Source organism: Xenopus laevis, chromosome 8S (assembly GCF_017654675.1).
Source record: "Xenopus laevis strain J_2021 chromosome 8S, Xenopus_laevis_v10.1, whole genome shotgun sequence".
In the NCBI taxonomy this organism is placed as follows: domain Eukaryota; kingdom Metazoa; phylum Chordata; class Amphibia; order Anura; family Pipidae; genus Xenopus; species Xenopus laevis.
This window is the reverse complement of record NC_054386.1, coordinates 102,893,588-102,947,062: the sequence shown is the minus strand read 5'-3', so window position 1 is coordinate 102,947,062 and position 53,475 is coordinate 102,893,588. Positions and strand designations below refer to the sequence as shown.

Genomic DNA, 53,475 nt, shown 5'->3' with positions numbered 1-53,475 from the left:
GAGACAGTGATACCACTTTATAGATCCCTGGTAAGGTCTCACCTAGAGCTCTGGGTTTCAGTTCTACAGACCCGATCCCCAGGGGACAGAGACAGTGATATCACTTTATAGATCCCTGGTAAGGTCTCACCTAGAGCTCTGGGTTCAGTTCTACAGACCCGATCCCCAGGGGACAGAGACAGTGATACCACTTTATAGATCCCTGGTAAGGTCTCACCTAGAGCTCTGGGTTCAGTTCTACAGACCCGATCCCCAGGGGACAGAGACAGTGATACCACTTTATAGATCCCTGGTAAGGTCTCACCTAGAGCTCTGGGTTCAGTTCTACAGACCCGATCCCCAGGGGACAGAGAGACAGTGATACCACTTTATAGATCCCTTGGTAAGGTCTCACCTAGAGCTCTGGGTTCAGTTCTACAGACCCGATCCCAGGGGACAGAGACAGTGATACCACTTTATAGATCCCTGGTAAGGTCTCACCTAGAGCTCTGGGTTCAGTTCTACAGACCCGATCCCCAGGGGACAGAGACAGTGATACCACTTTATAGATCCCTGGTAAGGTCTCACCTAGAGCTCTGGGTTCAGTTCTACAGACCCGATCCCCAGGGGACAGAGACAGTGATACCACTTTATAGATCCCTGGTAAGGTCTCACCTAGAGCTCTGGGTTCAGTTCTACAGACCCGATCCCCAGGGGACAGAGACAGTGATACCACTTTATAGATCCCTGGTAAGGTCTCACCTAGAGCTCTGGGTTCAGTTCTACAGACCCGATCCCCAGGGGACAGAGACAGTGATCCCACTTTATAGATCCCCAGGGGACAGAGACAGTGATCCCACTTTATAGATCCCCAGGGGACAGGTGCCACATGAGAGACAGACTGGAGCAGAAGGTGAGGAGGGAGAGTAAGGAGTGAACTATTCAGCTCTCTGAGACATCAGTGTGGCCTGACCATGGCATTATTGAGAGGCCTCTCACAGGGGCAAACCCAACACAAGTGCATGATGGGAGCTGTCAGTAGTGGGGTGTAAGTGGGGTATCTGGGTCACAGAACACACACAGATGCAGCACTAGCAGGAGACATGAGCAATAAGGAGCAGACTGGGTCCAAACCCCAGAGGGGTGAGTATCATATGAGTAGACAAGGGGTAGGAGTAGGGTTACATGGAAAGCCCGGGCTCTGGTTACAGACCAGTCACACACACTCCGGATCTGGATGGAAGTTTCCAGGACAAAGAGATAAGCTGCTGCCAATGGAGCATTGAAACAACACTGACACCCCCCACACCAAACATGTTACCTGCCCGCAAGTCCTGCTGCAATGCCCACCCCTGCTGCATTTCTGCTTTTTTTTTTTTTGCTGCTGCATTTCTGCTCCCCCCTCACTCCTGCTGCATTTCTGCTTCCCCCTCACCCCTGCTGCATTTCTGCTTTTTTTTTTTGCTGCTGCATTTCTGCTTCCCCCTCACTCCTGCTGCATTTCTGCTTCCCCCTCACTCCTGCTGCATTTCTGCTCCCCCACCCCTGCTGCATTTCTGCTCCTCTCACTCCTGCTGAATTTCTGCTCACCCCCTCCACCCCTGTTGCATTTCTGCTCCCCTCACTCCTGCTGCATTTCTGCTCACCCCCTCCACCCCTGCTGTATTTCTGCTCCCCTCACTCCTGTTGCATTTCTGCTCCACCACCCGCTGCATTTCTGCTCCTCTCACTCCTGCTGAATTTCTGCTCACCCCCTCCACCCCTGTTGCATTTCTGCTCCCCTCACTCCTGCTGCATTTCTGCTCACCCCCTCCACCCCTGCTGTATTTCTGCTCCCCTCACTCCTGTTGCATTTCTGCTCCACCACCCGCTGCATTTCTGCTCCCCCACCCCTGCTGCATTTCTGCTCCCCCCCACACACACACCATGCTGCATTTCTGCTCCCTCACCCCTGCTGAATTACACAGTCCTCATCCCCTCAACTAATACCACCCTCCATACCCTAAAAACTCATAGGATACTCACTGTCCTCACTATACCCCAGTACTAAAACTCATAGGATACTCACTGTCCTCACTATACCCCCAGTACTAAACTCATAGGATACTCACTGTACTCAACTATACCCCCACCCGTACTAAACTCATAGGATACTCCTGTCCTCACTATACCCCCCAGTACAAACTCATAGGATATCCTGTCCTCACTATACCCCAAGTACTAAATCAAAGGATACTCACTGTCCTCACTATACCCCTAGTACTAAATCATAGATGCTCACTGTCCTCACTATACCCCCAGTACTAAACTCATAGGTACTCACTGTCCTCACTATACCCCCAGTACTAAACTCATAGGATACTCACTGTCCTCACTATACCCCCTAGTACTAAACTCATAGGATCTCACTGTCCTCACTATACCCCCAGTACTAAACTCATAGGATACTCACTGTCCTCACTATACCCCCAGTACTAAACTCATAGGATACTCACTGTCCTCCACATATACACCCCCAGTACTAAACTCATAGGATACTCACTGTCCTCACTATACACCACCCAGTACTAAACTCATAGGATACTCACTGTCCTCACTATACCCCCTAGTACTAAACTCATAGGATACTCACTGTCCTCACAATACCCCCCCCCGACTAACTAGTTACTGCCATAAATACTAAACATAGGATACTCACTGTCCTCACTATACACCCCAGTACTAAACTCATAGGATCCACTGTCCACTATACCCCCAGTACTAAACTCATGGATACTCACTGTCCTCACAATACCCCCCCAGTACTAAACTCATAGGATACTCACTGTCTCACTATACACCCCAGTACTAACTCATAGGATACTCACTGTCCTCACTATACCCCCAGTACTAAACTCATAGGATACTCACTGTCCTCACTATACCCCCAGTACTAAACTCATAGGATACTCACTGTCCTCACTATACACCCCCAGTACTAACTCATAGGATACTCACTGTCCTCACTATACACCCCCAGTACTAAACTCATAGGATACTCACTGTCCTCACATACCCCCTAGTACTAAACTCATAGGATACTCACTGTCCTCACTATTCACCCCAGTACTAAACTCATAGGATACTCACTGTCCTCACTATACACCCAGTACTAAACTCATAGGATACTCACTGTCCTCACTAATACCCCCCAGTACTAAACTCATAGGATACTCACTGTCCTCACTATCCCCATACTAAATCAAAACCCTCCCAAACCCAGTACTAAACTCATAGGATACTCACTGTCCTCACTATACCCCCATACTAACTCAAGGATACTCACTGCCTCACAATACCCCCCAGTACTAAACTCTAGGATACTCACTGTCCTCACTATACCCCCAGTACTAAACTCATAGGATACTCACTGTCCTCACTATACACCCCAGTACTAAACTCATAGGATACTCACTGTCCTCACTATACCCCCAGTACTAAACTCATAGGATACTCACTGTCCTCACTAACCCCCCAGTACTAAACTCATAGGATACTCACTGTCCTCACTATACCCCCAGTACTAAACTCATAGGATACTCACTGTCCTCACTATACACCCCAAGTACTAAACTCATAGGATACTCACTGTCCTCACTATACCCCCCAGTACTAAACTCATAGGATACTCACTGTCCTCACTATACCAACCCAAGTACTAAACTCATAGGATACTCACTGTCCTCACTATACACCCCCAGTACTAAACTCATAGGATACTCACTGTCCTCACTATACCCCCCAGTACTAAACTCATAGGATACTCACTGTCCTCACTATACACCCCAGTACTAAACTCATAGGATACTCACTGTCCTCACTATACCCCCAGTACTAAACTCATAGGATACTCACTGTCCTCACAATACCCCCCCCAGTACTAAACTCTTAGGATACTCACTGTCCTCACTATACACCCCCAGTACTAAACTCATAGGATACTCACTGTCCTCACTATACACCCCAGTACTAAACTCATAGGATACTCACTATCCTCACTATACACCCCCTAGTACTAAACTCATAGGATACTCACTGTCCTCACTATACACCCCAAGTACTAAACTGATAGGATGCTCACTGTCCTCACTATACCCCCCAGTACTAAACTCATAGGATACTCACTGTCCTCACTATACACCCCCAGTACTAAACTCATAGGATACTCACTGGCCTCACTATACCCCCCTGTACTAAACTCATAGGATACTCACTGTCCTCACAATACCCCCCCCAGTACTAAACTCATAGGATACTCACTGTCCTCACAATACCCCCCCAGTACTAAACTCATAGGAATACTCACTGTCCTCACTATACACCCCAGTACTAAACTCATAGGATACTCACTGTCCTCACAATACCCCCCCAGTACTTAAACTCATAGGATACTCACTGTCCTCACTATACACCCCCAGTACTAAACTCATAGGATACTCACTGTCCTCACTATACACCCAAGTACTAAACTCATAGGATACTCACTGTCCTCACTATACACCCCAGTACTAAACTCATAGGATACTCACTGTCCTCACTATACCCCCAGTACTAAACTCATAGGATACTCACTGTCCTCACTATACACCCCCAGTACTAAACTCATAGGATACTCACTGTCCTCACTATACCCCCAGTACTAAACTCATAGGATATCACTGTCCTCACAATACCCCCCCAGTACTAAACTCTTAGGATACTCACTGTCCTCACTATACACCCCCAGTACTAAACTCATAGGATACTCACTGTCCTCACTATACACCCCCAGTACTAAACTCATAGGATACTCACTATCCTCACTATACACCCCCTAGTACTAAACTCATAGGATACTCACTGTCCTCACTATACCCCCCTAGTACTAAACTCATAGGATACTCACTGTCCTCACTATACACCCCCAGTACTAAACTCATAGGATACTCACTGTCCTCACTAATACACCCCCAGTACTAAACTCATAGGATACTCACTGTCCTCACTATACACCCCAGTACTAAACTCATAGGATACTCACTATCCTCACTATACACCCCAGTACTAAACTCATAGGATACTCACTGTCCTCACTATACACCCCCAGTACTAAACTCATAGGATACTCACTATCCTCACTATACACCCCCCTAGTACTAAACTCATAGGATACTCACTGTCCTCACTATACCCCCCAGTACTAAACTCATAGGATACTCACTGTCCTCACTATACACCCCAGTACTAAACTCATAGGATACTCACTGTCCTCACTATACCCCCCAGTACTAAACTCATAGGATACTCACTGTCCTCACTATACACCCCCAGTACTAAACTCATAGGATACTCACTATCCTCACTATACACCCCCCTATACTAAACTCATAGGATACTCACTGTCCTCACTATACCCCCCTAGTACTAAACTCATAGGATACTCACTGTCCTCACTATACACCCCAAGTACTAAACTCATAGGATACTCACTGTCCTCACTATACCCCCCAGTACTAAACTCATAGGATACTCACTGTCCTCACTATACACCCCCAGTACTAAACTCATAGGATACTCACTGTCCTCACTATACAACCCCCCTAGTACTAAACTCATAGGATACTCACTGTCCTCACTATACACCCCCTAGTACTAAACTCATAGGATACTCACTGTCCTCACTATACACCCCCCAGTACTAAACTCATAGGATACTCACTGTCCTCACCCCAGTACTAACTAGGACCACTGCCCCTACCCAGTACTAAACTCATAGGATACTCACTGTCCTCACTATACACCCCAGTACTAAACTCATAGGATACTCACTATCCTCACTATACACCCCCCTAGTACAAACTCATAGGATACTCACTTCCTCACTATACCCCCCTAGTACTAAACTCATAGGATACTCACTGTCCTCACTATACACCCCAAGTACTAAACTCATAGGATACTCACTGTCCTCACTATACCCCCCCAGTACTAAACTCATAGGATACTCCACTGTCCTCACTATACACCCCCAGTACTAAACTCATAGGATACTCACTGTCCTCACTATACACCCCCTAGTACTAAACTCATAGGATACTCACTGTCCTCACTATACACCCCAAGTACTAAACTCATAGGATACTCACTGTCCTCACTATACACCCCCAGTACTAAACTCATAGGATACTCACTGTCCTCACTATACACCCCCAGTACTAAAACTCATAGGATACTCACTGTCCTCACTATACACCCCAAGAACTAAACTCATAGGATGCTCACTGTCCTCACTATACCCCCCAGTTACTAACTCATAGGATACTCACTGTCCTCACTATACACCCCCAGTACTAAACTCATAGGATACTCACTGTCCTCACTATACCCCCCAGTACTAACTCAAGGATACTCCACTGTCCTCACAATACCCCCCCCCAGTACTAAACTCTTAGGATACTCACTGTCCTCACTATACACCCCAAGTACTAAACTCATAGGATACTCACTGTCCTCACTATACACCCCAAGTACTAAACTCATAGGATACTCACTGCCCTCACTATACCCCCCAGTACTAAACTCATAGGATACTCACTGTCCTCACAATACCCCCCAGTACTAAACTCTTAGGATACTCACTGTCCTCACAATACCCCCCCAGTACTAAACTCATAGGATACTCACTGTCCTCACTATACACCCCAAGTACTAAACTCATAGGATACTCACTGTCCTCACTATACACCCCCCTAGTACTAAACTCATAGGATACTCACTGTCCTCACTATACACCCCAAGTACTAAACTCATAGGATACTCACTGTCCTCACTATACACCCCAAGTACTAAACTCATAGGATGCTCACTGTCCTCACTATACCCCCCAGTACTAAACTCATAGGATACTCACTGTCCTCACTATACACCCCAAGTACTAAACTCATAGGATGCTCACTGTCCTCACTATACCCCCCAGTACTAAACTCATAGGATACTCACTGTCCTCACTATACCCCCCAGTACTAAACTCATAGGATACTCACTGTCCTCACTATACACCCCCAGTACTAAACTCATAGGATACTCACTGTCCTCACTATACACCCCCTAGTACTAAACTCATAGGATACTCACTGTCCTCACTATACACCCCAAGTACTAAACTCATAGGATACTCACTGTCCTCACTATACACCCCCAGTACTAAACTCATAGGATACTCACTGTCCTCACTATACACCCCCAGTACTAAACTCATAGGATACTCACTGTCCTCACTATACACCCCAAGTACTAAACTCATAGGATGCTCACTGTCCTCACTATACCCCCCAGTACTAAACTCATAGGATACTCACTGTCCTCACTATACACCCCCAGTACTAAACTCATAGGATACTCACTGTCCTCACTATACCCCCCAGTACTAAACTCATAGGATACTCACTGTCCTCACAATACCCCCCCCCCAGTACTAAACTCTTAGGATACTCACTGTCCTCACTATACACCCCAAGTACTAAACTCATAGGATACTCACTGTCCTCACTATACACCCCAAGTACTAAACTCATAGGATACTCACTGCCCTCACTATACCCCCCAGTACTAAACTCATAGGATACTCACTGTCCTCACAATACCCCCCCAGTACTAAACTCTTAGGATACTCACTGTCCTCACAATACCCCCCCAGTACTAAACTCATAGGATACTCACTGTCCTCACTATACACCCCAAGTACTAAACTCATAGGATACTCACTGTCCTCACTATACACCCCCCTAGTACTAAACTCATAGGATACTCACTGTCCTCACTATACACCCCAAGTACTAAACTCATAGGATACTCACTGTCCTCACTATACACCCCAAGTACTAAACTCATAGGATGCTCACTGTCCTCACTATACCCCCCAGTACTAAACTCATAGGATACTCACTGTCCTCACAATACCCCCCCAGTACTAAACTCATAGGATACTCACTGTCCTCACTATACACCCCCAGTACTAAACTCATAGGATACTCACTGTCCTCACAATACCCCCCCCCAGTACTAAACTCATAGGATACTCACTGTCCTCACTATACACCCCCAGTACTAAACTCATAGGATACTCACTGTCCTCACTATACACCCCAAGTACTAAACTCATAGGGATACTCACTGTCCTCACTATACACCCCAAGTACTAAACTCATAGGATGCTCACTGTCCTCACTATACCCCCCAGTACTAAACTCATAGGATACTCACTGTCCTCACTATACACCCCCAGTACTAAACTCATAGGATACTCACTGTCCTCACTATACCCCCCTGTACTAAACTCATAGGATACTCACTGTCCTCACAATACCCCCCCCAGTACTAAACTCATAGGATACTCACTGTCCTCACAATACCCCCCCAGTACTAAACTCATAGGATACTCACTGTCCTCACTATACACCCCCAGTACTAAACTCATAGGATACTCACTGTCCTCACAATACCCCCCCAGTACTAAACTCATAGGATACTCACTGTCCTCACTATACACCCCCAGTACTAAACTCATAGGATACTCACTGTCCTCACTATACACCCAAGTACTAAACTCATAGGATACTCACTGTCCTCACTATACACCCCCAGTACTAAACTCATAGGATACTCACTGTCCTCACTATACCCCCCAGTAATAAACTCATAGGATACTCACTGTCCTCACTATACACCCCCAGTACTAAACTCATAGGATACTCACTGTCCTCACTATACCCCCCAGTACTAAACTCATAGGATACTCACTGTCCTCACAATACCCCCCCCCAGTACTAAACTCTTAGGATACTCACTGTCCTCACTATACACCCCCAGTACTAAACTCATAGGATACTCACTGTCCTCACTATACACCCCCAGTACTAAACTCATAGGATACTCACTATCCTCACTATACACCCCCTAGTACTAAACTCATAGGATACTCACTGTCCTCACTATACACCCCCAGTACTAAACTCATAGGATACTCACTGTCCTCACAATACCCCCCCCAGTACTAAACTCTTAGGATACTCACTGTCCTCACTATACACCCCCTAGTACTAAACTCATAGGATACTCACTGTCCTCACTATACCCCCTAGTACTAAACTCATAGGATGCTCACTGTCCTCACAATACCCCCCCAGTACTAAACTCTTAGGATACTCACTGTCCTCACAATACCCCCCCAGTACTAAACTCATAGGATACTCACTGTCCTCACTATACACCCCCAGTACTAAACTCATAGGATACTCACTGTCCTCACTATACACCCCAAGTACTAAACTCATAGGATGCTCACTGTCCTCACTATACCCCCCAGTACTAAACTCATAGGATACTCACTGTCCTCACTATACACCCCCAGTACTAAACTCATAGGATACTCACTGTCCTCACTATACCCCCCCAGTACTAAACTCATAGGATACTCACTGTCCTCACAATACCCCCCCCAGTACTAAACTCTTAGGATACTCACTGTCCTCACTATACACCCCAAGTACTAAACTCATAGGATACTCACTGTCCTCACTATACACCCCAAGTACTAAACTCATAGGATACTCACTGCCCTCACTATACCCCCCAGTACTAAACTCATAGGATACTCACTGTCCTCACAATACCCCCCCAGTACTAAACTCTTAGGATACTCACTGTCCTCACAATACCCCCCCAGTACTAAACTCATAGGATACTCACTGTCCTCACTATACACCCCAAGTACTAAACTCATAGGATACTCACTGTCCTCACTATACACCCCCCTAGTACTAAACTCATAGGATACTCACTGTCCTCACTATACACCCCAAGTACTAAACTCATAGGATACTCACTGTCCTCACTATACACCCCAAGTACTAAACTCATAGGATGCTCACTGTCCTCACTATACCCCCCAGTACTAAACTCATAGGATACTCACTGTCCTCACTATACACCCCCAGTACTAAACTCATAGGATACTCACTGTCCTCACAATACCCCCCCAGTACTAAACTCATAGGATACTCACTGTCCTCACTATACACCCCCAGTACTAAACTCATAGGATACTCACTGTCCTCACTATACACCCCAAGTACTAAACTCATAGGATACTCACTGTCCTCACTATACACCCCAAGTACTAAACTCATAGGATGCTCACTGTCCTCACTATACCCCCCAGTACTAAACTCATAGGATACTCACTGTCCTCACTATACACCCCCAGTACTAAACTCATAGGATACTCACTGTCCTCACTATACACCCCCAGTACTAAACTCATAGGATACTCACTGTCCTCACAATACCCCCCCAGTACTAAACTCATAGGATACTCACTGTCCTCACTATACACCCCCAGTACTAAACTCATAGGATACTCACTGTCCTCACAATACCCCCCCCAGTACTAAACTCATAGGATACTCACTGTCCTCACTATACACCCCCAGTACTAAACTCATAGGATACTCACTGTCCTCACTATACACCCCCAGTACTAAACTCATAGGATACTCACTATCCTCACTATACACCCCCTAGTACTAAACTCATAGGATACTCACTGTCCTCACTATACACCCCCAGTACTAAACTCATAGGATACTCACTATCCTCACTATACACCCCCTAGTACTAAACTCATAGGATACTCACTGTCCTCACTATACACCCCCAGTACTAAACTCATAGGATACTCACTATCCTCACTATACACCCCCAGTACTAAACTCATAGGATACTCACTGTCCTCACTATACACCCCCAGTACTAAATTCATAGGATACTCACCGCTATAAAAGACACACAGAAGACGCAGCTCGGTACCTCCATTCTGATTCGAGGATCAGCGCTCACAGAGTCGAATCCCAGCGCCATCCCTCGCTCCTCTCACTGGGACCATAGAGACGCGCAGCGCTGGGCGGACTGGACACCATAGAGACGCGGCGGCTCCCGTGACAGCGCTAGAACCATAGATAGTTGAACGGGCTAGAGCGCCCTGGAAACTTACCATAGAGAGAAGTTCCTGGTACGAAGGTTCGGCTTGGAGGACTTCAGGGTGCGTCTGTGTAAAGTCTGTGCTTTGCGCCTCCTACTGTCTGTTCCACTTCTGGTACATTTGTACTGAGAGGAAAACACTCACATAGTCCTTGGCCTATACAAGTTTATATAGTTGTCATTACTTTGTCTGTAACGTCTCACTCGACTCCTCCTCCTGCTGCACCGACCGGGGATTTCTCTCATAATGTCACTAATGTTTCCTCTTTTATAGACTCACAGACATTAGCGCTCCCTCCAACGCCCTCCAGTCTCCTCCATCATCTGTTCCCTCCCTCAGTCTCCTCTGTTTGTACAGCTTCCCAACCCTCACAGGTCTCTCCTTCATGGGCACAGAGCTCCTCAGTCCTCACAGGTCTCTCCTTCATGGACACAGAGCTTCTCAACCCTCACAGGTCTCTCCTTCATGGGCGCAGAGCTCCCCAACCCTCACAGGTCTCTCCTTCATGGGCACAGAGCTCCCCCAACCCTCACAGGTCTCTCCTTCATGGGCACAGAGCTCCTCAGTCCTCACAGGTCTCTCCTTCATGGGCACAGAGCTCCCCAACCCTCACAGGTCTCTCCTTCATGGGCGCAGAGCTCCCCGACCCTCACAGGTCTCTCATTCATGGGCACAGAGCTTCCCAACCCTCACAGGTCTCTCCTTCATGGGCACAGAGCTCCTCAGTCCTCACAGGTCTCTCCTTCATGGGCGCAGAGCTCCCCCAACCCTCACAGGTCTCTCCTTCATGGGCACAGAGCTCCCCAACCCTCACAGGTCTCTCCTTCATGGGCGCAGAGCTCCCCGACCCTCACAGGTCTCTCCTTCATGGGCGCAGAGCTCCCCGACCCTCACAGGTCTCTCATTCATGGGCACAGAGCTCCCCAACCCTCACAGGTCTCTCCTTCATGGGCACAGAGCTCCCCAACCCTCACAGGTCTCTCATTCATGGGCACAGAGCTCCCCAACCCTCACAGGTCCCTCCTTCATGGGCACAGAGCTCCCCAACCCTCACAGGTCTCTCCTTCATGGGCACAGAGCTCCCCAACCCTCACAGGTCTCTCCTTCATGGGCACAGACCTCCCCAACCCTCACAGGTCTCTCCTTCATGGGCACAGAGCTCCCCAACCCTCACAGGTCTCTCCTTCATGGGCACAAACCTCACAGGTCTCTCCTTCATGGGCACAGAGCTCCCCAACCCTCACAGGTCTCTCCTTCATGGGCACAGAACTACCCAATCCTCACAGGTCTCTCCTTCATGGGCACAGAGCTCTCCAACCCTCACAGGTCTCTCCTTCATGGACACAGAGCTCCCCAACCCTCACAGGTCTCTCTTTCATGGGCACAGAACTCCCCAACCCTCACAGGTCTCTCCTTCATGGGCACAGAGTTCCCCAACCCTCACAGGTCTCTCCTTCATGGGCACAGAACTCCCCAATCCTCACAGGTCTCTCCTTCATGGGCACAGAGCTCCTCAACCCTCCCAGGTCTCTCCTTCATGGACACAGAGTTCCCCAACCCTCACAGGTCTCTCCTTCATGGGCACAGACCTCCCCAAACCTCACAGGTCTCTCCTTCATGGGCACAGACCTCCCCAACCCTCACAGGTAAGTGTGGCACCTTTACTGATTTGAAATGTTTGTGTTGGGACAGTCTTCTTAACTTGGCTTGGCCACCAAAGCAGTCTAAATTGGGAAGATTCAATCTGTTTGCCCAAGGCTAATAACTGCTTTCTAATTGGGGCCTACGGAGACCAGTCAGGAGAGGACCAAACTGTTGAGTGCGGTAGGAAAGTCTGCAGCTTTTAGACCTCCACCAAAATGAAGATTATCCAATCATTTGGACCGGAGGCCAACAAGTGCTTCATAAGTGGGGCCTGCAGTGACCAGTCTGGAGACAGCCTTCAGCCTCTGGTTCGGCCACCAGCTCAGTGGTGCAACTGGGATGATGCGCTCATTTGGATCCAAGGCCAACTGCTTTATAACTCGGGCTTATACCAGTTGGGAGTAGACCACAATCTGTTGACTGTGTTGGTGCAGTCTGCAGCTTTTTTACCTAGTTTAGCTACCAATGTAATAGGCCAATTAGGATGATCTCTGATGGGTAAGGCCCAAGGCCAACCTCTGCTTTGTAACTGAGGCCTACAGAGACCAGTTGGAAGAGGACCAGAAACTGTTAAGTGCGTTAGGGCAGTCTGCAGCCTCTTTACATGGTTTGGCTTCCAACACAGTGGTCCAATTAGGATCATCCAATCATTTGGACTCGTGCTTTATAACTGGGGCTTATGGAGACCACATTTTAGAGGACCAAAAACAGTGTTGGCTCAGCCTGCAGATTCCTTCCCTGGCCTGGTCTCCAGTGCAATAGCCCAAACCAGGTTGATCCAGTCTTATGGACCCAAATACCAAAACTGGGGCTTACAGAGACCAGTCTCGGACACAAGCTGATCAGGCGGCACCTCCTGGGGGGCTTGTTTATGGTCAGTCTGAGGGTTGTCTCATCCACTGTATATCCGTAGGATTTCAATTAATGACAGAAAAAACAAACGGCAGTTGGAGTAAAATGATTTTTTTTTTTACCCAGTTTAAACATTAACATGACAACGAACAACAAACACAGTGTTTACACTAAGTGCTATATTAACCCACGCATAACGTTCACTCTATTAGAAGAACTTGGCAAAGCAACTCTGCAGCTGGTCTTTTTTTTTTTCTTTTACATGTATAAAGATAAAGCTGGGTTCATTTACATTAACTGCAGTAGAGAATTCTCTGTCATTCCTGCAGCTGGGCTGCTCTCTTTCCCATGGTCACGCAGGCCCTTTCCCCTGAGTAAGTGAATCCAGTCAGCTCTTGTATTTTCCCAGGTACAGGGGCTGTGATACTCTGGGCTGCTTTCTTCCCCATGGTCAGGCAGGGAGGCGGGGGCTTATACCCAAAATCCTGACCCTTGTGCCTGATTAGAGGAAAGAGAACAGGCCAGAAATCAGAAAAAGGGACAATGAGCAGATTGTAAGTAATCATGGGGGGCGTTTTTCTGTCCAAAGTGTACTGTCCCTTAATTTAGGCGTTTCCAATCCTCCCAGTCCCCCATATGACTCTCCCAGGTAGAGTTCTAATCTGTCTATTTCTGGCTGGTTTTCCCTATAGTTAGGCACAGGGGTGGAGAATTTGGGTATAAGCCCCTCCTCCCGGCCTGACCATGGGGAAGAGAGCACTCCATGAAACTACAGAGAATAAGAGCATCATTCAAAGGTGAAGGGGTGGTTCACCTTTAAGTTAACGTTTAGTATATTATAGAATGGCCAATTCTAAGCATCTTTTTAATTGGTCTTCATTATTTTTTTTTTATATAGTTTTTAAATGATTTGCCTTTTTCTTCGGACTCTATCTAAAAACAAATGCTCTGTAAGGCTATACATTTATTTTTATTGCCACTTTTTTATTTCTCATCTTTCTATTTAGGCCTATTCATATTCCAGTCTCTTATTCAAATCAATGCATGGTTGCTAGGATAATTTGGACCCCAGCAACAAGATGGCTGAAACTGCAAACCGGAGAGCTGCTGAATAAAAAGCTAAATAAGTCAAAAACCACAAATAATAAAAAATGAAAACCAATTGCAAATTGTCTCAGAATATCCCTCTCTACATCATACTAACAGTTAACTTAAAGGTGAACAACCCCTTTAAAAAACGCATTGTAAAAAGTAATAGATTTCAGGTAAAATGTCCCCTTTAAAAACAGGAAGCCCCTGGCAACTTGCAGCAAGGGAAACAGAGGAGAACTGCTCTTTCTACTCCTGACTTGCCGTGTCCTGTACTGCCGGCTCAGCTGACATCTGATTGCCCAGCGTGAGAGTCACAAGAGGAAGTGAAACGCGTTGTTCCAAGAACTGTCTCTTCTCCCAGGAAGTCAGTAGCAGCGCTGTAGTGCAAGTGTGCCCGCTCTCATGCCCAGGACACGTTGGGTTCTTTCGGTTACTGCAAGTGAGACATTTGGGGTATCATTTCCATTTGACAATCCCATGAAATGTACAAGTATTTACATAATTATCTAAGCCCTAGTTTTCGTTTAGACTAATTAGACTAATTAAAACATGGCAATGCTCTCGCCCTGTGCCAGTGCCTGTCTTGCCCTCCACCCCCCTCGCTGGCAGGGATAACGGGGATGGAGGGTTTGTATTAAATATTTAAAGAGGACACTTTACAAGGAAAACAACTCGGATGATGGCTTATGGCTGTTTCCAGCCAGAGCTGATTGGGGCAGACATCTGGTCACTGGGGTGTCTCTAGAGTGTGAGCTCACTGTTCAGGCAGGGGCTGAACCTTCTCTGGTGGCCACCCTCTATTATGTTCTTCTTTGGGGGGGATAAGCCTCTTGTTGGCATCTTCTTCCATCACAGTCCAGAAGGCCACACTGTGCCTGGCATCTGTAATGACACTCACCTGAATGGGGGCACTCCCTGCCAGGCTCATTGCGGGGTCCTGCAGTTCTGCTGATGGCGGCGGAGCTGAAGAGTTTATGGTCTCTCCCCTTACACTCCCCTCTGTGTTGGAAAGTGTTGCTGTGGGCAGAGCTCCCCCAGTGTCGAGTTCTGGGACTGCACATTGCAGAGTGTCCTGGCCAGGGGCTTCATTTGGAATTGAGCTGGACCCTCTTTCAGCAGCTTTCTCTGTGCTGAACCCGCTCGGGGCCCCTGTCTGAGCCGAGTCGTTATTGGTAGATGCAACTTTTCTTGGTCGACCGCGCTTCCGTTTGACGGTGGCACCTGCTGCAGGCTCCGCCTCTCCCCGCCGCTTAGGCGCCTTCGTTTCCCCTCCTCCGGCTGCTCTTTCTCTGGTGCGGTTATGAGGGGCTTTAGGGGTGGGCGGAGTCTCCAACCTGACCAGATCTGGTTGGAACATGATAAGTGGAGACATTAGACCGGTCCCGTTTATTCCTGTGGTCACGGGGACAGCTGCACAGGGCAAGGAGCCGGGAATTAGATTTGATGCCAACACTGAAGGGGCCACTGATATTGGAATCGTCTCAGATGTCGGTCGTGGCCGGACAGGCCGGTTTTTAGCCATCAAAGCATCAACTTGGGGGCTATTGACTGGCTTCTGGGGTTCAGGGGGACGTTTCTTCACAGACTGTTGGGCACTGCCCACATTAGGACTCTTGCTCTGTGGAATGAGACAGATATAAATGAATATACCCAATATCAGCACTGACTCAGTTGGGGGTGCAGGAATTGAACAAGAACAAGGAAAGTTAAAGTAAAGAAGTAGGTAGAAATGTTGTACATGATGTTTTGTGCTTGTGTACCAGCCCAAGGCAACCACAGCCCTTTAGCAGTAAAGATCTGTGTCTCCAAAGATGCCCCAGTAGCTCCCCATATTCTTTTCTGCTGATTCACTGATTCACATGCTCTGTGCTGCTGTCACTTACTGAGCTTAGGGAGCCACTCACAATATACAGTACACATAGAATAGAAATGTCACAATATAAGGCTGATTAGTAATTAATACACATAATTACTACATGGCAGCACAGAAACCAGTGCAATTAGCATCAGAATTGAATAATCAGCAAACCTGTAGCATCAGCTTATATTACAGCCAGGGAAGCTCATTTTCTGCTGCTGGATAATTAGTGACGAGCCCTAAGCTTAGCTTCTCAACAGCCAATCAGAGCCCACTGAGCATGTGAGTGTCACAGACACTTTCCAAGATGGTGACCCCCTGTGACAAGTTTGAAGTCCTGGATCATTGCTGCTATTGACAAGCTCAAACTTTAGCCTCGTGCAATAGGTTCACTATATGAAATATGGTTATTTAGCCCTATTCATTGTTGGGGGTTTAGTTCTCCTTTAAATGTGACCAGAGGATCGGCTCACCTTGGTGCCGGCATCAGTGCCCCCGTCAGGAGAGTCGGCCCCCTTCTCCCCGTCCGCAGGCTTCTGGGTTTTCTGTACACTGCCCGGGGCGTTCTCTATTCGACAGACAGCAACAAATTATGAGTGGTCTCTGATTCACATAGTGATCTCTATCCCTGCACCGCCGTGTCACTGACCTGAAAGCACCACGGACAGGACCAGTTCTGCATTGGCGCTGCGGGGGTTAAAGTGGTGGTTCTTGATGAGGAACTGAGACAATTCCACGATGTTGTTGAAGGAGCGATGGAGGGTCTTCTCAGCCCAGCTGCAGATGAGAGTGCTGGAGGCGTTGATCACGTCGTTGTTGTACGACTGCACAAAGTCGGTGAGCTCAGACTGAACCGGGAGAAACAGCACAGAAAGGGTTAAAGGATCAGAGGGCCGAGACTGGGACACAGCATTAGAGGCAGCGGAGGAAGAGAGGTGCAAATAAAGATGGAGGAAGGGAAACAAGATAAAAAGGACAAGAGGAATAGTTAGAAGAAGAAATGTAAGAATTTGGGACAGTTGGGCACAAATGAGAATTTGGAGATCAGTGGGGAGAGGCGAAGCAAAGGGAAGAGCAGGGAATCATGGGAAGAAGTAGTAGGTGGCACTTACACTCTCTGTCACTTTCAGGTCCAGGCTGGGTAAGGGTTGTAAGCTCACCAGACTTTTCCTGCGCAGCCCACTGTAACAATATGTGTCTCGCTGTTAAGGTTTCTATTGGCTCCAATCCTGCCTGACCTCACTAACCCCAATAAACACATGGTGGCGCTGTTCTACTGTTATCTATGGGGAAATGCCTTGACCCAAACATGAGACCTACAAATGTCTGTCTATATCAACCTATCCCTCCATCTGCAAGTGTGTGTCCAGACAGCCCACCCTCACCCCAGAAATGCCAGAGCCCCCCTTAGTCTGTACTGCCTATTGGTCCTGCTGCTGGCTCCACCCCCGGGCTTCTTACACGTTGCTAATAAATTTATATATGTGACCCCCAGTAAAGGATATTTAGACTGGCCTCTTCCTCCCAGTCGCCGGGCCTTGATATTAGGGAATATCTCCCGGATTATCTTGCCGAAGTTGGCCACGCTCAGCGGGCGTCCATGAAGGTTGTCACAATACCTCCTGCGGGCACAAAGGATCTGTCAGTCACTTGCCCACACTAAGGCTCAAATGGGAGGGGCTCCAGAACATCCAACCCCCGACTGAGGGTCGAGAATGGCCGAGGGGTATGAGGGCACAGTGTAGACGTAATGCCACCCCATTATCCCATGCAGAGTGCTAGCTCTGTTGCACACACTCACTCGTAGGCATCATAGACGTCCTGCTTGGGGAGACAGGTGTCCGTGTGCTCCTCCAGGTGATTTCGGATCCAGGTGCAGGCGTGCATGTGTTCTGCCGTGTTCACACTTCCAATGTCCAGACTGTTGTGTAGAGAAATGTCACAATCACTCACTGTACTCACTGCATAGAGAATAATGGGAGGAGCCAAGAGTGCCACAGCTACCCCCCCCATAGATCCCCATTATAACCCCTATTTTATTAATGTCCCCAGGGAGCACCTTGTACCAATACTGCACAATATAGAAATATATATATTTACTGGATATATAAAGTGACCCAAGGGCAGGCTGCTCCCTCTTACTGACCATCATTTATTACTGGCTGGTACCTTTTCTCTGGGGCGCTGGGTCCTGCAGGGAGTTGCAGATACAGGTACAGTTTGTCATAATCTGTCAGTTTCTGTACATCCTGCTGCAGAGAGAAGAGGTTCAGGTTAAAGGGCAAGTACAAAGCTATTTGTGCAATACAGGGGAAAGTACAGGGAAGCAGGAGGGGAATATACACAGTACGGCCTGTATGGGACTCTGCACACACTGTATGGGAGAGGATACAGCTGTCTGACTATAGCAACTCTATGGGATCACATATACAGACTATACAAGGTGCAGGGAGTGTATTGGAGTGAAATATAAACAAACTATAGAAGGTGCTGGGAGTGTTTGGGATGAGAACAGAAATACACAGACTATAGAAGGTGCATTGGGGATGAGCGGAGATTTATAGACTATAGAAGGTGCAGGGAGTGTTTGGGGTGAGAACAAAATACACAGACTATAGAAGGTGCAGGGAGTGTTTGGGATGAGATATACACAGAGAATAGAAGGTGCAGGGAGTTTGAGTACATACCAGAATGTTATCCACTTTGGTCTGCACTGACTTTCTGTAGGATCACAAAGAGAGGAGGTCAGGGTCAAATACTGGGGGTCCCTTACTATCACTGTTCATATCATTTTACCAAAACCAATTCCCCACCCCCACTATTTCACTCCCATTAACCACATAGGAAACCCCTTATCCCTCGGGCAGAGTGGAACCTTTCTGGGGCCCCAGGGTCCCTGCGTCGCTCACACTGACTGGCCAGTAATTAGTGAGAGTGTTAGTGAGAGTGTGAGTGAGAGTGTGAGTGAGAGTGTGAGTGAGAGTGTGAGTGAGAGTGTGAGTGAGAGTGTTAGTGAGAGTGTTAGTGAGAGTGTGAGTGTTAGTGAGAGTGTTAGTGAGAGTGTTAGTGAGAGTGTGAGTGAGAGTGTGAGTGTGAGTGAGAGTGTGAGTGTTAGGGAGAGTGTTAGTGGGAGTATTAGTGAGAGTATTAGTGTCAGAGCCAAGGTAGCACAGCACCTCAGTAGCCCATGCTAATCCATAAGGCACAATTAGGGATGGGTTGTGGTCACGTGACACTGTGGGTTGTGACTCCAGAGAGGAGCAGTGAGTGGAGCTACTGAACTTACGTGATCTTGTTGCGCAGTTTCTGCAGGAGGCTGTTGGGTTCTGTGTCCCCCTGAGAATCTTCATTGATCTTGTCATAAAGTGGGACCTCGGCCATTCCCTCCTGCAAACGAGACCTGTCAGACAGAAGCGGCCCATGCCCTGTTACATACACAGCCATAGCCACTCATTTCTATTCTACTGCTCTGACTTCCAACTGGCGCCTGGTTGCTATGGGGACAGAGCCCTGGAAACCTGTTTGAACTCCAAGTGTTTAAAGCCGAAGAACACAATGTAAAACATAACTATTATCCTTTGGAACTTTCCTACAAATAACTGACCCCGCCCCCAGCACCTTCACATGCAAAGTACTGTCCCTGACTCCTCCCCTCTGGGCGTGTCCTTACCCTAAACACCCTCCCTACTCCCCCCTAACTCTTTCATTACAGACACTGGGTGATTTTGCTTTTAGTGTCAGTTCAAAGCTATAGGCTCAGACAGAGCAGGCCACACCCCCTCATTATAATTATTAAAGGGCTTGTTCCCCTTTAAATTAACTGTTAGTTTGTTATACAGAGGGATATTCTGAGACAATTTGCAATTGGTTTTCATTCTTTATTATTTGTCGCTTTTTATTCAGCAACTCTCCAGTTTGTAATGTCATTCATCTGGTTGTTATTGAGATGGGGTCAGTGACCCCTATTTGAAAGCTGGAAAGAGTCAGAAGAAGAAGGCAAATAAATGAAAGACGCCCCATGACGTCACTGTGACACGGTTATTACTAGGGAAGAGAGAGAGAAGATTATGAGCAGCAGCTGAATGAACTGGAGCCACTAGTCCTCATGTCTCAGCTGGGAGACCTTGTATCTGGCTCCTCCCCTGGGGGCGGGACACGCACAGAGAGGGCGGGGCAAGTGTGACAGATACAAACAGAGGGGGCGGGGCAGCTGGGGGTTCAGTAATATTCTAGCAGCAGGTTCCAGTGTAACGTACAGAGGAGTCTGGCGCGGGTGCGTTACTAGGAGAGCAGCACATAGCAACCCGTCCGGCTCCTATCCAGCCGCATTGCCGCCATGTCTCCCACCCTACTGGCCCTCATGTGCCCAACAATAGCGCCTGCTACCCACACGTCTCGCCCTCACAGCCACCTCCACACGGCACCTTATTGCTCCCGCTTTCCTCGGTACCGTCACGATTTCCTGAACGCAGCCCCGACCGCTTCTCGCTCCTTCCGGACCGCGAACCCACACGTCACAAGCCTCATCTCGCGAGACCGTGACGTCACGCCACACGCATAGAAGCGCGCGCCGACGCTCAACGTACTCATTTGTGAGGGAAAAGATTGTGAGAAAGTGAACGTTTCCCAGTGTTCTCCTGTGACTCCCTTAGACTGAGACAGTGTGTGCGCGCGCAACATTTAACTACTTTTTATTCCTCACCTTTCTATTCAGGCCTCTCCTATTCATATTCCAGTCTCTTATTTTTTTTTATTAACAATTTTTGCAGTTTACAATTATTAAAGGGGGGAGGAAGAAGAAGAAAAGAGAGATAGAGGGGGGGAAGGTACTGGAGACTGCACAGACATGTCACAACTACTAAGCAATGAGAGTTATTATTCCCTTAAGTAGGTTCAGGAGAAAAAAGTCCGTTCGTACAGATCCTCTCTGTTGAGTTCAGCTTGGATGTGTGCACGCTGCGGGAGACTAGATTGTTTCCAATGTCTTGCCAATAAACTTCTGCTGACTAGAAGAAGCCTTGTGATATCCTTCTGTGTCGTTGCGGCTCTTACCACTGTATCATAGCCTAGTAAGGCCAGTGCCGGGCTGAGGATAGTTAGGTCACCGGTAATGTCCTTTAGAAGACCATGAACTCTCTGCCAGTATTCCAAAGCTATGGGGCAGGCCCACCAAATATGAAAGAAAGTCCCTGCTTCTCGTCGGCACCTCCAACAAGTGTTGGGAGAGTTGGGGAATGCTTTGTGTATTTTGTCAGGGGTTAAGTACCACTTATACATCAATTTAACAGTGAGTTCATGGTGGTTAAGCGCCCTTCAGTGTTTGATCGTACACCGGAAAAGCCCACGCCAGACCTCCGTAGACAGTGGTATCTGCAGCTCAGTCTGCCAGCGTTCTATTGCTAGAGGTGCGGTGTCAGATTCTTTTTGTTGTAACACTTGATATAGTCTCTGTGTTCCTTTCCGTTTCCCCGATAGAGACCAACATCTAGTTTCAAATAAAGTAGGTTGGTGCAGTCCATTCCACTTGTGCGCATGGAGGTAGTGCCGCACTCTCAGATAAGTGTAAAGCTGCGAATTTGGTAACTCATATTTAGTTTGCAGGGACGGAAAGGTGGCCAGACTGTCCTGCTCAAACAGGTCTCCCATTTTTGTATGCCACGGGATTTCCAGAGGGACAATGTCAGATCTGATATCACTTCTTCCAAAATGGATATTGGCATAAGTGCATTAGGTGGATTCGATAGATAAACATTGTTTCTGGAGGTGTACCAAGCATATAAAGTCGCTTGTGTAGCCTGCGGTAATTTATCCATGTCAGTGCGGCAGTGTTTGCCTAGGGTCCAGACATGAGCGGTGATCGAGCAACCAAATTGAGATTTGTAGATCCAATGTTCCAGATCAACCCATTTTTTTACGCCTGGCGGGAGGTGCTTTATAGTCGCCTTATAGTATTTGTGTATATTAGGACAAGCCAATCCAGCATTCCTTTTCGTGGCATACATAACGTCTTGCGCCAATCTAGATTTATTCTGATTCCATATGAAGTGCATCAGTATCCTCTGAAGCTGCTGAAAAAAGGATGTGAATAGTGGAATGGGAAGAGTCCTGAATTTGTATAAAAGCTTTGGGACAATCAGCATTTTAATGGCATTAATCCTCCCCAGCCAAGAAACATAGGTAGTGTTCCATTTTTGGAATGTTGTGACTGTGTCCTTCAGAATTTCTCCATAGTTGTGCTGGTATAAGTGGAAAGGATTGGCTGTTATTTTTGATCCCAAATAGTTCACAGCTGTGGATTGCCAATCCAGGTTGTAGATCTGTTGTAGCCTACTGACAACCGGTGGAGGCAATAATATGGGAAGGGCTTGTGTCTTTGAAACATTGAGTTTATAATAAGACATGCTCCCAAACTGTTCAAGCAATTCAAACAATTTCTGCAAGGCAAAGGTGGGATTAGTCACAGTTAAGGCAATATCATCAGCAAACAATAGGATTTTATGCTCATGTGGACCCACAGAAACTCCCCGTATATCACTCGAACATCTAACGGCTTGGGCTAGTGGCTCTATACTCAGGACATATATAAGAGGCGAAAGGGGGCACCCCTGCCTAGTTCCATTAGTTAACGAAAAGGGGTCTGACAAGAAACCATTCACATTCACTTGGGCTGACGGGTCCGAGTATAGAGCCATTATAGCAGTAATCATTGAAGACGGTATTCCAAACGTCTCCAAGACTAATCTAAGGTAAGTCCAGTTCACTCGGTCAAATGCCTTTTCGGCGTCTAATGCTAAGACTAGTGACGGAGTATTACTGCAATGCATTTGCTGTATTAGGGTGATAAGCCTTCTAGTATTATCATGAATATGGCGCCCCTGGATGAACCCTGTCTGATCATTGTTTATAAGTACTGGCAGCACTTTCTGCATTCTCTTCGCTAGTACAGATGCATAAATCTTAAGATCTCCATTTAGCAAAGAGATAGGGCGGTAATTTGAGCACAATGTGGCATCTTTGCCGGGTTTGGGGATAGTCGAGATGTAGGCCTTCAGCATTTCCCGGGGAAACGTCCCTTGCAATGCTGCCTCATTCAAAGCCCTAGTGAGGTAGGGGGCTAACGTAGCATGAAATGATTTGTAGTATAGATTAGTGTAGCCATCCGGTCCCGGGGCCTTGTTGTTGGGGAGGGCTTGTATAACCGCCAGGACTTCCTCCATGGTTATAGGGCCAGTCAAACCGGTCAACTCTGTGTCTAATAGAGATGGCAGGTTTAGCCGGTCCAAAATCTCAGTGATATCGTGCTTCGAGGGTATAACCATAGAGGAGTCGTCTTTCAAGTTATAAAGGGTACCGTAGAATTTGGCAAATGTGTCTGCTATGTCTTTAGGATTAATTTTTGAGTCACCGGAAGAAGTACAAATTTTCCCAATTCTACGCTGCAAGGTCTGTTGGAGTAATCGTTTCTTAAGTAAAGCAGAGGCTCTATTCCCCATAATGTAAGTCTCGCTTTTGAGCTTCAAAAGTCGAGCTTGACATCTACTCAAAATAAGGAGGTTAACCTCCTCCTTAAGCTTGTTCAAATTCTGCTGTAAATCAGGCAAAGGGGCTATAAGTCGTTGTCTCTCTAAACTGTTTATTTTAAGTAGTAATTGTTCCTGTTTCTGTCTGGCTAGTTTAAGTTTGTATGCTGCAATACTAATCAACGTGCCTCTTAAGGTGGCCTTATGGGCGCACCATAAAGTTAAATCTTTAACGTCTGTATTATCGTTCCTAGAGAAAAAGTCTACTATATTAGTTTCAAGTTGTTTGCGGATATCCACGTCTTCTAGCAGAGTATTATTAAGTCTCCATGGCAGCCTAGCACTGAACTGGTATTTTTCTTGGAGTGAAAATTCCACTAGGGAGTGATCAGTCCAAGTTGTGGGTTTGATCGTACATTTTGAAGCTAAGGATAACGTTTGCGGATAAGCCAGGAAAAGATCTATCCTAGTATGGGTTTGATGTTGGGCCGAATAATACGTAAAGTCCTTCAATGTCGGGTTCAGCACCCGCCAAATGTCGTACAAGTTATGTTGCTCTATTAATTTGGCAAACTGCAGGGAATTCTTGACCACTCGCTTGCCATATTCAGTAGCTTGTGCTCCGAATCGGGGCGATCTATCCAGCTGAGGATCAAGGATATTATTGAAGTCACCTCCGATTAAAACTAAACCTTGTTGGTGGGTTTGTACCTGCTCTAGAGCCTGTTTCAGAAAGACATTCTGTTGGGTGTTAGGCACGTATAAGTTAACCAGGGTGTACAATTGTTGATTAATATTACAAACTACTATAAGACATCTGCCTTTGGGGTCCGCCATATGTTTTACGCTAGTTATGAGCAATGATTTTCGTACGATAGTGGCAACTCCTCTATTTTTTGACGTGGAGGTTGCCGCCGCCAACATAGTATAGTATTTATTCTCAAGCTTACATTGATCTTTCGTCCTAAAGTGAGTTTCTTGGACCCAAATTAAATCTGCACCCTGTCTCTTACATTCAGCGAGCAGCAATAACCTCTTTCGGGGGGTATTTAGACCCCGTGCATTAATACTGATACACTTAAGTACCATGATGTCGATGAATTTTGCTAGGCAGCGTACAGACAGCGGAACCCAAGGCAATAGACATAGCAGTCACAAACCATATAGCAGTCTCCAGGACAGGTGGGAAAGAAGGAAAGAAAGAGGGGGGGGGAAGAGAACAAGCAGTAAAGCAAACAAAACATATATACAATATAGCCAAAACCAAAGGCTGTACTCCCCTAGCTACCATGCCTAGAGGCAGAAAGTTCAGCAGTGGGAGGAAATAGAAACGGGATGTGCCTGGATCAGATGTCATGAGATCCTAGACAGCTCCATGCCGGCGTCAAAATTTACACAGTGGGTATGGGACCCAGGAAAAGGTTGTGAAGCGATAACAAGAGACTCTCAAGCCTTGGCCGTGTGCCACTCTTCCTCCACATGCAAACGGCTTTGAGTCGGTGGCATCTTGTGCTGTGGTTCCATTGGGATATTCCAGTATTTGAGCGCAGCTTTGCCTTCCGCTAGGTTAGCAATGATTTTAGTCGTGTTTTGCCACTGAACTATAAGCTCAGTCGGATATCCCCAATTATATGGAATTTCCTTCTGGCGTAAGCTTTGGGTAATCACCGCTAAGTCACGCCGCCGTGCCAGGGTGGCTGCAGACAAATCAGCATAAATTTGTACCTTATCGTACGGCTGCGGCAGTTCTCCATGCTGTCTAGCATAGCGCATTAGATCCTCTTCGACGTGGAAAAGATGGATACGGAGGATAGTGTCCCTGAGCGCTGCACTCGGCGCATTCTTTGCTTTAGGAATCCTATGGATCCTGTCTATGATCAAGTTGTCTGCAGTTGCGTCTGGTAGTGCTGCCTTAATAAGGCCCTGGGCGTATTGGCATAATTGGGGCTGTAATACTTCTTCAGGAATGCCCCTGAGCCTCACATTGTTCCTCCGCGAACGGTCTTCCAGATCTGCAATTTTTCTATTTCTGCATCTTGCGCATTGACTGTGTCAGCCATGACCAGGGGCGCTCCGCCAATGAGGCGAGCTGAGCCGCTCGCCTCAGGCGGCAGCGCCAGACAGGATTCCAGGGGCGGCAAAAAGCCGCTCCTGCACCTTTAAGAGCCGAATTTCCGGTTTTTAAACCGGAAATTCGGCTGCGCTATTGCGAGAGAGCGCAATTGCGCTCTCCGCAATCGTTTTCCTGCCTCCCCTCGCCGACAGGTAAGTCGGTGCGGGGGCGGCAATGCAGGAGCCGCCTCAGGCGGCTCCTTCCCCAGAAACGGCGCTGGCCATGACGTTATGCGCTGTTACAAATTCCGCCATTTTGGACTCTAAGCGGTCCGTGCGCTCACCCATGGCCTGCAGCTCACTTCTGAGGTCTTGCACTGCGTGCTTAGTATCAGCACAAATATCCTCTCTGAGCTTCGCCAGCATGCATCTTAAATCAGCTTGCGTTAAGCTTTGGGCACCATCAACATACTTATCTGGCAGTTGCTCAGCTTCTACTACCAGACGCGCTGGTGACGAGGCCGCAGAGGAAGAATGGGCGCCATCTTGGATCCCGTCCCGTAGCGAAACTTTCGGCTGCGACCCATAAAAGTCGGTGAGTTGTAGAGGTTTTTGCTTGTTTCTCCTCCTCGACATTTTACCGCTTATCTCCGAAAGGATCGCTGACTTTTGCCGTCTAGGGACTGCTTAATACTGGCTTATAGGCGACACCGGCTACGGAGCTGCAGAGGAATGCGTGTATTCACATGCACGCATAAACCACGCCCCCTATTCCAGTCTCTTATTCATATCAATGCACGGTTGCTAGGGGAATTTGGACCCTAGTTACCAGATTACTGAAATTACAGACCGGAGAGCCGCTGAATAAAAAGCTAAACTCAAAAACCACAAATAATAAAAAAAGTGCAGGGAGTGTTTGAGGTGGGATATACACAGAGAATAGAAGGTGCAGGGAGTTAAAAAAACTAAACTCAAAAACCACAAATAAAAAAAGTGCAGGGAGTGTTTGAGGTGGGATATACACAGAGAATAGAAGGTGCAGGGAGTTAAAAAAACTAAACTCAAAAACCACAAATAATAAAAAATGAAAACCAATTGCAAATTGTCTCAGAATAACCCTCTGTATATCTTACTACGGGGCATATTTACTAAAGGGCGAAGTGACTAATGTGGGCGAAAATTGGCCAGCGTAATGTCATTTTGGAACTTCGCCAATTTACTAATGGTCACTGGCGTAACTTCGCTAGCGAAGGAGACAGACTCTAGCGGTACTTAGATCCCTAACACCAGGAGAATTTGCTCTCTGGCCAACGGACTTAACTGCACAAATTCACTAAGATGCGGATTTTACTGAACGTTAGCTCTTGCGACCGACTTGCCTTCATACCTCCCAACTGTCCCTTTTTCGGAGGTACAGTCCCTCTTTGACAGCTCAACCTGCAGTCCCTCATTTGTACTGGAAAGTCCCTCTTTTCTCTGCACTGAACAGCCAGAAAAAGAAACAAAGTTTCTCACTTAATTGGCTTTTAGCAGAGAGCCCAGAACAGCTAACAGGTGCAAATAAGATACTTTGTAACAATTTTGAGACACAAAAACACAGTTTAGATAAGGAGAAATATTTTCAAACTTTCATAACCTGCCAAATTTTGTAAAACAAACATGGTAATTAGGGGGTGTGGCCACAGAAAGGGGTGTGGTCAAAAAATTGCTGCGCTACGTGCGGGAAAAAATCTTTTGTCCCTCTTTTTACTTCCAAAATGTTGGGAGGTATGTGCCTCAGACCACCTCAGACCAGGGGAAGTGCAATAGAGTAGATAGGAGTTCCCAAAAAAAGAATTGAAAATTATGTTAGTTAGCGACTTTTCCTTTTTTCAGGGTGATAGACTGAAAAAGAGCGTTAAAATGTTTTAGGTTAACCGGCTTCCCCTCTACATTTCCTAATATATGTCACATAAACTATACACTGGGCTCATGCAGGTCCGGACTGAGAATTAAAATAGGCCCTGACATTTCAGGTACACAGAGGCCCAATCAGCCCACACCAGCGCACTAAATAGTGACTTTCTATGGCATCTTATAGCGGCCCCTCTGGCATTTGCCAGAACATACAGATTGCCAGTCCGGGCCTGGGCTCATGTGTAGGGCAATATAACAATTTTATTTTATTAAGGTTCCCTGGGCTTGTGTAGTGTAATGTATTTGCTGCAACATATACGTCCATTCAACTTTAACTTCCCGCCGTATGTAAATTAGTCATCGCCAGCTTTCGGCACCCTGGACACAACTGTGGATTTTAGTGAATGAGCGTTGTCCTGGCAAATCTACACCTGGCAAAGGTGTTGTGATGTGAACGAAGCCGTTGCTGGCGAATTTTTGGAGGTTAGTGAATTTGCCCCTAAGAGCCAAAGGAGAACAAGCCAGTCCCTTGTACCCAAAAGCAATGTGGGTGAACTCGGTGCTTAGTGCAGGGGTTACTTCACTGCAGCACCTTCTTGTATTACAGGATCCACTTGTCTCAAAATTCAGAATATAAAATCCAGGATTCAGTTCATTATTCGGCCAGGATTCGCCATTTTTCAGCAGGATTTGGTTTCGGCCGAATCCTTCTGCCCAGCTGAACCAAATCCGAATTTGCATATGCAAATTAGGGACGGGGAAGGAAATCACGTCCCTAATGCAGACTAGGATTCGGTTCGGTATTCGGACTAATCTTTTGCAAAGGATTCTGGGGTTCGGCCGAATCCAAAATAGTGGATTCAGTGCATCCCTACTGTATATTCTCTCCATCCCGAGGAAGAGCTAAATAACCTGTTATTAGTGCAATTGATTTAACTGAATGTGAGTAGTTCTAATTAATCTCACCGCTTTCTGTTAACTTAAGATAAAACACTATTGGCGTATTCTCTTCCTTATAGACACGTATTAAAGCCAACGAAGCTCTCCGCTACCTATTGTTTTATATTCCCTTGTACCCACTCCTGACAGACCCCCTCCTCTACCTCACGGGTATTGATCTGATAGGTGACAGTGTGACCCCACTATGGAATGGCTTAGCCCCCCATCTCCAGCCTTGCTGCCTGGTGGTGGGGCCAATAGGGGAAGCCTGTGCCCTTTACTCAATTGGTCTGTTAGTAGGGTTGCCATCTTTGCTGGTGACTGAACCCAAACAAAGGGGGCGGGGCAGATAGCATTGGGGGGTGGGGCAGTGATGTTAGGGTGGGCATGATGACATCAGAGGCAGGCACAAAGATGTTGATGGAGTTATGACGCCAGTTCGGGGTTATTACATCACTTGGATTTTAACTGGCTGGATTTCTGTTTCATTCTCTTAATATTTAAAACTGGACCGGAAATTCTGAACAGAAAAACTGATCTATCCAGTTGAAAACCACAAAGATGGCAACCCTATCTCCATCTATATCCTGCCAGGGGAGTGAAGCCAGTCCTTCAATTACAGGTATGAGATAATTATTCCTTTACTCTACTTCTGTTATTAAATGATACAGAAACTCCGCTAACCAGAAAGCTCTTAAATACAGCTATTCAGGGAAAAAACCATTTCTTATATTTGATTGCTTTGTTGTTTCTATAAGAAGAAGAAATGAACTGCACTTGATAATAACTAAGCCACGTTGAACTGAGTAACATAGTATTTCAATATTTTTCATTTATTGGCCAGATTATTGTTCAGGTTTCACAAGGCTGAAAACCAAACAGAAAGTCGAGATCCAGAGAGATCTTAGGAAAACCAAACTGTTTGGGTCAAAACCAACCCTATCTGTCAGTAAATCACATGAACTGATCCAGGGGCAACTTCATCTCTTCTTCATCCTCACAAACTCCTCCCCCTCTGCCTCTTGCCCCAGAATTCATGTTACCCCAATCCTTGCCCCATCTTATTGGCACATGACTAAACCCACTGGCACCTCCCACAATGAGAATATCAATGGGACACTCCCCAAACCTTTTCCCCCTCATATTGTTCCTTGGCCTGAGGAACCTCAGTGTCACAGCTCTCGTCTCTTGGCCTCGTTACAGAACGTCCCGCCTCCCACCCTAAGGACACGCCCTCTTTACCTACAATCCTCTCTGTCCCTCACACTTCTAGCCTTTCCTCCTGCACCACTAACTCCTCCCCTTCCTGTCTGGGGCAGTCCATTTATAAGACCAGGGAGACCTTGTGGAAACCTCCACGTACTTACCTAGAGCCTCACACATTATCTGTCCCACCATGAAGGGATCCCCTACACTCCCAGCTCCCCCAAACTGATCCAGTCTGACCCTCGACATCTCCCAGTTCCTCTAAACAATGAGTCCCGGCCTGAGTTGGGGTGAAGAGGCAACTGATATACAAACTCTCAGCTTCTTCTCTACTGAACCCCATTTAGATTTGGTTCACTTTTACCTTTATGATCTTTAGTTAGATCTTTATTGCTCTTGGTTTGTCCTTGAAGAGCAACATTTGCTGCTGTATCTTTGGGCTCTTACATTCCATTTTTGGAATTTTGTCTTGTTGTTTATGAATAATAATAATAATAATAATAATAAACACGTTGTAAAATGAAATGAACCTTCACCCACATGAGGTCTGACACATGGGCCGTAGCCTCAATGATCACAGTCACTCCTCCCATTGACTCTTACACCCAAATTGTCAATTTATTTGTACCTCCAGCTCCAGAGGGTGATGCACCTTCACTGGTCTCTCATTGCTTGTGGGTGGGATAATTCCCCAGCGATTGTGTATTGTGTTATTTCACTGCAGGAAAACAATAACAATGTGCGCCCCCCCCCCCCAAACCGTCAGCTATTTCATTAACCCTCGTATTACTTTATATACACAAGTCACACCCGATCGTATCTAGTCTAAAAGGTAATGTCATTTAGTGTCCGTCACACATTAACTGCCCAACAGCTCTCACTTCTGCACCCGCCCCTTCTTTTATAGCCCAATAGTCTGGCAACTGTGTCAAAGGCAAAACTCCTGCAACCAATAAAAATTTACAAAATGGAACATTCACTAATGGGAAATTCCTTCCGGACTCCAAGAGGGTAATCAGACCAACCCTGAATCATCTTTATACTTATAGGCACCCGGCCCTTCATTGAAGCTATTTAATATATTGTATTTCTCCAGTGTAACCAATTCTAACTTGTCTTTCCCCATAACTGATCCCTTCCATTCCCTTTATCAGCTTAGTCGCTCTTCTCTGTACTTTCTCTATTTCATTACTGTCCCTTATATATTTATATATAGTGATCATATCCCCCTTATATATTTATATATAGTGATCATATCCCCCTTATATATTTATATATAGTGATCATATCCCTTATATATTTATATATAGTGATCCTATCCGCTTATATATTTATATATAGTGATCATATCCCCTTATATATTTATATATAGTGATCATATCCCCTTATATATTTATATATAGTGATCATATCCCCTTATATATTTATATATAGTGATCCTATCCGCTTATATATTATATATAGTGATCATATCCCCTTATATATTTATATATAGTGGATCCTATCCCCTTATATATTTATATATAGTGATCATATCCCCTTATATATTTATATATAGTGATCATATCCCCTTATATATTTATATATAGTGATCCTATCCGCTTATATATTTATATATAGTGATCATATCCCCTTATATATTTATATATAGTGATCATATCCCCTTATATATTTATATATAGTGATCATATCCCCTTATATATTTATATATAGGTATCCTATCCGCTTATATATTTATATATAGTGATCATATCCCCTTATATATTTATATATAGTGATCATATCCCCTTATATATTTATATATAGTGATCCTATCCGCTTATATATTTATATATAGTGATCATATCCCTTATATATTTATATATAGTGATCCTATCCGCTTATATATTTATATATAGTGATCATATCCCCTTATATATTTATATATAGTGATCATATCCCCTTATATATTTATATATAGTGATCATATCCCCTTATATATTTATATATAGTGATCCTATCCGCTTATATATTTATATATAGTGATCATATCCCCTTATATATTTATATATAGTGATCATATCCCCTTATATATTTATATATAGTGATCATATCCCCTTATATATTTATATATAGTGATCATATCCCCTTATATATTTATATATAGTGATCATATCCCCCTATATATTTATATATAGTGATCCTATCCCCCTTATATATTTATATATAGTGATCATATCCCCCTTATATATTTATATATAGTGATCATATCCCCTTATATATTTATATATAGTGATCCTATCCCCTTATATATTTATATATAGTGATCCTATCCCCTTATATATTTATATACAGTGATCCTATCCCCTTAACTGTCTCTTCTCCAGTGTAACAATCCCAACTTGTCTTTCCCCATAACTGATCCCTTCCATTCCCTTTATCAGCTTAGTCGCTCTTCTCTGTACTTTCTCTATTTCTTTACTGACCCTTATATATTTAAATATAGTGATCATATCCCCCTATATATTTATATATAGTGATCCTATCCCTCTTATATATTTATATATAGTGATCCTATCCCCTTATATATTTATATATAGTGATCCTATCCGCTTATATATTTATATATAGTGATCCTATCCCCTTATATATTTATATATAGTGATCCTATCCCCTTATATATTTATATATAGTGATCCTATCCCCTTATATATTTATATATAGTGATCCTATCCCCCTATATATTTATATATAGTGATCCTATCCCTCTTATATATTTATATATAGTGATCCTATCCCCCTTATATATTTATATATAGTGATCATATCCCCTTATATATTTATATATAGTGATCATATCCCCCTTATATATTTATATATAGTGATCATATCCCCTTATATATTTATATATAGTGATCATATCCCCTTATATATTTATATATAGTGATCATATCCCCTTATATATTTATATATAGTGATCATATCCCCTTATATATTTATATATAGTGATCCTATCCCCCTTATATATTTATATATAGTGATCCTATCCCCTTATATATTTATATATAGTGATCATATCCCCTTATATATTTATATATAGTGATCATATCCCCCTTATATATTTATATATAGTGATCATATCCCCTTATATATTTATATATAGTGATCATATCCCCCTTAACTGTCTCTTCTCCAGTGTAACCAATCACAACTTGTCTTTCCCCATAACTGATCCCTTTTATTCCTTTATCAGTTTAGTTGCTCGTCTCTGTACTTTTTTCCTCCAAAACCATTATTTTTGGGGCTAGAGTGAGAGATGCCTGTTCTTCTCTATGGGAGAGTGCAGCAATTAAAAGACTCCTACAGCAGTTGGGTTATTATTTTCAGGCAGCTGGAGGATATTGGGTCCTGGCAGGGCTTTACACAATATTTAGAATCCTATTTTTCTCTTTAAAATGAGAAAGAAGTGGCCTTTGCCTTATTTTGATGAGCCGCCGCTGAGTTTAATGGGTCCAGAGGACACAAATGACTGGATTAAACATTGAGCCGACAGATTTCATTGTCAGTTTGTTCATATAAAATCCCTTTTCATTGGCTGGCAGGAGATTTAACAGGGCAATAATTGTGTACAGTCCATAAAGCTATAGGGTTATAGTTCAGCAGGCACCCGCATTGCACAGGATCAGCAGGGAGGGCGCCTGAGAGATATGAGAGGGGAATAGAAATGTTACAGAAGCACAGGTATAAGAATAATAAGAAGAATAATAATAATAATAAACCAGTGCTGTGCATATGACTCTGTATTGGGAATATACTGGGTACAAGGGACCTGTACTTGGCATAACTGATACAACCGAGACAATGACACAAAGACTCTTGGGAAATTTGGAAAATGGAATTTAAGAAAAGATACAGAAAATCATAACTCCCCCCCCATATATTTGGGGTATATGAGTAATACTGGGGTATCCCACAGTCCTGATCCACACATATCACATTAGACTTTGATTCATACAGACGAGCGGCTCGATGTCCACTTGGTCCGACCCCCATTATTTTCCTGCCCCAAAGGCCTCAGATCCAGATATCAGAACTGCAGTCGCCCCCGGGGTATCGGAGCTCATGGGCAAGCACAGGGCCATCTGGTTCCTTTCCAAAATCCACCAGGAAGTTGGGGTTCAGCTTGAGGCCTCCCTTCTCCGTGTCCACGTCAATCTGCAGCATGACCGCCCCTTCTCTGGGAAACAGAGGGAGACGGGGTGAAAAGGGGTGTCACCCGCAAAAGGGCGGGGCACTCACACATTGACCCCAAAGGGCACAGCACACGTCAGGACAAGGTCACAGAGGGAAATATCATAAAAGAACTTGGTGTTTGGGGTGAGAGTTACCAACAGATACACGGGCACAGAGCTAGACACCCCCAGAAATACACAGGTACCCCCTTACTTGAGCATGTCGGGGTAGAACTGCTTGTCCCAAATGCTGTATATGGAGCTGGTCACATAAATTCTCTTCCCATCCAGGCTGAGCTGAATCATCTGTGGCCCCCCAGGTATAATCTTCCCCTAAAACACACAATTCACTGGGAATCAGACTGAACCCAAGGAATTCAAGTGGGAGAGTTTGGCACCCGGAGAAGATAAAGAGGAGGATTATGGGAAATGGAGACGGTGTAGCAGCCGGAGAGACAGCAAGAAACGGGGGACGTTATAGTAAAGGGAGACTGTAGCAGGGGGAGAGACAGCCAGGAGTAGAGACAGAGAAAGGGGAGTTATGGGAAAGGATGACTGTGTAGCAGCTAGAGAGACAGCCAGGAGTAGAGTGAGAGACAGAGGAGGATTACGGGGGAAGGGAGAGCATGTAGCAGCTGGAGAGACAGACAGAAGTAGAGCGAGAGAAACGGGAGACGTTATAGTAAAGGGAGACTGTAGCAGGGGGAGAGACAGCCAGGAGTAGAGAGAGAGAAAGGGGGAGTTATGGGAAAGGGAGAGCAGCTAGAGAGACAGCCAGGAGTAGAGCGAGAGAGAGGGATGATTATGGGAAAGGGAGACTGTGCAGCAGGGGAAGAGACAGCCATGAGCAAAGAGGGAGGACTATGGGGAAGAGACAGTATGTGGCATCTGGAAAGACAGCCAGGAGTAGAGAAAGGGCTGTCTAATCCAAATAAAGCAGGGAGAGAGACAGACAGGAGTAGAGAGAGAGAGAGGGGAGGATTATGGGGAAGAGACAGCCAGGGGCAGAGAGAGAGGGGAGGGCATCAACTGGGAATAAAGCAGAGTAACTGGGGGGGATGAAGGTTTGGAACCCCCCCCCCTCCGCCCAGCTTTGCCTCTTGCTCAGGTGACACAGAGGAACTAGGGAGGAGAATTAGGGAACTCACCTTGACAGTCACAGGGTCAGGCTGACACTCCAGTTCCTTATCTTCTTGTACAGCGACCGGTCCCCCTTTCTGAATGCTGCCCCCCAAAAAGATCTATGGGGTAAAGGGCAGAAGAAGAGAATGAGCCAGAGGCAGATGGAGAGCGTTGTGCTTGGAGCCCCAATAAGTCTTACATTAACTGTTAAACATAGAGGTACTTTTGGTTGCTACGGTAATTGACCCACCTGCCCCACCAATTTGGGGTTCCTGATGTTGGTGATGTCATACTGCCGAATGTCTCCGTGTAGCCAATTACTGAAGTAGAGGAAACGATCGTCCAATGAGATGAGGATGTCTGTTATAAGCCCTGGAGGTAGGGGGCGAGAGAGAGACATGAGTCCAAACTCTGATTCTAACTGCCCCCTCCCTCGCATACATCATGCAACAGTGGCTCTTACACTGAACCCCAACATGCTATAGCGGGGAGCCAAGAAACAGGTTGAGACATAGGTCAAATATCCATGTCAGCCAATCAGATGCTTGCTTTCATTCTTCTATCTGCAATAAAGCAGTGAAAGCTAACTGCTGATTGGTTGCTATGGGTTAAAAAGCTTGAGCATTTCCCCTCCCACCTCTCCTTGCACTTTGGATGTTGTACAGGGCAGTCAGTATCTGCACCCACCTGGCATCTCGGGCAGTGCCCACCCTTCCACCTTCTTACTGGGCACCTGGATCACCTTCTCTGCGGCCCATTTGCCATCCTACAGCAGGAAAGAGCATGGTTAAACATGGGGGATTCAGTAGGCTGGATCTGTGGCCCTATATTGGGTATATAACAGAATATTGGGGACCATATTGAGCCATCGGTGCTGCCATACTGAATGCTGGTACCAGAAATCATCTCCTTGTGACATTCTCTTACCTTCTCTTTGTAGAAGCGGAAGATGGAGCTACTCAGGGCGCAGCCCACCAGGCCTTGGTCGGCGTCGGGGTTGTGTAGGAAGCGAATCTCCAGCGGTATCAGCCCGTCCTTCCCCAGGTCTATGGTCTGCACCAGCCTGTGTTCTGTCCAATCCCAGACGTTCAAGGAGTGACCATATTGTCCTGGGGGGAAGCAACATTTGGGGTTATACAGAACCTTCAATTGGTAGACGTGTAGTTGAGCAACGTGTCTCACCAGCCAGTACATCCTCCATCTTGAAACCCAGAGCAAAGGCTTTAGGGGCCCCCCATTCGGTGCTGATCATGACGTTGTGGCGCGGTTGGTACCAGAAATCATATCCAAACTGAGCTGTTTCCCCTTCCGCTTCCCAGTTCCCTTTTACCTCAAACGTCTCCCCGTCCAGCAGAACAAAGCCCCCTGCATCATGGGAAACAAAGGGTTAGTAAGGGGTTACTATCTATATGCATGTACCATAATAATGGGGTGGGAGCTGCCATGACGCTTGGTACTTTTAGCTGCAATGTCCTGTACTAACCAGTGGGTGGTGCTAATAGGAAATGTTCTTTAACCTGGGGGTGGGGCATCTAATCAGATACTCCCATGCGGAACCTCCAAGGTGGAGCGAATTGTTTTCAGGGCTCAGATTGTGAGACTCACCTTTTCCATTCCCACAGGGGTCCCCCAAGGCGCTAATCATGATCTCCCCACAGCCCAGGCAGTGAGAGGTGTGCAGGTTGGCCAGGCCGCACTTCCAATAAACTTCATGTGGCTCCACAGTCTGCAGCAAAGAGGAAGAAGAGGAGGAGGAAGGAAGCTGAGCCTGTGAGCTTACACTTTGCACCCTACAATGGTCCCACGGCAGAAAAGTACTATATAAATGGCATGACACTAATGGCCTGGGCTTGTAATAACAAACCTTGTGGAGTCGGGGAGCCCGGGGGTCGGTGCCAACATCCACCACGTAGACGCGAGAAGAGATGAGACAGGGGAGGATGAGTTTGTTACGGACTTTGCTGCTGTCTCCGTAGCAACTGCTGCAGGTATTCCAGCCGGAGTGGTGCAACTCGTCGTTCACGTTGGGCATCGGAAGTCGGTGGATCACCTGGAACAGTTACAGATCACCTTTAATGAACAACAACTCCCAGAATCCTGCCTGAGACTCCAAGGGCTGCTCCTTCCTTACATGAGCTTGTTTAAAACTACAACTCCCAGTACCCTCTGGGGTAAATCCCATTGTTATAGCCAGTGAATGGACTGATGCCTTTCTGCTTCACTCGTGCGCTAAAACAACCTGTGGGTCCCCCAGCTGTTACCTGACTACAACTCCCAGCATTCCCTGAGAGTCTAGGCTGCTCAACGCTGAACTTGTTACCTGGGAGTACGTCGGGGACTTGGGATCCACATCCACGGTGGCCAGGTAGTCGGGCTTGTTGATGCCGGTGCTGCGGTAGATACAGGGCAGGTAGACAATCTCCTCCCTGGGGCCTGTGGGGGGCACAGAATCAGTGGGTCAGGCTGAGTAAATAGTGATGCCCTCCCTTGCTGATCTCATTGGCTAAATAGGGAATACAGGGATATGGAAGATAGATCATAGTACAAGTTCATCCAGGGACTGGTCCCATTACATCTTGGAGTCAGGAAGGAATTGGAGTCGGGTCAGGAGGGTTTTTCGCCTTCCTCTGGATCAACTGGCAGTTAGGCAGGTTAGACGGATCTGTGGTTTTTTTCTAGGGATGCACAGAATCCACTATTTTGGATTCGGCCGAACCCCCGAATCCTTTGCAAAAGATTAGACCGAACCGAATCCGAACCCTAATATACATATGCAAATATGCAAATCAGGGCTGGGGAGGGGAAAACATTTTTTTACTTCCTTGTTTTGTGACCAAAAAGTCCCTGCCCCTAATTTGCATATGCAAATTAGGATTCTGATTCGATTCGGCAGGGCAGAAGGATTTGGCCGAATCCCAAACCGAATCCTGGATTCGGCGCATCCTTATTTTTTTCAACCTAATTTACTATGTAACAAGTGTTTGCAGTTCCCCAAGCAACTCCCTGCACCCACCTTTCATGGCATCCAGAGGGCTCTTGTACCCCGGCCCACATGATCCACACTTGGCTGGAAAGAAAAAGAGAAGATTTGGTTCATTTTGTCCAACCCTGGTGCCTCTGGACTGGGAATAATGGAGCAAGAGTACCCCCATCACACACACAGTACCCCCTTGTGTCTGCTGCCCCCGCTGGAGAATGAGAGATTCAGCAGGGGGTTGTGATACAGTGATCCCTATAAATACAAAGTTCTCTCCGGAGCTGCCAGTAGTCGCTGGCCTGGCACAAGCAGGGGGTGGCGCTGGCCCATAGGAATGATCAGATATCACAGCAATGGGCCGGCTCACCATTAACCCCCCGGGGCAGAACAATGTGCAGGGTACGACTGGCACAATCAGATAAAGCAATTGGCTCATTCCCATCTGATGCCCCCCCCCCCAGTCTGGTTGCTTTTGGCACATTCACAGCTGCACTCTGGGTTCTGGAGAGGAGTGTGGGCCAGACCCCCAGCAGGACGGGAGCCCATAGAAGGGAAAGGCTTGTGGGTGGCACTGGGCCCAGTTGGCTGGAATCTCATGAGAGCGAAACACAGAGGAGAGGGAGGGACTTACTGGGCCCACAACGGGGGGGACAGAACAAAGGTTCCCTAAACTCCTACCTGCACCCAACTCTACTGCTCCCCATTGTATCATGTCTGTGCATTACTGCTGTACCCACCGCACTGCAATTGTCTCACTTTATGGCTCATAACATCCATCATGGGGCAATAAACTGTCATGTAATTACACTTGCACCAACACACCCTGCACCCTGCCCCATATAACTGTCAGCCCCCAGCCTGCGACCCCTCCCAGCACTAACCCCCCCTTACTGTATATTGCCCCAGAATTCCCCCTCACTCATACTGTAACCCCCCAGCACTAACCCCCCTTACTGTATATTGCCCCAGCATTCCCTCCCCCCCCCAATATATTGTAACCCCTTCCCACATCTCCCCCTCCCACACTGTGACTTGCCTGTTCCCACTGTCATTATAGAGGCAGAGAGGGGAGTGAAACTGACAGTTGTGAAATAGCTGAAGGTCTGGCCAATGGCAGGGAAGTGTTGGTATAATGAGTCTATGTGAGTGGAGGAGGGGAGAGACCCCCAGCAGAATACTGAGCAGCACCCACAGGAGTCTGGAGGAGGGGCCCCTACTTGTGAGGACCAGGGAGAGTAGGACTGGGTGCTAGTGGTGAGTGGGTCAGGGGAACCCCAATCTCTGTGGGGTGCGTTAGTGGGAGTCAACAAGGTACAAACCTAAGTTGAGCCTCAATTTGGATTTCATCAGAGAAGGAAGTTTTATTAAGTACAGAATAAACAGAGATCTCATAGAGACCCTCCAGCCCCTTTATCTTTATTCCTGTATCAGCCCATAGTGATCATTCCACTGGTTCATATTTACTCCATAATGTGGAAGCTGAACTGTATCCTACAACCTTACTCTTGAGTAACTCTCATTGCTTAATAACCGTTAATAATTTCCTTTTTATTATTGTCTGGTACCGAAACTCAAGCACAAGCCGAAACACAAGCTCAAAAACAACCTCAAATTCAAACACAACCTCAAGCACAAGTTAAAACACAAGCACAAGCTCTTCAGAGCTCTTTACTCATCTCTCTACTATAACAACATCTCCAGGGTGCTGCACCCTCACTCCCACCTACCTGCTACCCACTGTTCTTTATGCATGGGCACCCACTGTATGCAGCAGTCCTGTCCTGCTTTATGGCAGCTGAGATTCTAGCTATCTGTATAACAGAACATTCTGTCCCAGTGGCTGCACAGATCCTATCTGATCCCCATTGTAAGCAACAGTCCTGTCCTGCTTTATGGCAGCTGAGATTCTAGCTATCTGTATAACAGAACATTGTGTCCCAGTGGCTGCACAGATCCTATCTGATCCCCATTGTAAGCAGCAGTCCTGTCCTGCTTTATGGCAAGCTGAGATTCTAGCTATCTGTATAACAGAACATTCTGTCCCAGTGGCTGCACAGATGCCTATCTGATCCCCATTGTAAGCAGCAGTCCTGTCCTGCTTTATGGCAGCTGAAGATTCTAGCTATCTGTTATAACAGAACATTCTGTCCCGTGGGCGTGCAACAGATGCCGCTATCTGGATCCCGCATTGTAAGCAAGCAGTAACCTGTACTGCTTTATGGCTAGCTGAGATTCTAGGCCTATCTTGTATAACAGAACGATTCTGGTTCCGCAGATGGCTGCACCAGATCCTTCTGATCCCCAATTGTAAGCAGCAGTCCTGCTCTGCTTTATGGCAGCTAAGATTCCTATCTGTATAACAGAACATTCTGTCCAGTGGCTGCACAGATCCTATTTGATCCCCTTGTAAGCAGCAGTCCTGTCCTGCTTTATGCAGCTGAGATTCTAGCTATCTGTATACAGAACATTCTGTCCCAGTGGCTGCACAGATCCTATCTGATCCCCATTGTAGAGATTCAAGCGCTTCTGCTATCTTGCTTCTTATGTGAAGCTGTGATCCTAAGCAATCTATGCATGGCAGCTGAGATTCTAGCTATCTGTATAACAGAAACATTCTGTCCCAGTGGCTGCACAGATCCTATCTGATCCCCATTGTAAGCAGCAGTCCTGTCCTGCTTTATGGCAGCTGAGATTCTAGCTATCTGTATAACAGAACATTCTGTCCCAGTGGCTGCACAGATCCTATCTGATCCCCATTGTAAGCAGCAGTCCTGTCCTGCTTTATGGCAGCTGAGATTCTAGCTATCTGTATAACAGAACATTCTGTCCCAGTGGCTGCACAGATCCTATCTGATCCCCATTGTAAGCAGCAGTCCTGTCCTGCTTTATGGCAGCTGAGATTCTAGCTATCTGTATAACAGAACATTCTGTCCCAGTGGCTGCACAGATCCTATCTGATCCCCATTGTAAGCAGCCAGTCCTGTCCTGCTTTATGGCAGCTGAGATTCTAGCTATCTGTATAACAGAACATTTCTGTCCCAGTGGCTGCACAGATCCTATCTGATCCCCATTGTAAGCAGCAGTCCTGTCCTGCTTTATGGCAGCTGAGATTCTAGCTATCTGTATAACAGAACATTCGTGTCCCAGTGGCTGCACAGATCCTATCTGATCCCCATTGTAAGCAGCAGTCCTGTCCTGCTTTTAATGGCAGCTGAGATTTAGCTATCTGTATAACAGAACATTCTGTCCAGTGGCTTGCACAGATCCTATCTGATCCCCCATTGTAAGCAGCAGTCCTGTCCTGCTTACTGGCAGCTAGATTCTAGCTATCTGTATAACAGAACATTCTGTCCCAGTGGCCTGCACAGATTCCTATCTGATCCCCATTGTAGCAGCAGTCCTGTTCCTGCTTTATGGCAGCTGAGATTCTAGCTATCTGGTATAACAGAACATTCTGTCCCAGTGGCTGCACAGATCCTATCTGATCCCCATTGTAAGCAGGCAGTCCTGTCCTGCTTTATGCAGCTGAGATTCTAGCTATCTGTATAACAGAACATTCTTCCCAAGGACTGCACAGATCCTATGTGATCCCCATTGTAAGCAAGCAGTCCTGTCCTGCTTTATGGCAAGCTGAGATTCTAGCTATCTGTATAACAGAACATTCTGTCCCAGTGGCTGCACAGATCCTATCTGATCCCCATTGTAAGCAAGCAGTCCTGTCCTGCTTTAATGGCAGCTGAGATTCTAGCTATCTGTATAACAGAACATTCTGTCCCAGTGGCTGCACAGATCCTATCTGATCCCCATTGTAAGCAGCAGTCCTGTCCTGCTTTATGGCAGCTGAGATTCTAGCTATCTGTATAACAGAACATTCTGTCCCAGTGGCTGCACAGATCTTATCTGTAGATCATTAACTAAACTAACCGGTTCCACTGCAGCTAAAAACCAGCACAGGCCCCAGGTTTTATGTGATAGAACAAATAAGTCTTTGGCCGAGCACTTTCTGATTATTTCCTTAAAGGATCTGAAATGGTTCAGCCCAGTGGAAGAGACAATAGGAATGTTTAATTTTTATGAAGCAGGTGCAGAACAGAACCCGGGGAATGGGTCGGTGTCTGGGATGTGGGCCAAACCATTACATTCTCATGGAGGGGCCAGAACAGTATGTTCAGCGAGTGTATCTTGCCCAGATGTTGCACGAAAGGCCTGACCCAAAATATATTCCCTGACCTCCTATACATCCGGATAGTGTCAGATAATTCTGAGGAGGAATACACAGGGGGCTGGGGCCAATTAAAGGGACACTATGTATCTAAAATATAAATGAACGCCAAGGAAAGTATCCAAGAAGCTTGACTTTGGTTACAATGTTTGAGGAGTGAGAAGCAGCAGTGCAGACACACATTTACGCATCGTTTTAATGAGGAATGAATTGAAATTGGGAAGTTTATAAGAATGGCATTTCCTTTCACTAGATAAAATTTTTTTTGATTAAGTTCCCCTTTAAAGTACAAAAAAACCTTGTGATCTTCATGTTATTCTTGGTATTGATGGAGACTAAATCTCGGCAGTTGCGCAGACTCCCACGCACTGTGTTGTTGCGACTACGTCACAGGCAGTTGGAGTTGGGTGTAAGCAGGGTGACAGGGTGCTTCCCGCCAGCCTTGCAGAAGCTGCACTAAAAACACACAGTGCAGGGAGTTGCTGGGAGTTGGGTGTAAGCAGGGTGACAGGGTGCTTCCCGCCAGCCTTGCAGAAGCTGCACTAAAAACACACAGTGCAGGGAGTTGCGTGTAAGCAGGGTGACAGGGTGCTTCCCGCCAGCCTTGCAGAAGCTGAACTAAAAACACACAGTGCAGGGAGTTGCTGGGAGTTGGGTGTAAGGCAGGGTGACAGGGTGCTTCCCGCCAGCCTTGCAGAAGCTGCACTAAAAACACACAGTGCAGGGAGTTGCTGGGAGTTGGGTGTAAGCAGGGTGACAGGGTGCTTCCCGCCAGCCTTGCAGAAGCTGAACTAAAAACACACAGTGCAGGGAGTTGCTGGGAGTTGGGTGTAAGCAGGGTGACAGGGTGCTTCCCGCCAGCCTTGCAGAAGCTGCACTAAAAACACACAGTGCAGGGAGTTGCTGGGAGTTGGGTGTAAGCAGGGTGACAGGGTGCTTTCCGCCAGTCTTGCAGAAGCTGAACTAAAAACACACATTGCAGGGAGTTGCTGGGAGTTGGGTGTAAGGCAGGGTGACAGGGTGCTTCCCGCCAGCCTTGCAGAAGCTGCACTAAAAACACACAGTGCAGGGAGTTGCTGGGAGTTGGGTGTAAGCAGGGTGACAGGGTGCTTCCCGCCAGCCTTACAGAAGCTGAACTAAAAACACACAGTGCAGGGAGTTGCTGGGAGTTGGGTGTAAGCAGGGTGACAGGGTGCTTTCCGCCAGTCTTGCAGAAGCTGAACTAAAAACACACAGTGCAGGGAGTTGCTGGGAGTTGGGTGTAAGCAGGGTGACAGGGTGTTAGAATTACAAATCTGCTGGAACACAAAATATTCTGCAGTTTTACTACAATCTTAGGGGCCTATGTAAGAAGGGGCCCCAGGGCCCAGGAATGGCAGGAAGTTTACTCCTATATATAGAGGAGGGAGAACATCCTGCAACACTTCAGGCCCTTGAACTTGGAACTGAGGGGTTAATATTCCCCAATGGCCTATGGATTTGCAGATCCCCTGCCCCAGGAATGTGGAGGAGACGAGGGGTGCGGGGAGTGCGTGCAGGGAGTTATTTTGTTTATAGAAGCAATAAAGATGACAGGGATGAGAGGCACCCCCTCTTGTCATGGGACGGGGCCCATCTGGGTTCTCTCTTGTGTAAATCAGGAGACTGGACCTGGTGCCAGAGAATCAATTAACCCCGTGTGCATCATGTGTATAATGCAGAGTATAATGTTCATATGGGCCCTGGGGCCCCCACAGAGCTAAAGTTCCCCATAGACGCGACCATTCTTATTGACGAACGACCGATTTTAGGGAAGTCCGACCGATCCTTCGAAATTATCGTGCGGTTAGTGGGATTCAAACGATCGCACATCTTACGATTTTTCGTCCGACATCTGTCAGGAAATTAATCGCCAGGTCCTGGCAAATTGGTCAATTCGTACGATAGTTCTGAGATAATCGTGGTCTGAACCCACAGGCCCGGCAAAAGGATGGGCAAAGCCTAAAGCGACCAATGGGCATTGAGCATTTATTGAGCTACTTTGTGGCCAAATGGACAAGTGCAAGAAGTGGTGCCAATTGATATAATGTGCCATCCTTGCTGCGCTGCACTGTTGTGCTACAGGCCTGGGTATCAGTGGTTAGGGTTGCTGTAGGTACAATATATACATGTCGGTGTCCTGCTCACTAGAATAAGTGTAATGGCAGCACCGCAGCTCAATGACATGCGGGAAATCTGCTCAATACCAGCACCGGTGCCAAATGATAAGGGGCGTGTCTCACTGAGCTTGTGTAACCACACCCCATTCCTTGGCTCCACCCTTCCTATCTCCTGGGCTGCCAGTCTCCATGCCCACCTAGGTGCCAATTAAAGTGGAATCCTGTTCTTTACACAAGGGCAATAAGTGTGCCAGGCTGTAACATGTGATGGGTATAAATCTCTTATATTCTCTACTCACTGCCCCACATCCAGGAAAGGGCTAAATATATTTATTTCTCATATATATTTGTCACTGTAAGAAATGCCCCACACCCACATACGCCAGCCTGTACCCCTACTACTAGATACCCCAGCCTGTACCCCCAATATTAGATACCCCAGCCTGTACCCCTACTACTAGATACCCCAGCCTGTACCCCCAATGTTAGATACCCCAGCCTGTACCCCTGCTGCTAGATACCCCAGCCTGTACCCCCATTGTTAGATACCCCCAGCCTGTATTGTACCCCTACTGCTAGATACCCCAGCCTGTACCCCCAATGTCAGATACCCCAGTCTGTACCCCCATTGTTAGATACCCCAGCCTGTATCGTACCCCTTCTGCTAGATACCCCAGCCTGTACCCCCAATGTTATATACACCAGCCTGTACCCTCACTGACAGATCCTCCAACACACACCACAAAATATTGTTAATTTTTCATAATTATTGAGCTTTTCTACCCCAGAGAATCCATTGTATACACCCTGTTATATCCCCAGCTCTCTGTACATGTATATAGACCAATATAAACATTTATATATATATATACACACACACGTACATATACAGAGAGGTATATAATATCCTGCTGTACAGTATAAATAAGTATCACTATAACTAAATATACACAACCCCCCAGCAGGGTCCCTGGAGCCCACCCTAGAAGGAGCCGTGAGTCTCACCCATTCCTGCGTCTGTCTGTCTGTCTGTCTGTCCCACACGCTGCTGTGAGTCTCTGCTCAGATCACTGGCCCTGCTGGACACACACTTAAATTCAGTGGGAAAGGGGCGGGTCAGGAGTGTGAGGGGCGGGGATTGGGGGAATTTGAACTTGTAGGAATGTAGCAGAGATACAGGGTAGTGGTGAGTGAGAGCGGAGCAGTTATTGTCTGTGTCCCCTACTGGCCCTCAGCTCCCCCTGTGTCTCCATCCCATAACCCCCAGTGTGTGATTGTGCAATAAACTAGTGTGTGCAGCCCCGCCCCCTGCACCTTGTCCTCTTAACTCAACTGGTGACCCACAGCTGTGCCAGGAACACACTCCCAGTGACACACCCACTTTCACTATTCACTAATCACTAATCACTAATCACTAATCACTATTCCCTATACACTAATCACTATTCACTTTTCACTAATCACTATTCCCTATACGCTTATCACTATTCCCTATACACTAATCACTATTCACTTTTCACTAATCACTATTCCCTATACACTAATCACTATTCACTTTTCACTAATCACTATTCCCTATACACTAATCACTATTCACTTTTCACTAATCACTATTCCCTATACACTAATCACTATAGTCACAAGACGAATGGCTGAGCCTCTGTTACCAAAGTAGAAGCAGTTTTTAGGGCCCAAAGCAGTTGCTGGTCTGAGCCAGGGATGTGTCTGTACTGGACTCACTGGGAGACACCTCAGACTCCATGTTGTTTCTGCTCCAGTCTGTGGGAGAGTTGCACCAGGAGGGGCTGGAGGGGCAAATATGTGTTGATGGGAGACACTGTGTGTGTTTCGGCTGCTAGAGAAGAACATCACCTGCTGCTGCTGCAGAAACTCTATGGGCAATAAACCCAACCCAATGTTGTCCTCTTAATTCTGTCAGACATTTTTATTTCCCCTTAATAGGAGTAAACCGGGCAGTCATGAGGAGCCCAGGCACAGGTGAGGGATACAGGTGAGGGATACAGGTGAGGAGCACAGGTACAGGTGAGGGATACAGGTGAGGGGCACTGGCACAGGCGAGGGATACAGGTGAGGGATACAGGTGAGGAGCACAGGTACAGGTGAGGGATACAGGTGAGGGATACAGGTGAGGAGCACAGGTGAGGAGCACAGGTACAGGTGAGGAATGCAGATGACTAGCACAGGTGAGGGACACAGGTGAGGGCCACAGACAGAGGTGAGGCGCACAGGTGAGGGATACAAGTGACCGGCACAGGTGAGGAATACAAGTAAGGGGCACATGTAAGGGATACATCATACAGGTAAGGGGCAAAGGTACAGGTGAGGGATACATCATACAGGTCAGGGGCACAGGCACAGGTAAGGGAATGGATATATCATACAGGTGAGGAGCACAGGCACAGGTGAGGGGTTACAGGTGAGGTGAGGGGCACAGGTGAGGAATACAGGTGAGAGGCACAGGTGAGGAATACAGGTAAGGGGCACAGGTGAGGGGCAAAGGCACAGGTAAGGAATACATCATACAGGTGAGGGGCACAGGTGAGGAATACAGGTGAGGGGCACAGGTGAGGAATACAGGTGAGGGGCACAGGTGAGGGATACAGGTGAGGGATACAGGTGAGGGATACAGGTGAGGGGCACAGGTGAGGGATACAGGTGAGGGATACAGGTGAGGGATACAGATGAGAGGCAGAAGTGAGAGATACATCATACAGGTGAGCAGCACTGGTACAGGTGAGAAATACAGGTAAGGGACACAGGTGAGGGATACATCATACAGGTGAGGGATACAGTTGGGCACAGGTGGGGATACGGCCAGTGGTGGGGGTGGCACAGGTGAGGATACAGGTAAGAGACACAGGTGAGGGGTACAGGTGAGGGATAGGTCCAGACCTGCTGAAGGCACCTTGGTTGGGAATTTGCCACCTGTATTAAACATTGGTGCTGACACCAGAGATACCATAGAGATTACTGGACATATCTGAGGAAACGCACATTCTATACCCTACTTATAAACAGATTTCGCTCACTCTGATTCTGCCAGCCACAAGATGGCAATGCCTCTTGGCACCTTACTAAATCCAGCTATCCAGCAAAAGAAGATGGCGTTGTCAATCCCCAAGCATAGTGCCAACCACAACATGGAGGACTTGTACCTTACGTGCCACCAGATGGCGTCGCTGCCGGAAGCGCTTGTAATAGCCAACCAACGCACCCGCCCCTGACAACCATAATATGGCGGCAAAAAAGTAGCGGCGGAAGTCGTTCTTACTTCCTGCTTCAGGCCCAGCACTGTGTCATTGTACGACGCCATGATGATGGGAAGCGGGATGAAGCTGTGGCCCGGGGGACCGGCTCCTGGAGAGCTGCAGTGTTTCCCCGGGGCGGGTCCGGTCAGACACACACTGTGAGTATTAGTGGGGCAGATACTGGCCAGTTGTGTCGGTGTGTGGCCCTGGCTGCCGGGGAGACTGAAAGAAGGGCCCAGTCTTCTGGGGAGCCTGGAGCTCGTGTGCCTTTACTTTCTCTCAGGGCTCCAGGGGAAGAGTTAACTGGAGGTGCACATCACTCCTGGCCTTCTACTACATTTCCCAGCATCCCCCGAGAGCTGCTCTTCCTCTCACAGAGGGACACACAGTCTTCTACTCACACTGACCCCTGACATCCCACAGACTCTGGGAAACTCCTGACATCAGAGAACCTCCTACAGCTTTTACTTTATACTGACACTTTATACTGACACTTTATACTGACGCTTTAATACTGACGCTTTAATACTGACGCTTTAATACTGACGCTTTAATACTGACGCTTTAATACTGACGCTTTAATACTGACGCATTAATACTGACGCTTTAATACTGACGCTTTAATACTGACGCATTAATACTGACACTTTATACTGACGCTTTAATACTGACGCTTTAATACTGACGCTTTAATACTGACGCTTTAATACTGACGCTTTAATACTGACGCATTAATACTGACGCTTTAATACTGACGCTTTAATACTGACGCTTTAATACTGACGCATTAATACTGACGCTTTATACTGACGCTTTAATACTGACGCTTTAATACTGACGCTTTAATACTGACGCTTTAATACTGACGCTTTAATACTGACGCATTAATACTGACACTTTATACTGACGCTTTAATACTGACGCTTTAATACTGACGCTTTAATACTGACGCTTTAATACTGACGCTTTAATACTGACGCTTTAATACTGACGCTTTAATACTGACACTTTAATACTGACACTTTAATACTGACACTTTAATACTGACACTTTAATACTGACACTTTAATACTGACACTTTAATACTGACACTTTAATACTGACACTTTAATACTGACACTTTAATACTGACACTTTAATACTGACACTTTAATACTGACACTTTAATACTGACACTTTAATACTGACACTTCTAGACGGACACTTCTAGACGGACACTTTTAGACGGACACTTTAATACGGACACTCACACTTAAAGGAATTGTTCAATATAAAAATAAAAACTGGGTAAATAAATAGTCTGTGCAAAATAAAACATGTATCTAATATAGTTAGTTAGGCAAAAATGTAATGTATAAAGGCTGGAGTGAGTGGATGTGTAACATAATAGCCAGAACTCTACTTCCTGCTTTTCAGCTCTCTAACTCTGAGTTAGTCAGTGACTATAAGGGGGGCCACATGGGACATAACTGTTGCTTTTGAATCTGAGCTGAAGGCTGAGGATCAATTACAAACTCACTGAACAGTTATGTCCCATGTGGCCCCCCTTATAGTCACTGACTAACTCAGAGTTAGAGAGCTGAAAAGCAGGAAGTAGTGTTCTGGCTATTATGTTACACATCCACTCACTCCAGCCTTTATACATTACATTTTTGCCTAACTAACTATATTAGATACATGTTTTATTTTGCACAGACTGTCTATTTACCCAGTTTTTATTTTTATATTGAACTGTTCCTTTATGGGCAGAGAGTGGGCACAGACCTATAGGAGAGACCCATTGTCCCTTGTTCCCAGTAGCGTCTGTCTCATGGAGCCACAGATTTGCCCCGGGATCATCTTGGTGCCCAACTAACAGGCAGTTGCCCAGTTTCCATACCCCGTTGGTAGGTTTGTGGCACTGAGCTTTATCCTCTCCTCCCGCAGGAACCCTATGGTGACGGGAACCTCTGTGCTGGGAGTGAAATTTGATGGGGGAGTGATTATTGCGGCGGACATGCTGGGCTCCTATGGGTCGCTGGCGAGATTCCGCAACATCTCCAGGATAATGAAAGTGAATGAGTCCACCATTCTGGGGGCGTCTGGAGACTACGCGGATTATCAGTATCTCAAACAGGTCATTGATCAGATGGTGTAAGTTCCCCTTTATATTGGGGGGGGTCATTATACTCAGCAATGTCCTACAGTGACCCCCAACTGTTGTGTTGCAGCATCGACGAGGAGCTGGTGGGGGACGGACACAATTACAGCCCAAAGGCCATTCACTCATGGCTGACCCGGGTCATGTACAACCGGAGGAGCAAGATGAACCCCCTGTGGAACACCGTCGTTATTGGGGGGTTCTACAACGGAGAGAGGTAAGCGGGGATCTTGTGTAACCTACATCCATATTCAGTATCAGCTCCCTGCAGCCTGTAAATACTGGCCCATTGGAGGGAGCCTGGCAGTGTCCAAACCAGTTGGCTTTTCCCAAAACGGCTCCACAGTCGTTACCTAATGTCTATGGGGGGTTCCTTTCTGCTGTCTGTTACTGGGTACTTACCTCTATATAGCACCCCTGGCACTACAGAGGCAACTCCACCAATGGGAAAGGGACTCTGCATTTCTCTTAAGTATCTCTCATGTATTATAAGGGATAATGTACCCCCTACTGTAAATGATAAGGATATTAGAAGTCACTGAGGGGTTGTTCTGTGACCATATAAAGGCACAAGGCTGCAGGCTGAGTTATACAGGGAACTCTGAGTATCACTCATGTATTATAAGGGATAATGTACCCCCTACTGTAAATGATAAGGATATTAGAAGTCACTGAGGGGTTGTTCTGTGACCATATAAAGGCACAAGGCTGCAGGCTGAGTTATACAGGGAACTCTGAGTATCACTCATGTATTATAAGGGATAATGTACCCCCTACTGTAAATGATAAGGATATTAGAAGTCACTGAGGGGTTGTTCTGTGACCATATAAAGGGTGAGACCAGTTTGTATTGACGTTTTCTGTTTGGCATCAGATATTTTGGGAGAAGGGAAATGTGTTGTGATCATTAGACATAAGTGGCAGGGAAAAGGTTAAATGGTAGAAGGTTTATTGGGGGTTTGTGGCTATGGCTACAGACAGGCTGGTGGGAGTTGTTGGAGGTACATGATGTGTTTGGGGGTCACTGGAGGGGAAGTGTTTGCTGATATTCAGGAGGTTGTCAGTACTTGGTGCAAGTGCCAGTGATGAGGCTGAATGGGTCGGAGTATTATTGGGTTATTACTTCTGCCCTGAGAGAGATGAATGTGCTGCCCCTTTAGTGCCCATCCGGCTAATTGCGCCAGGCTCCCATATTGAATATGAACAGAGGGAATTGTTCTGTTGTGCCAGGCTCGCCCGCCCCTGGTAATGCCCATTGTGTTATCACTGCCGCTTATTGCTTTGTCTCCTCCTGCAGTTTCCTTGGATACGTGGACAAACTGGGCGTGGCCTATGAAGCACCAACCATTGCTACAGGCTTTGGTGCATACCTGGCACAGGTAGGGGAGTGAGATTATTCTGACACTGTGAGCTTGTGGTCCAATCCACAGGTTAAAGGGCAAGTAAAGTGCCAGTATATCATGTGTATAATATTGTGGTATACTGACAGGCAGTGGTTATATCAGTGGGGGGTGAGTGCAACGTGGCTGTTGTAGCAACTGAGTGCATTAGTGAGTAGAGCAGTGAGTCCATCAGTGAGTGCAGCTGGAGTGCAACAGTGAGTGCATCAGTGAATGCAGCTGGAGTAGAGCAGTGAGTAGAGCAGTGAGTGGAGCAGTGAGTGGAGCAGTGAGTGCAGCTGGAGTACAGCAGTGAGTGCAGCAGTGAGTCCATCAGCTCCTATGCAATACACATTTAAATACATATAAACGTGCAGCTTTACTTGCCCTTTATTATATTCCGTAGCCGCTGCTGAGGGAAGTAACGGAGAATAAAGCGACACTCAGTAAGGACGAGGCTCGGCAGTTAGTAGATCGCTGCATGAAAGTTCTGTATTACAGAGACGCTCGCTCATACAACCGGGTAAGTCAGTCGCTCCGTACAGCACAGGAGGGATATGGGGGAGGGGTGCGGCCCTCCTGCAAGTAAAACCTCATTTTGTTCTTGCAGTTTGAGATCACCACGGTAACGGAAAGCGGAGTGGAGGTGGAAGGGCCTCTGTCCTCAGAAACCAACTGGGAAATTGCTCACCTGATCAGGTAACGACTCTATTGACTAGGGGAGCGCCCAATTGTGTGTGTGAGCTCTTGAGACTAACGTCGCCTCTTGCTTTTCTCTTGCAGTGGCTTCGAGTGACCCCCCCAGCGTCACGTTTCTGCTTCTTCTTCATCAGTTTTCTTATTGTGTTTCTTTTGTTGCTTATGTAATGCTGCTTTGTAATATTAAAAGTGGGAGACAAATAGCTCGTTGGGACAACTTCCTGTCTGTCACTTCCTGTCTGTCACTTCCTCCTTTGTATCATCAGAAAGTAACCAGGTCCCTGCTCACTAAGCTCCTCCCCTCAGATTGCCCTGTAATCATCAAGGAAGGAACTTGGCTCTGCTCCTATTGGTGGGTCGGTCTTTTCACGTTGGAAGGCTGTCGGGTGGTGGAGATTGGGGTCACTTTCTCCTTGTGGCCCTAAACAAGTGTCCCCTGAGTGTGTGTGCGCTGAACATTGGTCACAACCTAACCCTATAGACCAGTGATCCCCAACCAGTAGCTCGTGAGTAACATGTTGCTCCCCAACCCCTTGGATGTTGCTCCCAGTGGCCTCAAAGCAGGAGCTTATATTTGAATTCCAGGCTTGGAGGCAAGTTTTAGTTGCATAAAAACCAGTTGTACTGCCAAACTGAGCCTCAATGTAGGTTGATAATCCACATAGGGGCTACAAAATGGCCAATCACAGCCCTTATTTGGCAGCCCATGACTATTTTTCATGCTTGTGTTGCTCCCCAACCCTTTTTGCTTCTGAATGTTGCTCACGGGTTCACAAGGTTGGGGTTCCCTTCTATAGACTAATAAGGCACCAGCAAGCTTGGCTGCATTGGACTTGTTGGGTTGAAGTGTAAAGGTCCAAGCGTTGGTCAGGTCCCCACGTAGCTCCAGTTAGATCTAGGGCAGGAGATAGATCTTCACTAGAAGTCCGTGGGGTTAGTTTGAGGGGCGTGGGCTGAACTTAAGGCTGCGTCTACCCCGGCCGTGACCTCACTTCCTATTTATATACTCACATGCCCTGCCCCCTTCCGTGACATCACAGTGGGGCCAGAAGAATCTTCACCCCAAATTTCTTTAGCTGCAGTGGAATTTCAGTCGTACCCCTCCACTGCTCCAGGGGCTAATCCATCATTTATTCCTTCCCAAGGATCAATATCAATGAGCTGCTCTTTACCTCGAAACATAACATGCTGCAGCTGGGGGAAGGTGGGGTTTGTTTATACAGA

The 53,475-nt window shown here is 46.6% G+C and overlaps 4 protein-coding genes across 10 annotated transcripts in view; 1 reads left to right on the top strand and 3 right to left on the bottom strand.

Moving 5' to 3' along the window:
- pi4kb.S (phosphatidylinositol 4-kinase, catalytic, beta S homeolog) overlaps window positions 1–11,254 on the bottom strand; it is a 26,166-nt gene extending 14,912 nt beyond the window's left edge. For 2 of the 3 annotated variants that reach the window (XM_041574613.1, XM_041574615.1), the window contains exon 1: window positions 10,828–11,014. The gene's annotated coding sequence lies outside the window, so the exon portion shown is untranslated. Of the gene's footprint in view, window positions 1–10,827; window positions 11,015–11,047 lie in introns of those variants that run through there. The other variant, XM_041574614.1, reaches the window with a different exon arrangement.
- A 3,543-nt stretch (window positions 11,255–14,797) lies between these two features.
- On the bottom strand, window positions 14,798–21,056 carry rfx5.S (regulatory factor X5 S homeolog). 5 transcript variants are annotated; one of them, XM_018233627.2, is made up of 11 exons: window positions 20,906–21,055; window positions 19,768–19,881; window positions 19,169–19,202; window positions 18,651–18,733; window positions 18,283–18,402; window positions 17,987–18,103; window positions 17,594–17,675; window positions 17,131–17,329; window positions 16,955–17,049; window positions 15,522–16,241; window positions 14,798–15,056 (listed from the first exon to the last, which is right to left on the bottom strand). In XM_018233627.2, exons 2-11 carry the CDS (start codon window positions 19,860–19,862, stop codon window positions 15,054–15,056), a joined length of 1,548 nt encoding a protein of 515 aa, XP_018089116.1. In that variant the 5' UTR covers window positions 19,863–19,881; window positions 20,906–21,055; the 3' UTR covers window positions 14,798–15,053. The 5 variants fall into 5 exon arrangements, with proteins under 5 accessions (XP_018089116.1, XP_018089118.1, XP_018089113.1 ...); XM_018233629.2 differs by having other exon boundaries at window positions 14,798–16,241; window positions 20,906–21,056; XM_018233624.2 differs by having other exon boundaries at window positions 14,798–16,241; window positions 19,768–19,868; window positions 20,906–21,049.
- Window positions 21,057–33,957: 12,901 nt separating this feature from the next.
- Window positions 33,958–45,823, bottom strand: selenbp1.S (selenium binding protein 1 S homeolog). Its single transcript, NM_001093669.1, is given in 12 exon segments — window positions 33,958–34,310; window positions 34,520–34,638; window positions 35,454–35,546; window positions 35,678–35,799; window positions 36,115–36,193; window positions 36,355–36,536; window positions 36,610–36,792; window positions 37,033–37,153; window positions 37,292–37,477; window positions 37,748–37,860; window positions 38,441–38,494; window positions 45,770–45,823. Coding segments are annotated over 12 exon segments (1,419 nt in total). The 5' UTR covers window positions 45,774–45,823; the 3' UTR covers window positions 33,958–34,147.
- A 2,180-nt stretch (window positions 45,824–48,003) lies between these two features.
- psmb4.S (proteasome subunit beta 4 S homeolog) lies at window positions 48,004–52,454 on the top strand. The gene is made up of 7 exons (XM_018233623.2): window positions 48,004–48,191; window positions 49,960–50,166; window positions 50,244–50,390; window positions 51,471–51,552; window positions 51,959–52,075; window positions 52,163–52,251; window positions 52,336–52,454. The coding sequence occupies exons 1-7, from the start codon at window positions 48,097–48,099 to the stop codon at window positions 52,346–52,348; spliced, it is 750 nt and encodes a 249-aa protein (XP_018089112.1). The 5' UTR covers window positions 48,004–48,096; the 3' UTR covers window positions 52,349–52,454.
- The last annotated feature ends 1,021 nt before the right edge of the window (window positions 52,455–53,475 follow it).

Coding starts and splice junctions, on each gene's coding strand:
- rfx5.S (XM_018233629.2), bottom strand. CDS start 19,862: ATGGCCGAGGTCCCACTTTATGACAAGATCAATGAAGATTCTCAGGGG. Junction 18,734..19,168: donor CCAAAGTGGATAACATTCTG/GTATGTACTCAA, acceptor TTCTCTCTGCAG/CAGGATGTACAGAAACTGAC. Junction 17,676..17,986: donor GGAGGAAGAGGCCAGTCTAA/ATATCCTTTACT, acceptor ACAGCGAGACAC/ATATTGTTACAGTGGGCTGC.
- psmb4.S (XM_018233623.2), top strand. CDS start 48,097: ATGATGATGGGAAGCGGGATGAAGCTGTGGCCCGGGGGACCGGCTCCT. Junction 50,391..51,470: donor GGGTTCTACAACGGAGAGAG/GTAAGCGGGGAT, acceptor CTCCTCCTGCAG/TTTCCTTGGATACGTGGACA. Junction 52,076..52,162: donor ACGCTCGCTCATACAACCGG/GTAAGTCAGTCG, acceptor TTGTTCTTGCAG/TTTGAGATCACCACGGTAAC.